Source organism: Capricornis sumatraensis, chromosome 8, assembly GCF_032405125.1.
Source record: "Capricornis sumatraensis isolate serow.1 chromosome 8, serow.2, whole genome shotgun sequence".
NCBI classification, from domain to species: domain Eukaryota; kingdom Metazoa; phylum Chordata; class Mammalia; order Artiodactyla; family Bovidae; genus Capricornis; species Capricornis sumatraensis.
Genome location: NC_091076.1, coordinates 70,380,023 through 70,438,536, shown reverse-complemented (window position 1 = coordinate 70,438,536; position 58,514 = coordinate 70,380,023). Strand labels below are relative to the sequence as shown.

Here is a 58,514-nt window from a genome sequence, read left to right as displayed (position 1 = left end):
GGCTTCAGGACGCCCATCTCAGCTGCCTTGGGCATGAGTGCTGCCCACCCCAGGGTCCACTCTGTCCTAGCCCAGAAAAATGACCTTCAACTGGGGAATGAGAGCTAGAGGTGGGGAGAGGATCTTTGAACTCTTTCCTTAAGTGGGTCGGAGTGGATTTGTCAGAGCTGGAAGGAACCTATGTGCCAATTGGTCCAATCTGACCATTTTGCAGACTGGGAAGCTGAGGTCCAGAGAAGAAAGGGTGCAGGCTGAGATCACATAAGGAGGCAGGGTCACAGCCAGACTCCAGCTCTGTTCCCTAACTAAGGGCCCTGCCCAGGTCACCCCATTGGATTGTCTTTACCACCTGGGGCCCGTCCCATCCTCACAGATGGTTTCTCTCTGAAGTCAAATGTAAACTTGGGAGGGAGGGAGTGATGCAACTGGCTAAGAACAACAACTGGAACCAAAAAAAAAAAGCAGTTAGACCTCTTCACTCCTCAGCCCCATAAAACAGGGATTACACGGCTCCCAGGAAAAATAATTAAGCCAGGAAGATGAGATGTAGGGAGGGGCTGGGGGCCAGGCTGGGAGTTGGCAGGGAGGAAAAGCTGGGAGGAATGGGGCAGGGCCCTCCCCCACTTCCCTCTCTCTGGTCTGACTCGTTGAAGCCTTAAGGGACACTCTAAAAGCTTTACAGGTCAATGAGACTTTGGTCCCCTGACATGCTGGGATTTAGAGGGCAAGCCCTGGATACGGGCTTTGATGCTGCTTGAATCCCAGTGCCAACTCTCTCCTTGCTCCTCTCCCATCCAGAAGCTCTGATGGATGACCATGCTTTTTTGTTCTTGGCCAGAACTCTGGCCATCTTGCCCATTTTGTCATTCAGTGGCAGCTCAGCAAGTACAAACTTGCTGGAATTCTTGTTCAGTTGCTAAGTTGTGTCCCACTCTTTGCGACCCCAGGACTGTAGCCTGGTCAGGCTCCTCTGTCCATGGGATTTCTTAGGCAAGAATACTGAAGTGGGTTGCCATACTCTCCTCCAAGGAATCTTCTCGAGCCAGGAATCGAACCTGCATCTCCTGCACTGGCAGGCGGATTCTATACCGCTGAACCATCAGGAAAGCCCCTTATTTGAATATCAACCTCAAATTATCTCCATACAGCAAAATTGGGAAGATGGTGGGGTCAGAAATCACCCACTGGTGGGTGGAGCTGAGTTCTGGATTACCTGGGTCTCAGCTCCCGCCCTTTGTCCGGGCAACAGGTGAGACCCATCAGATTGCAGGCCTTGGAGAAGGCACTCCTTATACACAAGTTCTGACTTCCCCTGCACCCACCCCAGATGGAGGGGTTTTTGTTGGAGGGCCTGGGCAGCCTGTGGACAAGGGAAATGGGAAGCCAGAAAGCCTGAGCCAGCAGCAAGTGATCCCACCTGCTGTTTGGCCTTGAGCAAATGGAGAGAGAAGGGTGCTTGTCTTGCCTCTAGGGAAAGAGTCTGGTAGAGCCCCAGAAGCCCCTTCCGTGGTTGAAAGAGACTAGATCCTGTCCGTGGGAAGGTCAGGTGAAACAGCCAGCTCCCTAGGACACTCTAAGACTGTGAAGCCCACACCCCGCTTTCTGGCAGAACTGCAGCTGAGCCTGCCGCCCACGGAGGCAGATCCTAATCTCTCCCAGGAAGGCAATGAGTTCTGCAGCCCCAGCATCCTGGATCACCTTGGCTGGCCAGCTCCCACCCAAATTCCTCAGTCCCACAGCATCCTGGGGGCAGCGGTGGGAACAGCCTCTCATTTCTTCCCAAGCTCTGTCTCCCCGTTTGGGGTAGGTGGATGCGCCTTGAAGCCTAGCAGGTTGCCATGTCCACCGTCCACCAGCATGAGGTCTGACTCTAGCCTGCTGTGTGACCTCTGGTGAATGGCTTGAGCTCTCTGTTGCCCACACAGAACTGCCTTCTGAAGGGCAGACAAAGGGAAGTGTGTGGTGGGAGGGCATACCCTCTCCTGGCTTTCATTCAAACTCATCTCCCACCTCCCAGTGGTATCTTCTGGTTCCAGAGAGGTCTGGCTTGCCCCAGGACTTGGGGGTGGTGGGGTGGAGTGGATTTGGGGCTCACCTTGAAGTAAGGAAAGTGCTCCGTCATAAAATTGTAGATCTCGCTGACAGGAAGGCTCCCAGTTTTACTGTTCTTAAGGGCCATGAAGATGAGGATGCTGAAGGCAGAGAAAGCTCTGAGAGTTGGAACCTCTGATCGGGCCTGGAGTCTTCCCCCCACCCCCACCCCCCCGCCTAGCCTGGCTGAGAGAAGAGCCTGCTGCAGAATTCATGGGTGAGAGGTGGTCGGGAGGAGAAGGGATGAGAAAGTATCCACTGAAGTTAGGAATTACTGATATTCGAGGGTCTTGTGGCATCTAAGAGAGCTGGGTTACACTCTTGGCTTTAGTCACTCACTAGCTGTGTGACCTTGGGTGAGTGCCTTAACCTCTCTGAGCCTCAGTTCCATCAGGTTTGAAAAGAAGAAAGTAATAGCTACCTCAGAGTCGTGAAGATGAAGGATGCTGCCTAGCATATAGAAGGTTCTCATTAAATGGACACTGTCATTACCAGTCAGCCCTCAGCCAATTGCTTGAATATTGGATAGTAAGGGAAGGAACTCAGGTATGTAGGAACTCAAATATGAGCCCCTACAATGTGCCAAGCATATTCTCTCACTTAATCCATCCAAAGGCCTGAATACTGCAGTTGTTTTTTTTTTTTTTTTTTTGAGGTGAATAAGCAGAGGCTTAGAAAGATTAAGTCACTTGCCTGAGGTTTCACAGCTAGTAAATTCGGAGCCTGGCTTGAACCCGGTTCTACTGGACTGCAAAGATGGCGTGTGCTCTTTTCTGTGCACCAACCTGCCTTCCACAACCCCCTTCTCTGTGCTCCGGGATGATGTGTAAGTACCTTTTCCATTTCCTGAGCTCACCCTGGCTGATGACTTGACCCCATGTGAGGCCTGGCACACAGGAGGTGGAGTATCAGTGTTGGTTGGATGAATGAAAGTTCAGATGGAAGGGATCCCAGATGGGCAGGGTGCTGCTGGCCTGGCACCTACAACCCCAGCCCCAGAGCAGCTGCACTAGGTCTGGTAGATGCTGAGTAACTGAACCACCTCTGCAGACCTCATCCCTCGCTTACTTCTGGTGGCGCTTTAGGGTGAGGCTTCTCTCTGAGTCTGCAGAAGGAGGGGAAAGGGAGAAGTGCCCCCCTCTAAACTCTCAGTCCCAGGGCCCCAGGAGGCTAAAACCTAGCGGGCTTACCCCAGGGCACCAGCATCTGCTGAGCTGAGCCACAGGCATGGCTCCCCAGGGTTGGACGAGAGGTCAGAGGGGAGCTAGTCAAGCCCCGTGCCCCCATGCTGGATTCTTCTCTCTAGCATCCTTTGGAAGTCTACCAGGTATGACTTCCACCGCCCTACCATTACCCTAATTCCTCAAGGATTCCATGTCTCAGTTTCCCCAGGGACTTCTCACCTCTCTTCCTTCTACCCCAGAAGTGCTGAGAAACATACCTGTAGGAGTAAATGGGTTTTGGGAAGAGGGGCTGGTGCCCATCGGTGCTGGCCTGGGGTGCAATCCGCTGGTAGGGATAGTGTGAGGAGCCCAGGTAGGGTACAGGGTAGCTGGTGCCACCTGGTGAGTACTGTAGAGGTCAAAGGGGCAGAGTGGTTGCCATGGTAACCAGTCTTCCCAAGGAAGGAAGTCCCCTCCCCCCACTCATACATCCAGAGAAGGAACTGAAACTAGATTCTTCTCTCAAGCGTTCACCATCCATGGTCATGGGCCCCGAAGGCAGAGCTATCTGAGGCTGGCCAAGGATGTAGCTGTCCTGGGAGGGCCTCTGAGGAGATCCACATTCCAGAATTCAGGATCTCAGAGGTCTCAAAGCCTCCTTCAGCATCCTCCTCTCAGGCCTCTAGGTACCCTGGTTGCCATGGTGATAGGACAGGAGCTGAACTAGAGAGTGTGAGGGGTAGCTCGGGCCCCTGTACCCTTTTGGGCAGGTGCTCCCTGGCATCTCCTGGAGTGCTTGGGCTGGAAGTGGGGTGTCCGGCCTGGGCGTTTGCTGGGCACTGGCCCCTTTTACGAGTTTCAGTTTGAAAGGCCCGGTCATGGTGGTGGGCCGGTGTGGGTAGGAGGTGGTTTTCACAGCAGAGGGAGTGGCTGCCAGGGACGGTGTTTTATGGGGCTGAGAGGGGGGTAGGAGCCTCTGACTCCCCCATCTGCTCCAGGCTGAAGTGCTCTTTCCAGGTCACCCGAGAGACACTTAGTGACTGAGTCACCCTCTCTGCAGGCTCCATAAAGCCCTGGGTGCGGCCATTTTGTTCGGGGAGGGGGTGCAGAAAACAGAGGGTATCAGGACAGAGCTGGACACGGCGAGGCCGTCTAGGGTCTGGTAGCCCCTGAGCCCTGCTGTGGTTCGGTTCCTGTTGGGCCAGGCTGCCTCAGGGACGCCCCTACCCTGGGTCAGACCGTGAGCCTCGGGATGGCCAGGCCACTCCAGCCAGGCTCCTCACAGAGTTGGGATGATCCTGTGTTCCCTCTGCTTCCCTCCTTCTCTTTCTTTCTCCCCACAAAGCGAGCAGTCTGACCACCCTCCCGCCCACATGCCTGTCTCCCTGGCTTGGCCAACGTCAGGGCCAATGCCAAAGAGCTGGGAGTAGAACCTGCTCCACAGGCAGGGCCTGTCTCAGTGCCAGGCTGCAGGTGGATGGAGCTGGGCGCTGGGCAGCCACTTGCTCTGTCTTGCCCGGTGACTCCTGGGAGCTGCCTGGCTGCTCTGGGGCACTTTTCTTTTCTCTTTTTAAAAACCTCCATCCCCTGACAGTGTGGGGCAATTACTTGGCATCCTGTGAATTGGGGAGGAGCTGAGGCTGAGCAGTGGGGTGGGGAGTAGAAAGAGTGTTAATCTCTCAGTCATGTCCGACTCTTTGCGACCCCATGGACTGTAGCCCACCAGGCTCCTTTGTCCATGGGATTCTCCAGGCAAGGATACTGGAAGTGGGTTGCCATTCTCTGCTCCAGGAGATCGTGGGGAGGGCGGATAGGGCCAAAGATGATGGAGACTTGGAGCCTCTATGAGGAAGGTCCCCTAGTCTCACTCCTGGTCCCACCCTGACTAGGCTAAAGGGAAGTTTGAGGCCAAGGCCACATAACAAGATGGTGGCTGACCCAGGCAGGAGCCCATTGTTTCCTGCGGTGTTCAGCCTCATGTGTCACCCCACTTAAACTCCTTTTCTCTTTGCTCAGTCCTTGTCTTGTCCTCCTCTTTCTCTCATTTTTGGTTCCATCCGGCCCTGCCCCAATCTCAGCCCCACCCTCTTTGCCGAGACCTCTCAGGCACTGCCTGGGTCTCAGACAACCCCCGCCCACTCCGAGAGAAGGGCGATTGCTTCCCTTCCTGTGAACCCCTGTTCCCCACCCTGGGTAGCCCAGCCTGAGCTTCAGGGCCCTGCTGCCCCTACCTGCCCATCCAGATGTGCACGCATACACTCACATACACATCCACACATCACACATGAACACAATATCCTGAGACCCTGGGGGAATTTCCCACCTGCCCCAGACCCACCTGATGGAAGGGGGGCTGGGTAGGACAGTACATGTGCTGCAAGGGGGGCTGGTAACAGTACATCCCCGGTCCACTCTCCAGAGCTGGGGGCTTGACCTTGACTTCTGACCCCTGCTGGAAGGAAAGAAACAGATGACCAGTCTGGACCTTGTCTTTCTTCCTTCCTACCATCCATCTTGAACCTTACACAAAAGCAATTCCACTTTGCCTCTAGCAAAGCTTATTCCTGGAGAACCAATACTTGAGAACAGAGGAGGACAAGAATTTCCCGAGGAAACTCGGCAGCTTAGTGGTGGAGCTGGAGCTGGGACTGACTGTGCTCCCTATCCCCCACTTCCCTGCAAGTGAGAGGCTGAGGCTGGGCTGTCCAGGGAAGTGGGGGAGACTTGTCGTCAGTCACACCGAAACTGGGGTAGGACCCTGGAATGGCACAAGGATGCACGGGCTGACCCCACTCACCAAGCCTTGCTCGGGACCTGCTTCCTGGTTCAGGACCACCAGCCCCTCAGAGCAGATCTGCAAAGGACCGCTGCTCTGGAATTCCCATTGCAGAGCCGTGGGGAGGGAGCACAGGAAGTGGCCAGACAGGTTGGTCCAGCTGGGGCCCCCAAGGCCCTACCACTTCCTAGTCTGCAAAGCCCATGGTAGATCTAGCAGGTTCTCTGGAGGGGGCTAGTGTGTCCCCTCTGCTCTGAGCACCCCCAACTCAGAGCCTCTGCTCTCTGTTCTGAGGAATCTGTGCTGTGTGCTAAGTTGCTTCAGTCGTGTCTGACTCTTTGCAACCTTGTGGACCGTAGCCCACCAGGCTCCTCCCTCCATGGGATTCTCCAGGCAAGAATACTGGAGTGGGTTGCCATGCCCTCCTCCTGCCATCCCTCCTCGGGATCTTCCCAACCCAGGGATTGAACCAGTGCCTCTTAGGTCTCCTGCATCGGCAGGCGGGTTCTTTACTGCTTGTACCTCCTGGAAAGCCCCTGAGGAGTCTACCCAGTTGCTAGTCTGCTGGAGCCCTGCACCCTTTCCCACTCTGGCAGAGGGAGTCTGCAGCTGCTGCTGGTGGTGGGGGCTGGATCCTGGCTTCCCACAGGTTGTGAGCCCCACATGGAAACCCCAGGGATGCGCCTAGAGCTCTACCCTGAGGAGGCACCCAGACAGAGAGCACAGCTAGGGACTGGAAGGTAAACCAGGCCAAGAGCAGGTGGACCATTCTTCTTGGGGTTACCAGGGGTCTGGGGAGCCAGGATCTGGGCCCAGAGGGTCAAATCAGCTGTGAGCTCTTTCCTGGGTGTGCCCTGGGGTGGCTGATGCAGAGATATCCATAATCGTAGAATCTTAGGCCTAGAAGGGCCATGAATACTACGTCCAACCCTATCATTTGGCCAATGATGGGGCTGAGCCCATAGAAGGGAAGGGATGTGCCCAAGATCACTCAGTGAGTCGACCATCCTGCTGTGGGTCTCTGGGCCCAAGTTCTTCTCCTTGGTCTCTATGGGACCTCAGTTTCTTCTTCTGCAAAATGGAGATAGTGGGAACTCTTTAGAGGGTTGTCGTAAGGATTAAACAGGGTGCTTGAAAGGAAACATCTGGCACAGTGACCACAGGCTGGCACTGAGTGGACATTTACGGGGCAGTAACTGATGGGATGGGGCTTCCCAGGTGGCTCAGCGGTAAAGAATCTGCCTGCAGTGCAGGAGACTTGCAGGAGATGCATGTTTGGTCCCTGGGTTGGGCAGATCCCCTGGAGCAGGAAATGGCAACCCACTCCAGTATTCTTGTATCTGGAGTAGGCACAGCCCCAGCTGGGAGTAGGTTTTCCTCTTCCCAAGGCAATAAGCCTATGGGGTAGGTGCTGGTAAGTATACTTTTCTGATGAGGCTCAGAGAGGTTAAGTCACTTGCCCAAGGTCACAGAGTTTATGGGTATGGCTATGGAAGGACATATTGATCTTCTAAGGTATTTCTATGAATACACCCAGGCCGCATTCTAGGTAAAGAATGGGGCCCGGAAGTGTCCTTTGAGAAGGCTTAAGTCCTCTCCCAACTCTGCATGCTGCTGCTGGAGTGGAGAAGTGGTGCTCTGTGACTCCTCCCTAAACCCTTTCTCCAGGCCTCTGGAATGTGTTTTTCTTCTCGAATTTACATATGGGTGTGAAGGTCTGGCTGGGGATTCTTGACTTTCAAACAAACAGAGAGAAGCTGCATGTAGGAATCCTGACTCAGGAGCCTCTGGGGAGCTTCCAGCATCCCAGGGTCTGACCAGACTCCCTGACCCGACCCCTTTGACACCGGGCCAGGTCAGCACCCCCTTCCCTCAGCTGACCTGGAGGCTCTGAGTGAAGTTGTAAGACCCCAACTCTCTGAGCTTGCAGGTGCACACTGACCCTGAGTAGAAAGGTCTGGAAAGGGGATGGCAGAAAGTTTGATCTCAGAAGGCTTTCCGGGAACTGGCACAGGGGTGATGGGGTGCGCGCTGGCGCCGGTACTCACCAGGACTTGGGGGCTGTGCTCCTGGCTGGGGTAGGGGAGCCCGTTGCACCAGACATCCGCAGGGAAGCCAGGCAGGAAGGCCTCAGCCTCCCGCACATCCGCAGGGATCTCCTCAAAGGCCTCCAGCGCCCCCGGGGTCTTAAAGGAGTGTCCATCGAGGGCCAGGGCAGTCTGGGCCTCGGGGAAGACATCCTCGTGGAAATGTCGCTTATATGGGTGGAAAGGCACATGGCTGCCCTTGAGGAAGTGTCCGGGACTGCTCGCAGGCCCCTCCTCAAAGCCGAAGCCGGGGTACTTCTCTGAGGGTGAGAGCCGGAAGGGGCCCGGGCCAGGGCCGGCTGGGCAGTGGACTTGCTCGGGGCCCGGTGACGCGACGCTGGGGCTGTGTGGGGGCAGGGAGGACTCCTGCTCTGGAGGGCCATCAGGCACAAAAGACGAGCAGCTGAAGCCGGCGTGCTTCTGGGGCAGACAGGGTAGACAGCCTGTGAGCAGAGGCTGGATCCAGCCCCGACTCTGTGCGAGGGTAGAGGGTCTGTGGCTGAGCTCTGGGGAGCCCCCGGTGGAGGAGGGAGACCTAACCTGCCCTTGGAAGCCTCGATCTGATGAGGATGCACCGCTTTGAACCTCAGTAGGACGGACACATAGCCCTGCCCTGGGAAAGTCCCAGACCAAAGGGACAAGCAGAGGCCCAGATCTCAACACTTCGGGATCTGGGAGTCCCTGGGTACTTGTTTGCTGGGAGAAAGCATAAGATGGAAGCAGGGAGGTCCCAGGGGGTTGGGGGTGATGGCCCACCTGCTGTCGTGGGGCCCTCTGGTCTTGGCCTCAGCCCAGGCCAAGGTGCCAGGTACTTACGTTCTGCGGGGCAGGGGAGCCTGGGAGGCCCGGTGCCTGCATGAAGTCCCCTTGGGGCTCGCCCTCCAGCCTGGCAGGGCCCGGCAGCGTGACGTCAGACTGTGGTGGGAGTAGCGACACCATCACCCAGTCCTGGCCTTGAAGAAAGCCGGCTGTGATGAGAGCGAGGACCAGCGTCCAGGGCTGACCAAGCCTGAGTCCACCCCTCCCACCCGCTCCCTGGGCTGGGACCCTGCCTCCAGCCAGACGTCTGATGAGAGAGAGAAACAGACAGAGACAGACAGACAGACAAGCTGAGAGAAACATCAGAAACAGAAGGAAGCAGATAAACAGTGTGAGAGACAGACAGTGAAAGACACACAGGGAGAAGCTGGGGAACCTGCAGAACGTGGGTTCTGGTGGCCCCGTGGGCCTGGCATGACACTGAGGACTGCGTGGCCTCTAGGGTTTTCTCCTGTGTCTGCCACACTCCAAAGTACCTGTGACTGTGCAGGCCTCTGCCCTTTCTCGCCATTCGGAAAACTCGGGGCTTGCACTAGGCGACACGTGAGGGCTCTTTCTGCTCAGACATTCTAGAGTTAGAGGAGAACTCTGTCCAGCACAGCTGGACAGGACTCAGCTCAGGGACATCCCTGGCAGTCCAGTGGTTAAGAATCCTTCTGCCAGTGCAAGGGACACGGGTTCAATCCCTGGTCCAAGATCCCACATGCCCCGGGGCAAGTAAGACCGTGCCCAACTAGAGAGAAACCTGCGCACTGCAACAAAAGATCCCATGTGCTGCAGCTAAGACCCAGTGCAACCAAAAGTAAAGAAATAAATATTAAATAAGAAAAAAAGACTCAGCTCAAAGCTGGCTTTTTTCTTGCCTTGCTAGCTGTGTCAGCAAAGCTCTGAGCTTCAGCATCAGTCATCTGCAAAAACAGGGAGAGAGACGCCCTCATGCAGATGTGGGGTTAAATGAAATTATGCACATGAATATTGAGCACAGTGCCTAGCTATAGCAAGTGCTCAATAAATGCCCGCTCCCCTTATTAATAGCATGACTGATATGCCTCTTACTGTTACTAACCTCAGCTCTCTGCGTTCCTCTCCACCACCTACAAAGGGCAGTTTCTCCTGAATGTATTCCTCTTTGCCCGAGTAAACTCTGAGAAAGTCTACCCTGAGCAGAGGGCCTGCTCTGGGCTGGCCACTATATAAATGAATAGGAGAACTTCCTCATCATTTGTCAGAATAATCCTGTGAGGAAGGTGCGTTATTAATCCCACTTTCCAGATGAAGAAACTGAGGTTCAGAGGGTTTATGTGACTGGCCCAAGTCACCTAGCCAATCCTTGGAAGAGTTAAGTTTTGAACCCATATCTGGCCAACTCTAGAGTCTATGCTCCCCTTAATTTCTTTGCTTAGTGGGGTCAGAGTGGGGGTGCCTGAGCTAGGGGGCCAAATAAGAAAAGCCTGAGGTTGACACTCACCCCCTCTGGCAGAGCAGGACAACTTCATTTCCCCCAACTTGCTGTCCTGGGAGCTCTGGGAGGGATGGCTGGCCTCGGAGGCCCCCTGTGTGCCCTGCCTGGGGTTGATACATCTTTGCTAAATAAGCTTACGGCTTTCATTTGACAAGGGGGTGGTGGCGACCAGGAAGGGAAGGTATTTGCCTGAAGTCCCTCAGAGGCTCAGTGGCGGAGGGGGCTGGGAGCTGGGGTCCAGGTAGGGGGCTGGGGGAGGCTCTCCCGCCCCTTCAAGAGTCCCTGCCGCCCCTTCTCTATGTCCCGGTGCCGCTCACTCGGCAAAGCTAAATGTGGCGTGACTGGGGAAGCGCCGAGCTGGCCGTAACTGGATACCGAGGTGGAGCAGGCCCCGGGCCGAGGGGCAGGGCAGCCCATCTCTGGTTCTGCTTGAGCGCCCGGCCTGGCCCCTGCTCCCTGGAAGCCCTGGACAGCCAGGGCCCGCCTGCCCCGCTTGGCCCCGGGCCAGACCTGCTTTCCCCAGGCCTTCTCCATTCCCTCCTGACAGAAGGCCGGGGTCCTTCCTCCGCCCAGTTCTCAGGCTTTGTAACACATGGGGTGGTGGTCGCTCTCCTCTCTGGAGGCAGAATAGCACGTGGTGAAGAGCAAAGGTTTCGGGAATTCCCTGGCGATTCAGTGGTGAGGACTGTGCACTTTCACTGCTGAGGGCGTGGGTTCAATCCCTGGTCAGAGAACTAAGCTCCTGCAAGCGGTGTGCTGCAATGAACACACACAGAGAAAAGCAAAGGCTCTGAACTGGGGATGACCTGAATTTGAGTCCCAGCTGTGTCACTTTCCTGGTTCGGTGACTTTGAGAAACTGTGTGATTCTGTTTCTCCCTTTGCTCCTGTGATCATGGGGCCTGGGGACCCACCTCATAGGGCCGTCATGAAGATTAAGTGACATGATGTGTACCAGGTGCCCCACACATAGAAAGTGCTCAAGGAGGTATCGTGCACGTCTGGATTCATTGGCCAGATGTGGCTGTGGCTCCTGACCCCACACTCTAGTTTCCCTGATGGTCTTACCACTTCAGGCCTGGGGAGACTGGCTAATGACCCCATTCCCAGATGACAGTTGCCTTTGTAGTCAGGCCCTGTCTGCCTGGCCTTTACTCAGCCTGGCCCCAGGGGGTTCAGACCCTGGCTCTGCTCCTCTGAGACGTGAACCTGTGGAAGCCTCTCTGAGACTCAGAGTGGGCCACCCTCCCTGTGGAAGTTCTGGCCTTCCCAGAAGGGCCCCTACAGCCTCTGTCTCCCCTTCATCCTGGCAGCAGCCCCAATGTCCTGGGGTGTTATCGGTAGCCCAGGCTGAGTTCCTGTAAGTCAGAGGCCTTACCTGAAGGCTTTAGTTCCCAGCCGTGACTTTCATATCCTGGCTTGGCCAAACCACTACCCCACTTCCTCTGAGCTCCCAGGGACAGGATAAGAACCAGGGAGGTTAGGCAGAGTTCAGAGGCCAGTGTCTTGCTTTGCACTGGGGGTACAGACATCCCTAGATGAACCTCAGTGAAGGAAGGAGGTTTTCTAACCTCTGAGTAGGTTTTATAAATGATGACTCCTGATTTGATGACAAACCCCATTGATTGCCTCGGCTGAAATCCTGTTCTACAAATCGGGAAATGAGGTCCAGAGAGGTTAGGTGAGTTGCCTAAGGACACACAGCCTCAAGAAAGATGAGATCCTTCACCAACTGCCATTTCTAAGGGTCCTTTTGCCTCAGGGGCTGGGCAGAGGGGCTTTCATTGGTGTATATGGGGTGGGGACTTCTGTCCAGCACAATGAAGGACTCACTGCGGAGAGGAAGGTGAGGCTGCCTTGGCTTCTGACCCCTTTCTCAAATAGCCACAGGGGCTCCTAAAGTTGGATTAGCTAGTTTGGAAACTCTAGAGTCAGGATTGGGTTTGAATCCCAATAACAGTGGGACTTTGGTTAGGCAACTTGCTCAACTTCCTTCCTTGGGCTTCAGTTTCCTCATCTATAAAATAGAGCTAATAATACATACCTCTCTGGTGGGTTAGATGAAATATTGCTTGTAAATAACTTAATGCATAGTATGTGCTCAATAAATGATAGCTATTATTAGTAATTAACAGTGGGACAGAGTATTTTAAAGCTTGAGCTCTGGGGGCGAGGACCAGGAAAGGAGAAGAAACTCCTCTGTCCTGCCTCTCACCTCCATCTCCCTGACATCATCCTCCTGCATTGGCAGAGGCTGAACCTCCCTCCTCCTGATCCTCTGGCCTTAGAGGTCATTTTAGCCATTCCCCTGAGGGAGAATGGCTGCAGAAATGCCCAGGGATTAGAGTAGGAAGAGAGGGGGATGACTCTTGCTGTGGATCTCCCAGGAGTCCTCTCTGATGGGCGCTGGCCTCTGCATTCAGGAGGAATCTTTCAGGGAACACTAGCCTTTACCCTGCCTGCTTTAGTTTCAGAGGGCACAGTGGGACGTATGTCTGCAAATCCCATCAGCAAACCATTGCAGGAGGTCCAGCGAGCGCTCTTCCTTCCTCGGATCCTAGGAGCACCCCGATGGCACTCAGGACTTGCCACTCAGGGTGGGCTCCTCCACTCACAACCTGCCCCCTTGTGGGGCTGGAGCTAGGCCAGGGCTTTCAGCTGGTAGACTGCGCTCTGGGGTCCCTTTGACTATAAGGACTTTCCTAATCACAACTCTATGTCTATAAAATACTCGGCAGTTTACAAAGCACTTTTGTCTCTGTTCTCTCATTTCATTCTCCCTTTGCCTCAGAGAGTAGCAGGCGGTGGTGTGCTGGAGTCAGCTGCTATGGACTTGTTAGGGCCAATTGTACAATTCACTTTTGGTGAAATTGGCCCAGATCCTCAAATTGGCAGTGGTGGGAATATCTATCCAAGGAAATTAGCAAATGTTACAGATCAGCGCCCCCCGCCACCTGCCTTTTTTTTTTTTTTTTTGAGAACTGGTGGGTGAACATTTATCACATACCACTGGTAGGGGAGAAAGGTCATTAATCCCATTTTTCAGGGTAGAAGATTGAGGCTCAGAGAGAATGACATGCCCAGGGCCAAACAGTTAAAACGGAAAATATCTCCTGAGTCTCAGGCCTCAAGAGTCCCAACGACACCCTCAAACACACTTCAGGTATGTAACCTTGGCAAAACATTATCTGAAGACCAGTTTAGCGTCCAGGTATTCTGTCTAACCTCTGCTCTCCTCCTTCTCCTCCTTCTATGATCCTGCAAGAGTGGGAAGGCTGGGGTAGGGATGGAATAAATAGACTTGATCTTCCCTGGAGTCAGAGGGAAGAAAGAAATGGCCCTCTAACCTGAATAGAAGGCATGATGAGGAAGAAATTTCCCCAGAAAGTATGACTGTGGGATCAACAACCATTGTGGTGGCATCTCTGCTCTGTGTTCTTGCAAACAGCCAGGGCTTTTGTACCCAGCACCCACCCCTCAGAGACTCTTTTTTTAGTACCCCAGGATCAGGGCAGAGGGAGCATTTGTGGGGTAGGGGTCAGGGAAAACCCTGTTTGCTGGTTGTGTGACCTTGGACAAGTCATTTCCCCTTTCTGTCCTCAGTTTCCTTATAAGTAAAATGATACACTGGGAGCATTTGCATCTAAAGATGCTGATGCTGGTCCTGTAGATGTGGATGTGGTCCACAGAGCTGTCATCTCTGGGCCCTCATCTCTGCTCTTCCTTCAGGAGGAAGGAAATCCTCAAGGGGACCAGGAACAGCTGGGTGAGTTATTATACCCTAGATGGGAGGTGCTGTATTATCACTCCCATTTTATAGATGAGGAAACTGAGGCTCAGAGAGGTTAACCTGACTTGCTCAAGTTCACTCAGCTAGTAAATGATGCTCCCCACGTTTCAGACACTGGCTTCAAAGCTAGGGTGCTTAACCACTATGCTCCACAGCCCCACCTCAGGAACACCTCAGCTTCCTTGCTCACACCTGGAAGCCAGAGTGGCGGGTGGGGGGGCAGGTTTCCTTGGGAGGGTCTGTCCCCGTACCCTCTGTGGGCAGCTGAGTCACAGAGGACACTCAGGGCCCTCACTGGGCTCTCTCTACACTCCCTCCCACCCGGGCTGCTCCTACCTGCCCTTTATGAGAGAGGTGGAGATGGCGGAGTTCCGCCTTAATGGTTTCTGTTGCTGGCTGCGGCAGCATGTTTTACAAGGGGTGGGGACCGTGCCCAGTGCTGCCTGTGGCCCCACCCGGGGCTCCACCCGCCTGGCTGCTGGGAGGGGTCCCCTGGAGCAGTTCAGTAGTTACCTAGTAGGGGTGGCAGGGAAGGGCCCGGGGGCCACTCCTGAGGCTGGGCACCCTGGGATCCTGGGAGCCTGGGATTTCTAGCCCCGTTGCTCCCATCTAGGTTGGAGGCTCTGAGGTCGAAATCCTGTCCACTCTGGCTCTTGACCCTGGCTTGGTATCAGGAAGTGGGTCAGCTGCCCCTGCCTTGAGATCTGATTAAAGTGCTCTGAGAAGCAGCTACAGATGGAAAGGGCAGGGGGTGGAGCAGGGGAGAACAAAGGATGAAGAGCTATCACGCCTCCCCTGGGGTACTTTCCTCAAATCTGACCCACTGACACCCGAGACTGAGTCATTGCCATCCCCCCAACAAGGACTCTCCTTCAGCCATTTCAGTCACTCCCCTGCCTCTGGAAATAGGCTGGTCCTGGAGTACCACTCGATATGTCTGTCCTGAAGAAGCACCTGAAACATCTCCCATGCCTGGGGCTGAGCTGGAAGCTCTTCCAGGTGTCTAACCTTGATCTCTCTTGTAACCTTAGTCCTCCCGCCCTCTTCTTCGCCAAGAGCTAGTAAGCGGCAATGGACTCAGTCCTGCTCCAGAATTGGTCCCAGCCTTGCTGCGGGTGTCGAACTCCAACAGCTCCCTGCTCTATTCTTTACCCAGCAGCCCTTCCTTTCTACCATCGCTGAACACCGTGGGCAGTTTCCCATCTCTCCAGCCCGCTCCCAGGCCCTGCCACCCAGCCCCGGCCCCAAAGGAACTGAACCCAAGCACTCACAGCAGGCTCTGAGCCGTGGCCACCATGGCGGCTTCGGGGAGTCATTCAGCCCAGCAACTCCCCAGGAGCCTCCATCGAGGTATAAATACTCCCACATGCCTGGACCAGCCCCCTGCCTGAGGGCTGGGGCGGGGCTGCCTCCCCAGGCCAGGCAGGCAGGTCACATGCCCCATAAATGCCACAGGACCACAGGCCCTTACCAGCAGCCTTGGGGAGACCTACTGGGGCTTGACTTCTTTGGATGGATGAATGACGGATGGATGGAGGGAGGGATAGGTGTATGAATGGAAGGATAGATGGATGGATGAAATGGACAGATCAATGGAGAGACAGGTTGATGGGTGAACAAATGACTGGATGGGAAGCTGGACAGATGGACAGAGAGATGAATAAGTGGACAGTGGGATATATTAATGGGTGTCTTTGAACTGCCTTTGGATATACTCATTTAGTAGATGGGGAAGAAAGAGATGCTGGTTTCAAGGAAATAAAAAATGCTATTCTTTTAAGCTCCCATCCCTCTCTTTCTGAGACATTCCTAACAGACCCCCTTTTCTCCTCTGCTATGGCCATCTAGTCAGAGAGACTGGCTCTACTGGGTTCTCCTTAGGGTCCGTAGGTGACCCTTTCTAAGATACTTCCCACCTAAACACTCCCAATCCCCAGGAATCTTTTGGTCTTGGTTATCATTCATGGTCTTTTCCTCCCTCCTACCTACTCTGGAGTTCAAGCTCTGAGGCTGTTGCTCCCAGAAGCAAAATCAGCTTGCCATCCAAGTTTAGCCGGGGCGGGATGCGGTTGCACAGTGCAAAATTCTCGTTTCCAACAGCATGAGACCCTCACACAGGCAATTTAGGGAGAAGCTGTGCCCCCATCCCCCACCTTCCCCAGGAATTTTTAAAGGCATGACTGGGTCTGATGGTGAGAACAGGCCTGGCAAGGGACTTGTGTGTGGACCAGGTGACCTAGAACCACTGGGGGCCTGACTGGGGAGCTGGGCTCCTAGGAGGTGGGGACTGTTTGCCTGCTTTATCCTCCCGGGGGGCAGTGTAGAGAGAGCAGGGGTCTGATTTCCAAAGAAAGTTCCTTCCAATCCTCAGTCTGCCCAGCTGTTAAAGGGATCCAAGAGTGGACGATGAGATGGGGAATGACAGAAGGAGCAGGAGGATTTTTCGCAGATGATAAAATACGGCCTTCATGTTACAATGAGCTTCTTCCAGCCACACTGGCTAAAGAGTGAGTGAGGAACGGGCTGGGGGATGGGGTGGAGTTGCTCACCTCTGAGCACCCATTAGTTCTGTGATCCAGTGTTTCAGAAGTCCTGTCCCCATAATCAAGCTGCTCAGGGCTGAGCCTGGTGGTCCCATTTCCTGTGGGTATTTTAATAACTGGCTCTGCCAGTGACTGGAAGCTGAAGATATGAGCTGTGAGACCAGCAGGGATGACTGGGGCCTTGTTTAACCTCATCCTCTAGCTTGGCACTTATTATCTCAGATGCCCCTCCTGCCACTAAGCCTCCTCTCTCCCCTCACAGGGGTTCCTTCTGATCAAGGACCCCAGAAACTCCTTTCCCAGCTCTGCCATCAGCCTGCGCTAGTCACAGAAATTAACCTCATTTCCTCCTTTCTAAAATGGGATCCTCTTTTTTGCCCTACATACCTCACCCGGCTGTCCTGGGGACTGAGTGAGGACCAGGATGTCAGAATTCTCTGAGGAAGATAAACCAACACCATCTTATGGTACCCCCACCTCTTCTCCTGGGACCCTGGATCCACAGGATTTAAGGAAAGAGGTGGGGGCTGAGATCTTTGCCCCTTCAACCATCTGCCCCTCCCTGGGTGCTCTCCATAGGACTGGTCCAGACCCCTTTCCGCCTGCTCACCTTAGTGGGGGCATGAGATGAGTCAGGAACCTACCATCCCTTGAGCCAGGGGCCTCTCATGCTCTGTACATATCATTATCAGAAGGACTGCTCATTATTGCCGATCTATTATTAGGGATATTAATTCTGCCGCCACTACTAATAATACAGATCGAGCACAAGACAAATACACACTGGTGGTGCCCCCTCCCCTAGTGCCATCCAGAGCACGTGTGCAAAGGATCCTCCTGGCATTGTCATCCCAAAGGACTTTCTCTCCAAAACCCTTCCCACCTTGGGCAGGTTGGGCATGACAATGAGAAGGCCCAGAGAGTCTGAGCCTCTTCTCCAAAACCACATGCTCCTTGGGGTTCAGTGTGGGCTCAGGGAACTCCTCCCAGAGGGAGCTGGGGACCCCTCTGATGGCAAAAGCTGCTGCAGTCACTCTGCTTATGCCAGGTGGAGAGTCTGAAAGCTGGGTTTTATGACCATGGGGCTCTGTGTGTGTGTGTACATCCTCATGCACACTCTATGCCTTCCAAGACTGATGGGCTGGTGTAGCCTGGGACAAGGCTGTGGAATTTACAGGTGTAGGTGGGATCTGCAGCTGTCTCTGGGCAATCTGGTTCCAGGGACACGCCCCACTCTGGGAGTATGTGTGTGTGTGTGTGTGTACGTGTGTGTGTTGGTGCCCAGGTTGGCTGTAGTTTGTCAGAAGCAGTACTTTCAGACTTGGGAAGCAGGGCTTGAAGTAGACCAATCATATGTATCCTCCCATGAGCATGGGGTGGAGGCTGAGGGTCAGATCTCTGGGAAACTCAGTTGCATCCTGGCGGGTCCCGAGGGGTGCCCACCCTCTGGAACTTCCAGAGTAGCCATGGGAGCATGGGTTTCCTTTTCTCTGTGACTCACAGCCAGCTCGAGTCAAGTTCCCTGAGAGATCACGATTCAGCTAATTCTCTCCCCAGCCCCATTAATCTGAGCTGACTAAGCAAGAACCACAGGCGGAGTAGAGACCCGGGGATGCTCACGACTGCAGTCATTCCTAAACAACCCAGCAGGCTTTCTTGCTTTTGCTTCTGTCCATCTCCTTGCTTTGGGCCTGGCCATGCCTAATAGGATGGGTTATGTTCCAGGCATTCCCCCACAAATGCTGCCGCTGCCTCCCTTGGGGGCCCTTTGAGGGCATTCTTCATCTCCCAATTTCACTGGACACACACCTGCAGTGTCTAGAGATCCATTTGGACATCATACTTGACTTGTTGAACTTGAACTCTTTACTCGTGCTTGGCCAGCATCCAGCCTTTAAGATCCAGATAGGGTCAGGAGGCTGAGTGCTTCTCCAGAGATGATCCTATCCAACCCATTTTGCCCTACTGGCCATGGCACTGGGCTTTTCCTAAACACCGGGAAAACAGAGCACATACCAGGGCCTGGCAGGGGCATCGATGAAGGCTGTTGAATTCCAACAGGGATCTCTGATGGGGAGACCCATCTAGGGGAGGTGGAAATGGTGTGGGATAGGAAGATGGGGTTGGGGCTGAGGGTGAAGGTGGGGTGAGGGAGAGAGCAAAGAGAGGAATGGGGTGGTGGAGGTGAAGGTGAAATTGGGGTTGAGGGTTGGACAGGAGGAGGGCTGGATCAGGGTTGGAGATGAGAATGGGGGTAAAGAGTTGGGTTGTGAAAGGAGATGGAGCTGGAGTAGAGGGGTTACAGATGGGGTGGGATGGAGGTTGGAGAAGTAGAGATGGAAGAAGGGGCAAAGGATGGGAGGGAATACACTGGAAAGACCAAAATTATTCAGGGACCTTTGATGCTCCTGAGAGACGCACTCTCCCAGAGGTCATCCTGTCATTCCCCTGCTCCTGGGCATGTTGCCAGCCCAACCACACCCATCACAGATCAATGGTTGCCTCTCCACTCAGGAAACCACCTCCTGTGGTCACATGCATGCGTGCTAAGGCGCTTCAGTCGTGGTTGACTCGGTGTGACCCCATGGACTGCAGCCCGCCAGGCTCCTCTGTCCATGGGGTTCTCCAGGCAAGAACACTGGAGTGGGGTGCCATCATTCCTTTCTCCAGGGGCTCTTCCCGACCCAGAGATGGGACCTGCGTCTCTTAGGACTACCTGCCTTGGCCGGCGGGTCTTTTACCACTAGTGCCACATAGTTCAGCTGAACTCAATTTCAAAGGCCGAAGCAGCTCTCTAAAGTCTAATGTCCCTCTCTCCTGTTGCAGAAACCAATCTCAGTTTGCTAAAACCTCCCTCACCCCCGCCCTGCAGCCTCAGCGAGGGTGGTGGGCTGTGACTGAGAAAGAAAGAGCGGAAGGCATATCTATGGGACCTCTGTCCCTAGCCTCCTTCTGTTACCAGGGAGTAAGGGAGGCAGGCAGAAGAGCCTCCCAACAGCCTTCTCATTAGAGCATGGAGTCAGAGAAACTAACAGAGGGGCAGTGGGCATAGGGCCTCATTTCTGTCCCTTCCTGTACAGCAGCTCTTCAGAAGTTTCTGTGTGACTTAGTCTCTGGATAGGTGCTTAAGCCCTGTGTAGGTAGTGGGGTTTCTGCTAACCCATGAAGACTCAAGCTGGAAGGAAGGAGGTTAGACAGGAAGAAGGACTTCCTGGCAGAGAAGGATGGAGAGCCACGGGAGGTGGTACTTTCCTCGTGGGCAGACAGAACTCTCCAAGGGGAAAAAGGAAGGCTTTTCCTGAGACCAAGGTGGGGCCATAAGACAGCTTCCCAGAGGGCAAGTGTCACCAGGGGGCTTTCTCCTTTGTCTCCAGCTGCCCCAAGCCTTCTACCGCCTCACAATGAATGAAGGCACAGCTGTTAGTTGGGGGCCACGTGAGGTCAGTGTGTGGCTGAGACAAAGATAGGGAAAAGGGGGGGTGCTCCAACCCCCTAATCTTTCTTTTGCCTTCCCAGGAACAGAATCCAGAGTTCTGGGGCTCCCTGAGCCTCTGGGAAATAGAGTCCTCTGAGAACTCTCTGGCATTCCCGGGAGAACAGGTTCCTGGCCTTGGGAGGTGAGTGAGGCGCCGGGCCTGGGGGGGGGCAGCGTGCCTCGGCAGGCCCTGGAGCCCGGAGCTGAGCTCGGCAGAGGCAGCAGGGGCGGGGCCGGGCGGGGAGCTGGGACGACATGCGCCTCTCCCCACGGCACCTTCCTTCCTGGGGACCTGAGTCTCCCCCAAGACCCAGCCCCACTCGGGCCCTGCCTGGCCCACCATGAGATGGGGGTGAGGCTGGGAAGGGAGGCACTGCCCCCATGGGTTGGAGATGCCTGCTCTCTACTGCTTGCATCCCAGGGGTCAGGGAATGCCCAAGGTGGTCAAAGGGCCTGAGCTGGGCCTAATGGGGACAGGATGGAGCGCAATGCCAGCCTCCCCCTCTTCCCGTCTGATCAGCCCAGAGGAACTGGGTTTTATCAGGAGGGAAAAGAATCCTAAGGGGACAGGCAGAGCTGGGTGCTGCAGCTGCAGAGACTTCAGACTCCAAGAAGGACTTCAGGACTCTGAGGGAATGACCAAGTTTCCTCTCCCGGGATTCGGAGAGTGGGGAGAGAGCAGACCTGCCTGGCATGGGAAATGCCCAGCCTAGAGGTTGGGGGGACAGATGAGATGAGTTCTCAGAGGAACTCAGACCCTTTCCACTCGGTCCTATTCCATTGAATGGCCATGCCTGGCCATGCCTGGCCACAATGTGAACGTGTCTTCCTACGCCTGTTGGTGCAGAGACGAGAGGCAAACACGCCCACTTATTTGAGTCTGTTCTTAATCTAACTTGGACACTGGTGGAGGGCCTGGGGACTCCACGGGGAATGCCAGAACCTTACCTGATCAGATGGGGGTGGGGAAAAGCCATGTGAGCCCCAGGGGGGTCTTCCTTCTACTCTGGCCAGTTTCCTAAGGGCCTTTGCTCCCCAGACCCCTCCAGTTCCAGGCGTCAAGGGTCTGAGGGCTCCCAGCACATCTCAGGTCCTCTCACCAGGCCTCTCGGTTTCAGGGGTCTTGAGGGAGAGAGACATCCCTGGGCCTCTGGGGGAGTCTGCCCTGAGCTCAGCATCACATTCTGGCTGCAGCACCTGTTTGCCACCTGTCTGCTTCTCCACCAGCTGCATCCTCCCTGTGGCCCAGGCCTCCCGCAGGCCCAGGCACCTAGACCCCAGCTGGGGCTGCTCAGAGATGTTAAGTGATTCCTTGATCAACACACATCCTTAGTACCACCAGGGCAAGGGCGATCCCCTCCCCCTACCGACCCCAGAGCTGGGTTCTCCCCTCTTCACTTGGACAAGCCACTAGATTGGGAATCTGCCTCTGTCCTTCAGTTCTAGTTTTCCAGTGTGTTAGCCCTTCTGAGCCCTTATTTCCTCCCAGCACATGGTGGCCAAGCATACCCTCTCCAACATGGAGATGCACACACATGCACACACAAAGTCCACCGAATGCCGGAATGGAAAACCACGCGACAGCAAGAAGGATTGAAGTCAGACAAATCTGGAACAGGAAGAAGAGGGAGGAGCAAGGAGAAGGGGGGTCCTCTTTGGCCTCCAGGCACTCACCCCACTTCCTGATTCTCCCGTAAGCAGCAGCGAGAAGGAAGGGAGCACCCAGGTGCTCCCACTCACCCACAGGACCCGTTAAAAAGGCACCCCCCTCCCCATTCCCTGGCCCAGCCCTGCTGGCCTCCACGGCTGACTTGGACCGGGTCTCCTCTTACCTGCTCAGTGAAGCAGGTCAGCGTGGGGGCCGGGGTCTGGGGGGCCAGGAGCTCCGTCTGTCTGTCAGTCTGTCAGCTCGGCCGTCCCGGGTCTGTGCTGACATCAGGTGAGGGGAGGTAGCTGCTGGGTGAGCCAATAATTATGATATCAGCTTCCCCTTGCCCCGAGGGGCTGCTGCCAAGACGGGGAGAAGAGCAAGGTGACTAAGAAGCTAGTTTGCTCCTTGGCTCTTGTTTGACAGGTACCGGCTCCTGAGCCCGCCCCAGCCACGCCCTGGCCCCCCCAAACCCCTCCCTCCTCCTGGACCAGCCTGGGCCCCCTGTCTCTGCCAGCAGGCACAGCCTGTGGCCTGTGAGGGAGGGGGCTGTCCCGTGGCCCCTACCTGCACCCCAGCACGGGGATGTCAGCCCCCATGGGTGGGGCACAGGCCTGTTGAGACACGTACACGTGTGTCAGGAGAGCTGGGGCACCGCATGTATGTTCATGGAGCCAGCAAGGGGGCTCTGGGGAGCAGTTCTGAGTGGTGGCGTGGGGTTCTCAGGCCTGCCATGGACAGGCGATAGTCATGACACTCCAAGGGCCAGGCCTAAGCATAAGTTTGCTGGGGACTGTCTGTTCATGAGGTCTGGCCCCTCTGCCTGTCTCTCTACAGTCCCTCTGACACCTTCAGGGTGTCTCCTTGTGTGTGGGGGGGTGTGCACCCACGTGTACATGTGTCCTTGACTTCCTCTGTGTGTTTGTGGACGTGTGCGTGTCTCCGTGTGTTTGCACATTTGTCTCCCAGGTTGGTGTGCCTCTGCGTCTACGTCTTTCCCCACATCCGCGTGCGGACCTGTGTCCCCGTACCCAAGCTTGTGTCCTCTTGTGTGTCATTGGTGTGATTACACCCTTGTGTCTGCGCACACATCTCTGGTCTGGGTCAGCAATCCTGCCCTGCGTATGTATCTGTGTGTCTGAGCAGGTGGAGATGGGGCCCCCTGTTCTGTGTCATGATCCCATGGCCACTCTTCATGGCCTTGATGATGGAAAAAGAGATTTATGTGGTTGTGGCTCTGGTTCTGGCCCCTCAGAGTCCACCCTGGAGGTGGAGAGGCCTGGAAATTTGTCCCCCAATGCTCCTGCCTGGACTCAGGCCTGGGGTCTCTCCCTGGCTCCCCACCTCCTACTCACTGTTCCTTTTTTATCTTCTTTGCCCCGCCCCTCTCTCCTGTCCCTGGCCATTCTTTCCCACCTTCCCTAACCCCCTTGTTCTGGCCTCTAAGCCCACTTGTGCCTCTTCCTAGAACTCTAGGCTCCAGGTTTGAAGAGGTGGAATGCCCAGCAAAGCCTGGGGTTTGGCTTCTGACCTGAGAGTGGACAGATCAGCTCTTCCCTCCATACTCTATCTCATTCCACAGAAGGAAGTAATGCCAACCTTGGCTGGGGGGTCCCGGTGTTCAGCTGGTATCAGTGTGGAGCAGACTAAAGCGTTTGGAGACTTCTTGGTCTAGGAAGTCTAGACCTAGACAGGGAATATCCATCTCAAAAAGAGGGTGCTGAGGCCAACAATGATGAACTCTTTTGAGAATGAGGTTAGCTGTGTCATCTTCCATACTTCTCACTCTGAGCCTCAGTTTCCTTATCTATTAGCAAAGGGATGATATGATTCACCCAAAGAGTTGTTGTGGAATAAAGAGATTATGTTTAAAGTTCCCAGCACAATCCCTGGTGTATAGCAGATGCTCAGTAGACATGCGCCCTCTTTCTATTTATCAAGCCCAGTGGTGCTTGTAGGAAATGAGGATGTGCTGCCTTGCCCACTTGGGTACAGAAATTGTGTTCTGGGGCTAGAACTGGAGCCCTGACTCAATTCACCTTTCTCTGGGACTCCAATTAGCAATAAAAGCTCTGCTCCCTAACCTGATAACCAGTGAAGTTTCACAGTGAAAGGGCAGCTGTCAGGACCTTCTCATGTGTTTGTTTATTGCTCCTATCTGATGTCTACAGGGCTAATTGTTTTCTAGACTCACAGGTATTTCCTTATGGATATGCTGGGCTCAGAGAGCTCAGAGTAAAAGTTGTAAATTAGAGGCTGCTATCATTGCTATCAAATCAACATTATTCTGAAGGCCCTAACCAGTGCAATAAGATAAGAAAAAGAAATAAGGGGGACCTCCCTGGTGGTCCAGTGGTTAAGATTCTACACTTCCAGTGCAGGTTTGATCTCTGGGGAACTAGAGTCCAACATGCCACGTGGTGCAGTAAAAAAAAAAGAAAAAAATGGAGAGGGGGACATAAATATGAGAAGGAAAGAGGCAAAATCTTTAAGAATTACAAATGGTGTGATTGTTTATCTAGGAAAGTCAAGAGAATTACCTAAAAAACTATTAGAATTAATGAGAGAATTTAGCAAGGCAGCAGAATAAATGTTAAGCATATATACAGAAAAATCAAAACCATTTCTATACAACTGAAATAACCATACTATCCTTGTAAAGTATAAGAAGACAAAAGATCCAATTCATAATAGCGACATTACCAAATACCCAGGAATACAATTAATAAAAAAATTTATAAAAATCTACATGAAGAAACAACAGAACTTAACTGGTAGACATAAACTCTGAATAAATATAAAGCCATATCACATTCCTGAATTGGAAAGTTCAGTATAATATTGTAAAGATGCCCATTCTGTTCTAAATAATGTATAAACTAAATGTAATTTAAATCAGAAGTCTAATTCCCCACTCCCTCAAACTTGACAAGCTGTTTTTTGTTCATTTTGCGGGTCTGTGGGATCTTAGGTCCCCAGCCAGGGATCGAACCTGGGTCCTGGAAGTGATAGTGCTGAATCCTAACCATTGGACTGCCAGGGAATTCCCAATAAGTTGATTTAAAAGTTTGGGAAAGAATAAACACATGGTGATAGCTTAAGGAGATCACTCCTGGCTGTTCATTGGAAGGACTGATGCTAAACCTGAAACTCCAATACTTTGGCCACCTCATGTGAAGAGTTGACTCATTAGAAAAGACTCTGATGCTGGGAGGGATTGGGGGCAGGAGGAGAAGGGGACGACAGAGGATGAGATGGCTGGATGTCATCACCGACTCGATGGACACGAGTTTGGGTGAACCCTGGGAGTTGGTGATGGAGAGGGAGGCCTGGCGTGCTGCAATTCATGGGGTCGCAAAGAGTCAGACATGACTGAGAGACTGAACTGAACTGAATAGCTTAGAGATTTCAAGATATTCAATAATGCTTCTGTAATTAAAACAGTGTGATCTTGGTACAAATTAACAAAAATTTAATGGAAGATAATAGAGTCCAGAATAAACTTAGGCATTTGTAAGAATTTGGTATATGATAATAAGAGTTTTAAAGCAGTAGTAAAGTATGAAAATCCAATAAGTGTGCTTGGGATATTTGGGAACTTGGGAGTTTTCCATTTGAAAGAAATAAAATTAAATCTTACTTCATGCTACACATAAAAAAATCCAGATGAATTAATGACTGTGCTTAGTTGCTCAGTCATGTCCAACTCTTTGTGACCCCATTGACTATAGCCTGCCAGGTTCCTCTGCCCATGGAGATTCTCCAGAATACTGGAATGGATTGCCATTCTCTTCTCCAGGGATCTTCCTAACCCAGGGATCGAACCTGGGTCTCCCACATTGCGGGCAGATTCTTTACTGTCTGAGCCACAGGGAAGTCCCTGATGAATTAATGATCTTATGTAAAATGAAAGGCATACAGATCAATAGAAAAATCTAGGAAACATTTTTATAATTATGGAACGGAGAATGCATTTTTAAAGTGGTGGTAGTCACACAGTCATGTCCGACTCTTTGTGACCCCATGGACTGAAGCCTGCTAGGCTCCTCTGTCCATGGGATTCTCCAGGCAAGAATATTGGAGTGGGTTGCCATTCCCTTCTCCAGAAGCATGACATCAAATCCAGAAAACATAAAGCAATGTGGTAGTTGATTACATAAAAAAGTAAATATTTTAATAGAGCAAAATATTCCATAAACAAAGTTGAAAGACAAAAAACAGCCTAGAAAAAAGTGGTGTGATATACATAACAAATGGTTAATATCCATAATACATAAACAAATAAGACAGTCTCACAGGAAAGTGGACAAAGGATATGAATATGAATAAGCAATTCACAGATAAAATACAAATGGCTAACAAAGACATGAAAAGCTTTCAACATCATTAATAATCAGTGAAAGGCAAGTGAATTTAGAGGCCAAGGGTCCCAGGGAGCCTCTGGTGGGATGGCAGGAGAGACTGGTTTTCACCTTCCCACAGTGAGACTGTGATGGGTGAGATGAGATTCCTACCTTTCTGAGACAGCATCCACCTGTGCCCCAGGAATGGGCGGGGGCCCTGGCTCCCTCTTTTCTTTGGGAAGCACTACTTCCGCATCCCTTGCAATCTGGGAGTTGAACCAGGAGCCTCTGGAATTCCAGAAAACTTGGACTGAAAGGGGATTTGCGAGGTCATTCTCCTTCTCGGCCTCCAGACAGACTCATCCTCTCCTTTTCTCATCAGAGGAGCCCCTCAGAGTTCTCCCCTAGACCCAGAATCTGTCCTGGTCCCTATCCTCAAATATAGCTACTTCAGCGTCAGCTCTGCCCCCCTTGGAAGCTGCTTCCATCTGGAGGTTTGGTCCCACACACTCCAACTTTTCAGGCCCTGTAGATAGAGCTGAGCTGGGCTCTGGCCTGGATGGGCTGTGGTAGCTGGGTGTTTAAACAGACAGGGGCCAGAGGAACTGTGTGTCTCAGGAGACTAGAGGTTAGAACTGGTTCACTCTCTACTGCTGAGCTCTGCCCGGGGCTGGGCTGCTCTGAGCCTGACTATCTCAGAGAGGGCAATCTCTCTGGCCACTGTCTACCATGTGGCAGTCTGGTGTTACAAGGGAGAAGGAGGAGCTATATTTCCACTCTTGGGAGTCCCGGTGCGATAGAAGAGGGGCTCCTTCCTTGCACTCCATCTCAATATTGGCCATCTTCGGTCTACTTGGGTTTTTAATTTTGAAGAGAATGTGAGCTTTAAAACAATTTTTAAAAATTATTCATTTATTTATTTTTGGTCACACCTTGAGGCATGTGGGATCTCAGTTCTCTGACCGGGTATCGAAACCAGGCCCGTGGCAGTGGACGCGCAGAGTCCTAATCTCTGGACTGCCAAGGAATTCCCTGTCTGCTTGCGTTCATATGAGTTAAACTTGTCTTCCCAAAGTGAGCTCCCAAGACTGAACCTGCCAGTTCCCAGGTATTCCAAGTCTCAGTCCACAGGCATAGAAGAACCTGAAAACACTTGCGAGGAACACCCAAGCCTGACTGTCCTGAGACCCTGAGGTTCAAGGACTCCGTTCCAGGAAGGGCTTCCTGGGAGAGAGCAGGCAGCTTCTAGGCTGTGGAGGATCAGAGGAGCCCTGGCCAGGGCCGTGGAGAGAGTGTGACAGGGCTGGGAGGTCTGAGCCGGTTCTGGTTGGCTGACCCTCTGGGAAATCCAGGGAGTTTCCAGGCTGAGAGCTTGGTGGGGGATGTAGAGAGACCAGTGGTGAGGGACGTAGAGAGTCCTATTGGGTGGGGAGGGCAGGCTTCTCCTGTCATCTTACCTTAATCCCTCCTGCTGTAGCAGGCATGGTCACGGAGGTAGGGAGGGGCGATGCCGGTGTGTGTGCATGTTCACTGGTATCTGTATCTGTGTAAGTACACGTGTGCCCGTGTGTGACTGTGAGCATGCAAGTCTATACGCTTCTGTTCCCAGGCTCACATGTGCCGCTGTGAGTGTGCATTAAGTCTGTGGAGCGACAACGTAAGGCTGGGCCTGTCTGTGTCTGAATCTGTGTCTCCGTGTACGTGAGTGCCTCTATACTTCTGGGGACACTCAGGTCGGACACTGTGCATTTGGGCATCCGTGTTTCTGTGGGTGTCTGAGTGAGTGCGTGTGCAAATGCCTGTGACCGTGTACGCACATGTGTGTGTGTCTGAGAATGACTCTGGGTGTCTGAAGAGCTGTGAGTGCCCGTGAATGTATGACTATGTACACAGGTGTCTGTTCACATGTCTCTGTGTTGTTCTCTGTGTGACCCAGGAATCTCTGGTTCTGTGGGTCTCCCCACGATTAAGAGCAGCTATTTGGGGGACTTCCCTGGTCCAGTGGCTAAGACTCCGAGCTCCCAATGCAGGGGGCCTGGGTTCAATCCCCGGTCAGGGAACTAGAACCCACTGAGTTCACATGCTGCAACTAAGACATAGCACAGCCAAATAAAGCAATATTTAAACAAAAGAGCAGTTCTTTTAAAATAAAACTTCCATTCATTTTTAAACTTATATTTATTTATTTTTATTTTTGGCCGTGCTGGGTCTCTGTTGCTACACAGGCGTCTCTCTAGTCGCAGCGCGAGGAGGCTGCTCTCTAGCTGTGGGACGCAGGCTTCTCATCGCGGTGGCTTCCCTTATTGCCAGCCGCGGGCTCTAGGGCTTCAGTGCTTGCAGCCTGTGGGCTCAGTAGTTGCGGCTCCTGGGCTCTGGAGCACAGGCTCAGTAGTTGCAGTGCTCAGGCTTAGTTGCTCTGGGGCATATGGGATCCTCTCGGGATCAGGGATCTTACCCACATCTCCTGCATTGGCAGGTGGATTCTTTATCACTGCGCCACCAAGGCAGCCCAAAAGCAGCTGTCTTGAATCTCTGTCACAACCCTGCCAATCTGCCCCCAGTTTTGTCCCCCCCCCACTCCTTTCCCTGAGGTGGAAGCTCACCCTTTTCCGGCCCCTAGTAAAACCTCTTGGTTCTGCTAATCATGACTAATGGGGTCCAAACTGGGTGGAGGCTGTAGGGGGCACCCTCTCCAGGCTGGCACCCACCAGAGCCTCACCCATCCCAGTTCTACCCCACCTCTAAGCCTTCACCCCCGGGTGTACTGTCCACTCTCCTATGCAGCTCCCCCCTCCCATTTCAGGAAGCAGCCTCCCTTCTGAGACTTTGGGGAGATAGGAAAGTCACAGCTTGAGCCCCCAAGGGGCCTAGGCTGGGACTGAGGACTCTAACCCCTAGAGCTTCCCTTGGCCTAAAGACCAAAGCAAGGTGAAACCAGCCAGGGGATTAATATCCCTTTCTCCCACCTTCTCCAGCCTCCTAACAAGCGCCCACTTTCTGCCCTGCCAGGTTCTTCCTTAAAACATGTGGCTTGGGACTTCCCTGGTGGTCCAGTGTTTAAGAATCTGGCTTCCAAAGCCAGGGGTGAGTTCGATCCCTGGTCAGGGAACTAAGATCTGACATGCTGTGGGGGAACTAAGCCCAGGTGCCGCAATGAAAGATCCAGCATGCCACAAGGAAGATCCTGCGTGCCATAACTGAGACCCATCGTAGCCAAATAAGCAAATAAATATTTAAAAAAAAAACCCAAAACAAAAAAACACTTGGCTTGGTAGCTCTTTGCTAGGCCTTCTGTCTGCTACAGTTGCCGCTGGGGCTGGGGTTGGCCAGCAAGAAGAGAGGGGAGGTTACCAGGGACATTCCCAGGGCCCTAGGGGACAGGGGCAGGGGAAAACTGGGTCTATCTGATGAGCCTAAAAGGTGACATTGGCTCAAGATCACACAGCACTCCACACACAGCAGCCTGGAAAGGGGATTTGAGGTCAGACTTCTCTCCAGAAGCAAGAAACCCCCCCATTTTCTAATATGTTTATCATTCATACAACAGTCACCATACTGTTGCTAGGAACTGGGGGCACGGCCGTGCCAGACAGACTGTCTTCAAGTTGTTCGGGCCTCATTGATCTCCCCTAGCAATGGGGAACTCACTACCATAGACGTTCTTGAGTCCCAGCACTGCACAAGTTCAGCTGGCAGGAGACACCCAAAGCCCCTTGCTGCCTTCCTGGAAGCCATGGGGGAGAGGGTGGGGCCCAGGCTGGGAGGGCATAGACCTCCGTCTCTGCAAAGCCACATCTTCCTGCGGCCCAGAGCGTGTGTGCCCAGGAACGGCTGAGCTGCTAGGCCACCTGCTCAAACCCAACCTGGGTTGACAGGCCCTTCCTTCAAAGGCTGGCTCCGTCCCTCTGTGCTACTTTATTGCCTAGCTAATGATGGTGATTAGGCCGACAGGTGCCGCCTGCCTCCCATCTCTGCCCTACCGCCTGCTGTGGAAGGTGATTTCTAAGCACCTGGGGAAGCCTGCCCTGTGTTCTGCCAGGGCACCCACCATGGCTGCCCCCTCACCCCTCAGGCCACTTTTTGTCTACCTCCTTCCCTGAGAAGGCAGGCCCAGTCCTCATCCCCCTGGGGCTGCTGTGTGACCTTAGTGCACATCTGGCTCTCTCTGAGCAGGACTGAGGGGGAATCAGACAGGTATGAAGGGGAGCTGAGAACAGTTGGAAGGCATGTGTTCCCTAGGAAGCACGCCCATCTGTTCCCCAGCCAGGGCTGGACCATGGGTACCCAACCAGGGTCTCAAAGAAAGTCCTAGTTTGCAGAGGGTAAGCCCCTGGAGGAGTCTCACCATTCTGGGGCCAGCCCGCTCCCAGTGGGGGTGGGGGCTGTTGCCTGGGGCCTTGGTGGTGTCCTAGTGTGGGTCTGGGTGGGAGCCGTGATTTATGACTGTGCTTCATGAGTGAGGAATGCCAGCCTGGGGGGCTGGGGTGGGGGCGGGGCCCCTCTCCTGACACTCTTCACTCTGTTGGATGTCTGACATGTCCTGTCAGCATCCCCTGTCCCCTGGGGACAGCAGTGTTCCCCCCCACCCCAAGGAGCAGCCTCCTCCCATCCGTGCCTCCCCTCAACCCTGAACCCCTCAGCTCCAGCCCAGGGGGAAATCCAGAATGAAATCCTTTTTGGGTTTCTCTCTTCACAACTCAGCTCCCAATTTTATTGGGCATGAGGGAAAAAAAAAAATCTATTTTTTTTTCCTCTGGCTGCACAAGAAGGGAACTGGACAAGACGCTTGGAAACTTCCATCTAGGTGACCTTCCAGCCAGGAAGGGGTGTTGAGCTCCCAGCATGGAGGAAGGAGGTGGTAACATCTTTCTCCACCCCCACCCTACCTTGCCAGATAATGAAAACTCTGGAATTCATGAAGGCAGAGTTGGGGAAGGGAGGTTGGGAGGCAGAATGATCCAGAGTGCAGTCTGGTCCTGGACTCGGAAGGCCATGGCCGGCTTTGAACCTGTTCCTGTGAGCCTCACGTGTATGCGTCCTGCTGCAGGTTGCTATTTTGGGTGAGGGTCCAGCTTTCTGGGCCCCTCGCATGGGTCAGCCCGCCTCCCCTGGTCTGGAGGGACTGGTTTTTCCAGCTGGTGTAGGGGTCGGTGAGGAGTTGGCAGGGGCAGAGGGTTTTATGTAAATGCCCAGGGAGTGCTCTGGGAACCGGGAGGCTGGTTTTCTCTAAGACACGCAGGGACTGGCAGCTCCCAATTAGCCAGGCCAGGTGATGTCAGTGCTGCTTTCCTGGGTGGCTGCGCCCACTCCGATTGGCCTTGGCAGAGGTTTCTGGCCATTACCTTCTCCCTTGAGTGGGAAGGGTGCCAAGGGGGCCACCATCCAGGATAGGTGCCAGGCCCCCTCCCAGCATATTCCTCAATCTGGGGCCTGAACCACGTTTGGGGACCTAGCCCTGGAAAGTGCCATGATAAACCAACCACACACTCTACAGCAAAACTTTAATGGGGCAGATATTTGAACCCTCTCCCCAAAACTGAGAGGCTGGGGAGAACTCAGTATGTTGGGCTGGTCCCAGAGACTGCTGCCATAACAACTGCTGGTAGGCTTTGCTGCCCAGGCGGCTCTAACCCTGAGTTTCAATAAATAGAGGACAAAGGGGTCTAGTCGCCCACCAAGCTGGGGAGGCAAAGACCTGGAGTGCCAGACAGAGCACGTTATCATGTCTGTGACCTCACATGGGTACACAGTCAAGTGTACACACCTCGGATCATGTGCACACACACAATCCCCCCTTGCCAAATATCCTCACATGACACACTGTCTTTACACACACACGCATGTACATACACACAGTTTCCTCAGACACACAGGACTGAGCTCACGTACCTCTTCCTTGCAGACACACATGAGGTTAGATACACATGTGCCTTTCAAAGTTTGGCTTGGAGCCTGGTGTCCCCTCCCAGCTCACAGGAGTAGGAACGAGGTGGGTCTTTCTGGCTTGGGCCAGATTATCCCTCGGACTAGGGGCTAGATGTTGTGACATTTGCCTGGCTGACCCCGCAGAGGCCTGTGGTGTTGGACTGGGCCCAGGAGGGAAAGTTGTTCAGGTCGAACATGGGGATGCTCCAGCTGTTGATGGCCAGCGTGATGACGAGAACCCCGATGACGTTGAGCATGAATCCGGCTCGGGCCTGGGGTGAGGAGAGCCAATCTGAATGCTTGGGTGCTGAGCTGGGCCAGCACCTATCCCTTAGGTATTCACATGTGCTTGGAGCTCTCTCATTAGCAGAACTCTCCCTGGGAAGTCCCCCTTTGAGTCTAACCTGCAGCACAAGGCGATGTCCCTTCCACTGACTTTACTGCCAGTGCTGACAGGGGGAGGGGCGCTCCCGGGGCCCTGGGTCTCATTCTCTCTGAGTCCATCTCCCGGGTGTGGGTGCCTGGCCTCTTGGTGCCCCTGCATTCCTCACCCCTCCTCTCCCTCTCAGTGGCCTAGGGCTGGCAGGGCCTGGAGACTCTCAAGAGGGGACCATGCCCTCCCCTGCCCCCGTTACCCGCCCCAGCGGGGTCCACCGTGAACTCCAAGGATCTCAGACGCTTGCAGCTACTCTGTGGCCCACCAAGGTGGAAAGACAGAGCGGCGCGGGCCGAGGCATTCGAGACCCCTGCCACTCACCATGTCCGTCACTCTGAGGCCTCCGAAAGAGAAGGCGATGGCGTTGGGCGGGGTGGCCACAGGCAGCATGAAGGCCAGGGAACTGGCAAGGGTGCAGGGGAGCATGACGTAGAGAGGGTGGATGCAGATGGCCTGCGACTGGAGGGGGAGGCCGTGGGGCAGAGCTGGTCTCAGCCCCCCTCCCAGAGGGGAAGGCTTGACCCCCCAATTCTCCTTCCCTCTCTGAGGGCCAACCCCCACCCCCACCCCAATACACACTCTGGCCATGAGCCCCCCACTTCTGCCAGAGGGCACTGGGTGACCTGGGCAGGGCCCCTTGACCTCTCTGGAGGGGATAAGTGTGCGGCCCTGCCCAGTGGGGCGTGGGAAGGGGAGGGACTCATAAAACGGATCTCAAAGGGGCTCAAGGTGCCGTCATCAAAGGCTGCGGGAACGCGCCTGAGGAAGTAGGGGCTAGGGACGCTCCGGGAAGCAATTTCATGCCGTCACCTCAGGAACGACCAGAACCGGAGCTGGGCCAGGGATGTGGGGTGGGGCCACCAGTGAGCCCCAGCAGGATACTCCAGGGGTGACGCCACCAGGGATGGAGTGAGTCAGGGGCCAGAAGGCCTTGGGGCCCAAGGTTACTGAAGAGCCTAGGGAAGGGTGGAGCCTCGGGGGTCCTTTCTCAGAAGTGAGAGGAGGGAGGGGGCAGATGGTTGCTCTGACCCTGGCTGGGATGGGCAACAGGGCTCCCTGGAGGAGGTGTGTCTGCCAGGCCAAGCTCACCATGGAGGCCAGGATGGGCAGGAAGAGTGTGGTGGTGGCCACGTTGCTGGTGCACTCAGTGAAGATGGCAATCAGGAGGCAGATGATAAAGGCAATGGCAGCAGGCGGCACACTCTCCAGTGGGGTCAGCTTATCCCCCAGCCACTTCGACAGGCCCGATTCCTGCGGGCAGAGGAGGGTGGTGGGTGAGAGGCTGGGCCGCCTGGGGCTCCAGAGTCCTCGGCTGAGGCTCTGGGGCAGGTCCTGCTCTTGCCCACACCTCTCTAGAGTCTTCAGCGTCAAGAGCAGCTTGGGAGGGAACGAAGAGACCCAGCTGAAACCAAAGTCTCCCTCTCCTGCTTTTTTTAAAAATCAGTCAATCAATTAATTAGTTAATTTTGGTTGTGCTGGGTCTGTGCTGCTGCTCGGACTTTTCTCTAGCCGCGGCAAGGGGTGCTGCTCTCTAGGTGAGATGCGCAGGCTTCTCGTTGCAGAAGCTTCTCTTGTTGCGGAGCGTGGGCTCTGGGGTGTGTGGGCTTCAGCAGCTGTGGCTTCTGGGCTCTAGAGCACACACTCAGTAGTTGTGGCACACGGGCTTAGTTGCTCCACGCATGTGGGATCTTCCCGGAGCAGGGATTGAACCCATGTCTCCTGCATTGGCAGGTGGATTCTTTACCACTGAGCCACCAGGGAAGCCCCCTTTCTTCCTCTTGAAGGACAGTTGGATGTGGGGAGAAAGAGATGGGTAGCAAAGAGAAGGGGTCAAAGGGCTTTCTCGGGAAACGTGGGGCTTGGTGGGAGAAAAGACCTCTGACCCCACTGACTCCTGTTTTCCTGACCTCTCTTCTGAGGGTCCCTGGCCAACTTTAGCCCTCTCCCTGCCCCCACCAGCCCGGCAGGTTGGGAAAGAAGGGACCTGCTCCTGGCAAGGAGGGAGAGGGGGAAGGGCCCTGGTAGAAGCTGGGAACAGGCTGGCAGGGGGACAGGGACAGTCACAGGGTCAGAAGAGCTCCTGTAATGCCAGACTGTAAATCCCAGGGAGCTGGGACTTTATTTTATACACCATCACCCACTTAGCACTCAACACCCATTACAGAGCTTGGCACAGTCAATGAGTGCTTGATGGTTGAACTAACCAATCCCCAACACAGGGAAGCTCCTGTCTATGCAGTGAATGAGCTTAGCCAGAATCCTGAGGCCTAGGGGTGCAGGTTCATGATTCCCCTCTTGGGTGGAGGCTCTGCAGAATGATGGCCCGGTCCCCAGAGCGTGGCTGGGTATGATCATGGCACCCCCTGGTGGATTCAGCCAACAAACTGCATCAACCCAACGCCTTCTGTCTACTCCCTGGTGTTAAAGCTGATGTATTCTCTGTCCGGCAGGGGGTGAGGGAAGGGCCCGGGTGGTCCTGAGTACAGTCCCTGCTCACCAGAAATTCCTGCCTTCTCTTTGGCTTTGAGAACTCTACTGGGGAGAGGTCCCTGCGGCCTGTGTTTTCTCTCCCTCCCTTAGGGCTCTTACCTGTCTCTCCAGCTGCTGCAAAGGCTCTGCCCACCAGGGGGCTTCCACGTGGGGGGTCAGGGCTGCCCGGGGTGGGAGAGAAGCAGGGCCCCTCTTTCCCTGTCACAGGGTCTCGCACCAACGGGGCTGGGGAGGGGGTGGGGTCTCTCACCTCACTGCCCTTGGCCAGGGCAAAGCCACCACCCAGAAGGATCACGATATTCCAAGGCATTTTCTTTTTTACTATATCCCAGGTGAGGAGGGCAGGAGGGGCCTTCAGCTTCCCTGGGTTTCCTACTCCCCAAGCAGAAGAAGGTGGGTCACCAGGAGCCAACAGGCTTTCCCTCCCCTCCCCGCCCCGGGGGACTCTCCAAGCGGTCTTGATCAGAGCTTAATGCATGGGAGAGAGGGACCCTCAGTTCTGCCACATCTTGGCTTTGCCCCTGAGTCCCTGTGCCCTTGGCAAGTCAGCCCAGCTTCTCTGGGCTTTGTCTACTCCGGCCGAGTACGGTGGGAGGGAGGCTGAGTGCCAGAAGGCAGGGTCTGCCCAGAGGCCCTTCCCTGCCCCAGGCCAGGTGCTTACCTGGTTTCTGAGTCAGCCCTGGGATCTTGGAGGGCACGATGAACATAATTACAGCGATTAAGATGGCTACTGTCCCATCGGATGTCATGCTGCGGGTGGGGCAGGGAGGGCAGGTTTAGAGGCTCAAGGCTACTCAGGGTCATGAGGGGGCTGGGGGCTGGAGAGGAACCCCTTCCTTAGACGTGCCATCCTCCCTCCTGTTTCGAGTTGGGGGCCCTGCTCCCTTCCCTCCTCCCAGAAGTATTCCTCCTCCCCACAATGCTCACCTCTTCCCAGTGTCATCGGAAAAAGCCAGGTTACCCCAGCCCGTGAAAAAGCCTGGCTCCCGAGTGAACCACAGCACCACCAACAGGACAAAGAGGAAGGTGACAGCCTTTTCCGCGAAGTTTATGGGGCCCAGCAGCTTGTGCTCTCTCCGGATGACTTCGAAAGCTGCTCGCTCCTGATTCCTGCTCTGTTCCCCCAAGCCAAAGTTCTTCCGGAAGCTGCAGGTGGGGGTGGCGACAGCTTGTGAGGGCCCCCACACCAGGCAGGGAAGCAAGGGGCTCCGAGTGCCTGAGGTTTTGTTTCTTTTTGATTGTTGTTGTTTTGGCCTAGCCAAACTGCTTGTGGGATTAGTTCCCCGACCAGGGATTGAACCTGGGCCACAGCAGTTAAAGCTCGAGTCTCAACCACTGGATCACCAGGGAATTCCCAGGAGTGCCTGTGTCTTAAAGGCTGAGACATGCAAAGGCCTCCTTAGGGTTACTACACTAAGACCTTGATGCCCCCAACGTTCTGGAAGAAAAGCAGAAGACTCTGGTTTACAAACTCTATTCATAAAGAAGGCTGAGCACCGAAGAATTGATGCTTTCTAGTTGTGGTGCTGAAGAAGACTCTTGAGAGTCTCTTGGCCTGCATGATCAAACCAGTCAATCCTAAAGGAAATCAGTCCCAAATATTCATTGTGAGGACTGATGCTGAAGCTGAAGCTCCAATACTTTGGCTACCTGATACCAAGAGCTGACTCATTGGAAAAGACCCTGATGCTGGGAAAGACTGAAGGCAGGAGGAGAAGGGGATGACAGAGAATAAGATGGTTGAACGGCATCACCAACTCAATAGACATGAGTGCAAGCTCTGGGAGATGGTGACAGACAGGTAAGCCCAGCGTGCTGCAGTCCGTGGGGTTGCAAAGAGTTGGACATGACTGAGTGACTGAACAAACAACTGGTTTGTCAGGGCTCCTATTTAGCAGAGGGGCTGGTAGGGGGTGGGGTTTCCCTGTACTTGGCCCTGCTCCATCTGTCTCACTGGCCCCTCCATGCTTCCAGGAGTTTTCTTGTGCTGAGCTTTCCCTTGCTCAGAGTGAGAAGGCCCCAGAAGCCTGGACCCTGTGCTTCCTTCGGGCCCTGACTCATCACTCCTCTCCCCCAGTAACATTTCAGGAAATCCTCCCCTCCCTCTCCTACCGCTTCTGGGCACCCTCTGCCAGCCTGAGCCCCACCCACACTGTCCGAAGGAGCACAGGGGTCTGCACCCTGTTCCACCTGCGTTGATGTTTAACTCTTTGTTTGGGCAAATCTCAGCTCCCCTGCTGGACTGTGAGTTCCTTGAGGGCAAAAATCACGTTTCACACATCTTTAAATCCTTTATGGTGCTTGGCACTGTGCTGGTCTCTTTGACTAACACTGCTTTGTATCAGCCCCAACCTCAACCCAATTTCCCTGCACCTGTCCAAGCAATGTTATAGCAACAATTAACCTCCAATTAAAAGAAATAATTTTTTTTTTTTTTTTAAAGAGAGACAAGCAAAAAGACTTTCGGTGACCACCCCCTGCCTGGGTAGGAAGGACAAATAACAACTTATATCACAGTAACATTCATACCACCACTCCTAGGTTGGACTCACAGCAGAAATCAATAATCAATCCCAGACTCAATTCCTACTGAGCCCCAGCAAGGTCTCACGTGATTTTCAACTTGGAGCTCTAGTGACAAAGTCTGGAAGTCAGAATAAAACCTCCTTACTACTCTTGGCCTCAAGAACAAGGTGGCACATTAGATTCCTCTATAATCTCTCCCTGCCTTCTTCTCCAGATTTGTATCCTGATACTCCTTTTAAAAAAATAATTACATTTTTTCTTTTGCAATTAATGTTTTTTCTTTTGTGGTTAAAAAAAATATTTTTTGGCTGCGTCTGGTCTTAGTTGCAGGGTGTGGGCTTCCCTCTGGTTGTGGTGGGCAGGCTGCCCAGCGGCATGTGGGGCCTCAGTTCCCTGACCAGGGATGGAACCTGTGTCCCCTACATTGGAAGGCAGATTCTTAACCACTGGACCACCAGGGAAGCCCCCTGGTTCTCCTTTTTTTTGCTCTTTATGTTTCACCCACACAGAACTGGAGTTTCCCCAAACCCAGCATGTTCTTTCTTGCCTCTTTGTACAAGATATTCCTGCTGCTGAATGCCTTTACTTCATCTTCTGCCTGGCTGACTTCTAACTCAGCAAGATTCAGTTCAGGTGTCGTCTCTGCCAGGGGCCTTCTGGAGTCTCTGCTCTCCTGGGCTGTATTCCCACAGCACCTAGGCTTCTGTCTGTCACTGCCCCCACCTTATCATCACCCATTAGATGGTGAGCTCCAAGGACGAGGCCTGTGCCTAGCGCTTGCAGTGTTTTCAGGACCAGGCACACAGTAGGAGCACAAGCGTCAGCACTTTTGTAACTGACTAAGCTCATAGCGTACACTCCTTCAGCACCTGCGAGAGGACTGTGGATCACTATGGAGTGGGACCTGGCCTGGGCACCAGGAGATCTGATTTTCTGTCCCAGCACTGACATGTCTAGCTATGGACCATGCCTCAAACCTCAGTTTGCTTATCTAATAGATGGGATAATACTCTCCAATCATTCCCTCCAATGGGGGACCAAGGGCTCAGAAGGGCCTTGGGAGGGAGAGGTTTTCTCACTGAGATGGTGATTATGTCCTTTCCCAAAAGGCTACCTGGGTACCCAACTAGGCGCTCCCAACGGGTAAGGGCAGACACCTGGGCATCTCTTCCCCTTTCTGCCACTTACTCGAATCCTAAGAAGAGGATCTGCAGCCACACCCAGGAAAGCAGCAGTAAGATGATCATGGCAGGGAAGGCAAAGCCAAACCAGGAGGCGAAGTTCACCACGTTGCCATTTCGGGGGAAGATCCTGAAGGGGAATAAGGGCCGCTGTGTGGCATTGCCCGGTGACAAGCCAGTTCCCTTTGTCCCCCAGTCAGAATGCAGACCCTCTCCCCATCAATCACTCACGAGTTGACCTGGCCTTGCAGCACCAGGTTGGGGGTGGTGCCGGTCAGGGTGGCGATGCCCCCGATGCTGGCCGAGTAGCACACACACAGGCTCAGGCCCTGGCTGAAGCGGAGCTGCTCCTTGTTCTGCTGTGTCTTGGACTCTGAAGGAGTCAGTGGAGCAGGGCAATCCTGCTTTTTGTCTGGGAACAAGGGAGAGCTGGGGTTGGGAGTGGGTGCAGGGCCAGATTCAGGGAGCATGGCAGGGGCTCCATGGCCTCTGGGGCGCCTTGTCACTTAGCAGCCTAGACCCAGGCTGCAGGGAGGGCCGAGGCTGCCCCCAGGTCTGGAAGGGCAGGCACTCCCTGGAGTCTCAGGATGGAGTGACCCTTGGATACCACCTGGACCAACCTCTCTTGGGAGAGGGAAACTGAGACACAGAGAAGGGAAGAAGATGATTCAAACTGCACAGGAAGAATAGAGCCCGGACCCCTGACGGCCCACCCAGGCTCCTGCTCTCGGCCTGCCAGGTTACCTAGAATCTCGGTTTGCCCAGGACAGAGGGAATTCCCAGCCTGCGGGACTTTTCATTTCAAAACCAGGAAAAATCTCAGCCCACCAGGACAAGCTAGTCACTGAACTTCTTGCTTCCCTCTTCTGTCCCAAAAGTTGCCAAGATATGGGTTTCCCAGATGGTCCAGCGATTAAGACTCTGTCCTCCAATGTAGGGGGTGCATAGGATCGATCCCCAGTCAGAGAACTAAGGTCCCACATGCCATGGCGGTGTGGCCAAACATTAAAAAAAAAATCGGTGCTCAGATGACTCCTCCTATCATGAACATCATCTCAGACCCTCCCCAAGAGGGGTTTGGGGCAGGGCCTGGCCTCACCTTTCTCATCAAGCTTGGTCTCTTCCTTCTGTTCCTGGAGCTCAAAGGCGGGGTTGTTCCTGCCCTCCTCAACATCCCTGTCTGTGGGCATCTTGTGCAGCTGCTCCAGAACAGCATGGGCTATGGGCACCATCATGGCGGTGGTGGCCGTGTTGCTGATCCACATGGACAAGAAGGCCGTCACCAACATGAAGCCCAGGATCAGCCTAGCGATGGACAGACCCACACACTGGTGTTCCAGCATTCCTGCAGGGACTGGAGGCCCAGAGCGCCCGCACCCCAGGCCCTCCCGTCTTGGTCTGTGGGGACTCACAGGGCGGGCCGCACCCCGATGATGAGGAGCACCCGGAGGGCGATGCGTTTGTGCAGATTCCAGTTCTCCACGGCGAGGGCCACCATCATCCCCCCAATGAATAGGATGTTGGTATCTTTCAGGTACTCGAGGCTGACCTGGAGGCGGGGACAGGGCTTATGGGGCGCCGACACTGCTATGTCTGTCAACAGAGAGAGGTTGGTTCCCTGGGCTCTTGGACCCAAATGGAAATGATCTTTGGATCCCCCGCTGTTTCCTCTCTTTCTGATTAACCCGCTCTTCCATCAGCAATGACTGAGAGATCGTCTAGCCTGAATTCTTCCATGCTGCAAACCACTGACTGGGAGAATTTAATGCTGTTTCAGAAGCTAAAGTGGTTCTCTGTGATCCCTGGGTCAGCATCATTGCACCAGCCTGGAACTTGCTAGAAATGAAATGCTTAGACCCTGCCCCAGATCTATGAAATCAGAAACTCTGGAGTGGTGCCCAGCAAAGTCTTTGTTTAACTGGCCCTGCAGGCGATCATGGTGCATGCTCAAGTTTCAGAACCACCGAACTAGAAGGAGACAGGCTCTTTGGCTGGCTATCAAGCCCCCTTTCCCCCCTAGTCTAGGCCTAATTGCTTCCACTTTGAATTAACTCTTGACACCAACTGTGCCCCTGACATTTCTAGAATGCCTTCTTCCTGGTCTTCTAGCTGACTCCTCCCTCTGTGCTCCCCGACCTGCCAGGCAGAGGCAGGGACCCGTCTTCCATGCGCTCTGCCTCTGATGAGGTTTCTTCCGTCATCACCGTCCTAGGGCAGACCCCTCCATCCTTGGGAGCACGTCCTCGCGTGAATGGAGAGGCTTACCGTGGAAGCAGTCATTATGCCCATCATGGGGAACATGATGACGGGGAGGAAGGCAGTGATGGCCAGCGGCAGCGCCTCGGTGCACCAGAGCAGCGCCATGAGGATGATGGTGTATGCGCAACAGGCTTCCTGCAGGCAGGAGGGGAACAGCAAGCTATTGGAGGGGGCAGGCCTGTATCTCGAAATCACATCACCTCCTGTCCCCAGAGCAAACAGACCATTTGTGACAGTGCAGGGAGACCCTGTAAAACCCGCAGCCCTTGACTCCCAAACCCAGGTCTCATTCAAAAATGGAGACAGGGACCTCCCTGGCAGCCCAGTGGTTAAGAACCTGTGCCTCCACTGCAGGGGGTGCAGACTCAATCCCTGGTTAGGGAGCTAAGATCCTTCATGCCATGCAGTGTGGCCAAAAAAAAAAGGAAAAATGGAAATAGAAAGCAAAACACTCACCTCCTTGTATTTAGCCTTGGGGAGTCTAGACATTATAATCCAGCTGTTGGATATAATCCTATCCCCTTGGGGATTGCAGGGGGCTTGGATGAGGATTCTTAGATGAGATGGGGGCGCTCATCTCAATGAAACCGGAGCCTAGGAATTGTGGAGCACTGCCTGGAGCTCTGACCTTCCCTCCTTTATCAAGAGTCTATAAGAATACATCTATTTGTATGACGCTTAAATAGTAATTGCTCCTTCTGCTAGCAGGTGAGTTCCATGAGAACAGAGTCAGTTTTGCCATATCTGGATCCTCGGAGTTCAGGACCCAGGAGGCTTCAGAGCAAATCTTTTCTGAATGATTCACTAACCATTGAAAAGTTTTGGGAATGGCATGAGTGTCCTTCCAAGTGATCCTGGCATGACCCCGGCATTGTGCAACTCCATGAGGTGTCATTCACGTTTCTAGAATATGTCTTCCCTGGTGGTCCAGTAGCTAAGACTCCAAGTTCCCAATGCAAGGGGCCCAGGTGCTATCCCTGGTTGAGGAACTAGATTCCACATGCCAGAACCCAGAGTTCACATACTGCAACCTAGAGTTCACATGCCGCAACTGAAAGATTGGGACTTGACAATAAAGACCCTGAACACGTCAGTAAAGTTCCGGTGGGCTGCAACTAAGACCCAGAGCAGCCGAATGAGTAAATAAACATTAAAAAAAAATAGAATATCTGAAAATATTGTACAGAGAATTGTGGAGTAAACCCTGAGTCATGGCTTTGTGAGTCTTGGGGTACCAGAGGCCCCCCCTTTCCCTCAGGAAGCTCCCATAGCAAGGAAGGCCTGACCTCAGGCCTGGTAGGGGACCTAGAGCAGGAAGTTGGCCAACCAAGATGTCAGGGGCCCACCCACCTTTACGGGGCCTCTCCGCAGGCCAGGGGAGGGAGAGCAGGCAGGGGAATCATTAGCCAGAAGGAAGCCTCCAGGAGGGGTACTTGGATCCAAGCCTCCTCAGGGGCACCTTCTCACTCTTTGTTTGCCAAAGGAAGGGCTGCCTGCTCGGACAAAGCGGCTGAGGGGCCCCTCCTCTCTTACCTGTCTCAGCTGCCCTGCCCCTCTTGCCCTCTCCACCTGGTATGGGCTGGGCTCCCCCCTTATACCTCAGGCCCTTAGTATCCTGAGGTTGGAAGGAAGGTCTCAGGGAGAGGAAGCTGCTGTTTACTGAATAACTTTTAGGAGCTGGGCGTTTTCATGTTTGTAGTTAGAGCCACTTTTGAACTGTGGTGTTGGAAAAGACTCTTGAGAGCCCCTTGGACTGCAGGCAGATCAAACCAGTCCATCCTAAAGGAAATCAGTCCTCAATATACATTGGAGGGACTGATGCTGAGGCTGAAGCTCCAATACTTTGGCCACCTGATGGGAAGAGCCAACTCATTGGAAAAGACCTTGATGCTGGAAAAGATAGAAGGCAGGAGGAGAAGGGGGTGACAGAGGATGAGATGGTTGGATGGCATCACCGACTCAAGAGACATGAGTCTGAGCAAGCTCCGGGAGACAGTGAAGGACAGGGAAGCCTGGCATGCTGCAGTCCATGGGGTTGCAAAGAGTTAGACACGACTGAGCGAATGAACAACAGCAAGTTATAGCCACGGGTGGGTGTGGTGGTCTTATGTTATAGAGGACCTCCAGGGGGTATGCGGCTTGCTCACACTCACAGAACCAGGGAGGGGCAGAGCCAGGTGGAAACCTAGGCAAGGTATCCAGGATTGCACAATTCCCAGAGCACTCCCCATGGAGTTGTATCAGTGGCAGGCCCAGGTGGTGTGGCATGTAGCCTGCCTAGCCAAGTGTCTCTGATGCCAGGCTCACTTTCTCTCCATGAAACGTCCACCACTTTTCTTCCCCGGACATGAAAGTGGCACGGTGAGTGGGGAATGCCTTGATCCTTGATCAGAGACTTACACCTCTTCCTCCCCTAGCCGGAGGTAGATTCTGCTGAAATTGCTGTTTCTTCAACCATTTTCTCAGTTACGGTGATGTCATGGCCTGTTACCCATCCTCCCCCACAGGCTACAGGCAGGCCAGCTCCTCTGGACTCTAGTGTGGCCCCCACCCCCTAGAATTCTCTGGCCAGAGACAAGGAGGGGAGCTGGGATGGATGATTCTGCTGATTCAAGAAGATAGCTTTGCAAAAAACAACAGCATAAGTATCGCTGAGGTCTGCTCCATGGACATCGTGCTCTCCACACTTCAGGTGGTTCCTAATCACTTTTAGTTGCTCTGTGATTTAGAAATGACTATTGTTCTCATTTCACAGACGAAGAAATAAAGGTGCCAATAAATTAAATATTTCAAAGTCACACAAATCAGTGAAGAATCCAGACTGTCTGGTTCTTCAGCCCCAGGGTTTTGCCTTCTACCTTGAGCTTGACGCCTTGCAGGTAGGGGTGTCCTTCAGTCTCAAGCTTGCTGTGGCTAGCAGGGTGAATGGGCGTGAGTTAGAGCTTAGGATCCAAACAGAACCATTTTCGCTGGGGCCTGCCACTTCCTATTGCCTGGCTCTGGGCAAATTCTTTCAATTCCAGGTCCCCATTCGCACCCTCCAAAGGGAGCTGTGAGCACCAGTGTGTCGAATCTATCGCTCCTGTACTCCTGTACAACTTTCCGGCATCCCTCTCCGTATCTCTCTGTCTCTGGGTCAAAACCAAAACCAGTTTCAGAGTTCCATTTGGAAGTCTTTCCTGGCTCTGGTGGCTCTGGATCTGTGTTCCCATCCTGCCCTCCCGGGCAGTCAGTCCAGCTGTAGCATAACCCACTGACCTACTCTTGCTGGATCATGGGGCTCTTAACTAGGGCGTGGAATGCCAAGGGTCCATGAAGCTGGGTGGGAAAACTATTTCATCTTTTAGCTAACATCTAACTAAGGTTATGAACACAGGCAACAAAACTGGGTTTTTTTTTTGGCCGTACCTCTAGGCTTGAAGGATCTTAGTTTCCCCACCAGGGATTGACCTGGAGCCCATAGTAGTGAAAGCGCACTGAGTCCTAACCGTGGGACAGCCAGGGAATTCCCAAAACCAGACAACTGTTGATGGTACTAATGACAATTTAGTCAAGGATATTCAACTGTGGTTGTCAGTTGTAGGGACCTGCAGAGATCAGTGGCTACAGTGATCTCAAAAATGCATCTCAAAATATTGTTTACATCCATCTCTATCTTGAAACTGTGGTAGTAATTATATCAACACCAGATCTTATTTAATGCTTTAATAAGGAAACATTTATATTTCTGAACTGCAATTATTTTTTTATACTTTTATAACCATGTTCCAAAATGGTTGGTTTCCTTCTCCATCCCATACATTTTATTTTGTGCATTTCAAAGCAATATTCTGAGAACGGCCCAGAGTCTTCACCAGTCAGTGACATTCATGGCTCAGAAATGAGAACAGAACCCAGGGGATCCTTTCTCTTTGGTCCCTCAATGTGTCTGATTCCAAAGTCTGCATTCCCCCGCTTTAGAAGTGAGAAGTTGGGGGACTTCCCTGATGGTCCAATGATTGAGAATTCACCTCCCAAAGCAGGGGACGTGGGTTCCATCCCTGGTTTGAGAACTAAGATCTCATATGCTGTAGGGCAACTAAGCCTGTGCACCGTGACTGCAGAGCCCATGTGCTCTAGAGCCCGTGCTCCAAAACTAAAGAAAGCCTGTGTGCCACAACAAAGACCCAGGGCAATAAGAAGAAAAAATAAGTGGGCAATTGGGAATCAGACTCAGCCTCCTAGGCCACCTTATACCCTCTGCCTTGCTGCCATCTCTATACATCTTGGGCTGGCCAAGCTCAGATGGTGGCCTACGGCATGGGACCCAACTGTCTTTCTCCTCAACCTGCTGCACTGCTCAACTCCACAGGTTTCAGGTATATATTCCCTTTTTTTTTTTTTTACACCCTAAGTCCCCCTACCTCTTCTGCATAGCACTCATTACAATCTGTACTTAAACATTTGCTTTCAAAAATTTCTTATGATGAATATCCATCTTTGCCATCAGGTTGTACTCTCTAGGGAGCAGAGTCTGGATCTGTTTGTGCTCACACCAGCAGGGTGTCTAGCACCTCTATGGAGCTGACACTGGATGAGTGAGTGGATGAATATTAGGCACTGGGGCACAGACATGATTCAGGCCTGGCTCCAGCCCTCAGGGAGTCTGAGTGCCCTGTGTGGGCTGGTTCATAGTCATGGTGGATTGTCTGCCTGGCAAAACCAACAGCGAGCAGATGAGATAAATGCTCAGATGGCTTCCAAACCCCAAGGCTGGCAGCTTGCTTCTTTTGTGATGGGAAACGAAAGTCAGAGGTCAGAAAACCTGAGTGCCCAGGCCCAGCTTTACGGCTGCATGTCCTTGGGCAAGCTATTTAACATCTCTCAGCTTTGAGTTTTTTTTTTTTTTTAAATAAGAAATATTGAACATTTCCAACTGTATACACATTGCTCTCTTTTATGAAGTGTCCTTATCTACAAATAGGAATAAGAGAGACACCCACTTTGCTGGGTTATTATGAGGATGTAGGATTTGACTATGTAGGTTTCAGCTGTAAAGAACTGTGGATGACAATGAGCAGGCAGTCTGGGTTAAACCTGGCAGAGAAACGTGCTCCTGGGCTGCTGGGGAACCAGGGTGGATGCATGAGGTACAAATAAAGATGCTGGTGCCAGGGAATCTAGGGCAGACTCTGGACCCTGGGTGTGGACAGGGTGGAGACCTGAGGGCATCATGGCCTTTACCCATTACTGGCACAGAGCAGCCTAGGGCAAAAATGTCCACAATCTCAAAGATGTTACATCTTATTCCTCCTGGTGATTGAAGGTTAACCCAAGGGCAGGCTACTCCCACTGCTCCTCTGCCCCGGCAAGTAGGGATGCTGCGGGCAGGGAGCCCTACTGGGTCTAGGGAGTGAGGTGAGGTCCTGGGTGGCAGCCAGCACCATTGCAAAGGGGATACCAAAGAGTGGAGTTCCAGAGAAGGGGCCCCTTCTCTGAGCCTCCTTCCATCTGGGCTGAGGAAGGCTTCCAGAGAGAGCAAACTGAGTGGGTGCTGAAGGATGAATAGGAGTTTGGTGGGTGGGAGAAAAGTGTCAGCATGAGGGAGTAAGCATAGAGGGACAGAATGAGGCACAAACGAGCAAATACATTCTTGTGGGGGAAGGGATGGAATGCTCAGGAAGAGTCTCATTTGCCCTGAGAGGAATATAGGACTTTATCTGGAAGACAAAGGTAAAATGGGGAGATTCTTGGAGGACTGTAAACAGAGAGAGTGATGTGGTCAGGTTGGTGTGTCTATTAAAAGATTACATGGAGGCTACATATGTGATTTTTTAAAATGTCTGTATTTGTATACACATAGGAAAATCTCTGATTCGAGAATTCTTACCCTGTTTTTGTACCAGGATCCCCTTGGCAGCCTGATGAAGCCTTCCAGCTCCTTCTTAGAATAATGTTTTTAAGTACATTAAATAAAATGCACACAAAGGATCACAAAGGAAACCACTTATATTGAAATACAGTTATTAAAATATGAAAAATGGGCAAGATAGTAACATAATGTGACTCTTAACTAGTAAGCTCTTCACTGGCTGGTAGCTACTGTAATTTCAAAGTCATGATGAACGTCAACAGTATGTCAAGGTCCTGGCAATAGCTCTCATACGATTTGAAAATGTCTGTGATTCCTGTGGGTGGCAAAGTCAAAAATATTGTTCATCCTATGGTGGCTTGTTGTCTACATTCATCACAGAAGAAAATGCTTCATTCTTTCATGCTGTTGGACTTTGTACAATGTGCACGTATCACCTAATTAAATAAATCAATTGCTTCAAGATAAAAATAAGGGGCTTACACCTGCAACGGTGTGGCAGATGGGTCAGCAGCCATGGAAGCTGGGAGTTGGCCAGGCTGGGCTGTCCAGTGGGGAGATGACAGGCGCGCAGAGAAGGTCACGGCAGTGTAGATGGACAGGGAGGACAGACTCCAGAGATATTAGAAGGTGGAAGGCAGAGGGTCTGGGTGATGGCTGCTGGGTTAGGTGGGAGGAGAAAACTCGAAGTGCCTTTCCTGTGTGTCTAGAGGCACGGTGATCCTGAGGAGAGGAGCCATGTGGCAGGACTTGGGGAAGGAGGTACAGATTGATGTGTGTGTGTGTGTGTGTGTGTGTGTGTGTGTGTGTGTGTGTGTTATATTCCAGGAATAATAGACCCATCCAAATGCCTAATACTTTTGAGAGACTAAACATAAGAGGCAACACTGGCCAGTCCTTAGGCAAGCATAAGTCCTTCAGTCTCTGCAGCCACAGTCCTGTAGCCAAACCACAATCTCCATAGCTACTGGCCCCCACAAGGCAGGATTTGCTCAATGACTTGCCAGTCTCTTTAATTTTGCAGCCTGCCCCCATCCCCGCCACTTGCTACCACCACTTCCAGCTCAGGACCAACCAATGAAAGCCAAACTTGCTCTCCAAACAGTCAGAGAGGACACCCTGCTTCCAGTTAGCCTTCCTGCAATGTCCCCCTAACAGCACCCTCCAGTCAGGGCACACCTGAAGCCTTACCTCTCTCCACTCTAAAGCATCCCCGCCCCTTGCTTTGAGGCTCTGCCAGAAGCAGGCAGTGGAGGCTGACTACCTTCTCTCCTCTTCCTGATCTCATTTGGCTGATCTTTGTTTATTTCCGCACCTTCATGTGAATGCATTTGTTGCATCATCTTCTGCTTTAAGAGGCCAAAGGGAAGAACAATGGGTCTGGGTGTCAGAGACAACAAAAGTGGGGGCCAGAGTCCTGACATCAGAGCTTGGGCCAGGGCCAGAACTGCTTGTGTCCACTTGAGAGCAAACCAGCAGGTGAGAGATGAAGAGAAGCGAAGCATTCCCACACTCCTCCGTGCATCTGATCCCCACAACAGCCCTGGGCAGCGCTGTTGGATTCTGTTCAGGAAACTGTTCTGCTAAAGTCTCTCTGGTTTTCCCATGCCTGACCTTCTTTTAGCAGGTACTGGAAGTGCGGACACGGTTTGGTAATCTGGGGGCAAAGTTCGAATTGGGGAACCTTCTATCTCTTCCCTAGGAATCGCCCTGGCTTTGGAGGCTGACTCCTACCCTCACGACCTTCAGAGGTCACAAACCTGACACCGCACAGTCCAGTGCTGATCAGGGACCACAATTCACTGCCCTAGGGGACATGCCTTGCCTTCCTTTTTCACTGGTGGGAACACCAAGGTCTTCATGAATAGAAGAAGTCGTCTATGGGCATAAGTCAGGTATCCACACAGTGCCCGAAACACGGTTGAGTTTCCTTGTTGTTGCTTAGTCACTAAGTTATACTCTTTGCGACACCATGGACTGTAAACTCGCCAGGCTCCTCTGTCCACGGGATTCTCCAGGCAAGAATACTGGAGTGGGTTGTCATTTCCTTCTCCAGGGGAATCTTCCTGACCCAGGGATCAAACCCATATTTCCTGCTTGGCAGGTGGATTCTTTATCTCTGAACCACCTAGGGAGCCCAGTTGTGTTTCCTAGGGGTGTGGAATTCAGACAAGGGGCAGAAGGGACAGGAAATCATTGTTTGCCGAGCCCTGCATGCCAGGCAGTCTACCCACACAGGTCATCTCGTTTAGTTGAGATAGTGGCCTCTTAGAGGTGAGAGGCTTGATAAAGTCACATGGCTGCTTATGCTACCAAGTGGGTTTGAACCCACATCTATCTGGCTCCAAAAACCCCTGATTTGTTCCTGGACTCTGCCATCTCAACCAAGATCCAGGAAGTCTCAAAAGATAGAGGCAGTTCCCAGAACCGAGGTCAAAATTCTTTGCAATGTTCAGGCCCACCATACTGGTCCATCTTTGGGGTTCAGGAATTGCTGGCAGTGAGGGTATTTTGGGCTTCCCCAGTGGCTCAGTGGTAAAGAATCCACCTTGCAATGCAGTAGCCTCAGGAAATGTGGATCCCTTGGAGGAGGAAATGGTAACCCACTCCAGTATTCTAGCCTGGAGAATCCCATAGACAGAGGAGCCTGGCGGGCAAAAGTTCATAGGGTCACAAAGAGTTGGATATGACTGAAGCGACTAGCACCTGTGCAAGGGTATTTTAGTCACACAGAACTTAAAGTGCACATGCTTCCACATACCTACTACTCTTGTATCCTAAGAGTAAGAAATCCTAAAAACAAAAAAACCAAAAGGACTTCACTGGTGGTCCAGGGGTTAAGACTCCATGCTTTCACTGCAGAGGGTGCAGATTCCATCCCTGGTTCTGGAAGTTCCATATGCTGAGCAGTGTGGCCCAAAACAACAACAACAACAAAAAATAAGTAAACAAACAAAAATGCAGAGCAAGAAATCCTGCCCTCTATTCTTACTGTAAATACAGTCTGGATTTCAGCTAAGCTCTGTCCTGGCAAACACGGTACCACAGGGAGACGGTTTGCATGAGTGGTTCTGTTGGATCTTGGGAGATATCTGCATTTTCAACTCTAACTTGGTTGGATGGCATCATCGACTCAATGGACATGAGTCAGAGCAAACTCTAGGAGATGGTGAGGACAGGGAAGCCTGGTGTTGCTGCAGTCCATGGGGTCGCAAAGAGTTGGGCACAACCGAGGGACTGAACAAAAACCACTCTAACTTGCTGCCTTTTTGACCTCCGAGCAAGTATTTATCCCTCCTGACCCTCAGCATAAAATCGTCTCTCCTTCCCTGGGCCGTGCAGGGCTGACCTTGGCTGACCTCTCCCCGCTGCTCTAATGTCATCTGTTCACTAGGGTCTCCATGCCGTGCTGGCCTTATTTCCTTGCCAGACTTGCCCCTGGCCTTGGGCCTTTCACTGTGGGTTCTGCCTAGACAGCTCTTGGCCCAGAGCTGGGCTTGGCTGGCTCGTACTCGCCAGTCAGGTCCTAAGGTAAATGTCAGAGCCCCAGTAGGCTTTCTCTGATCACCCTGTCTAGAGCAGCTCCTCCCCAAGCCAGAGTCACAGCCTGCTATATGCTTTGCATTGTGTGGACAGTATGCGCCTTTTGTGTGTCTTTCCACCCCACCCCTACCCCCAGGATCACAGGTTCCATGAATCTTACTTTCCACCCCACTGCACCTAAACAGTAACTGTCATGTGATACTTTTCCTGATGAGTGAGTGAATAGATGCAAGGTTTCCGGCACATCATTCTTAGGTATCTGGTTGCAGGGTTGAGGGAGCACTGAGATATCAGACCCCACTGTCCCCCAACCACTAGGAACCCCTCTGCCAGCGGGTGATGGGAATTTCTAGGATTCTGTTACTAATTCTTCAAACACACTTACTATTTCCAGCCGGCATGCCTTTGCTCCTAGCATTCTTGTCACCTGGCCTGCCCTCCACTAATGCTTCTCACTGTTGAAATCTCACTCCGCCTTCAAGGCCCAACTCAGATCCTCCCTCACCTCAGCTGGAAGGATTTTCTCCCTCCTCTGAGCTCCTGCAGGCTTCTGGCTATAGTTTGGGTGGCAGGAACACATGGTCCTCTAGACTGAAAGTGACTTGAAGACAGAACAGCTATATTTCTTTTCAGTAACCCCTAGCACAGAGCAAGAACTCCACAGACATCCTAGACTGAATGATGGTGGAAGGATTGATTGATGGCTGGGTGAACATGAGATAGACTGCTCAAGAGGTGACACGCCGGGGGACCACTCTGCATCCCTAGACAGCCTCGGCCAAGGCCAGGTTCCAGTCCAGACTTTGCCTTTTTCTAGCTGGGACTTGTGGAAAATTCCTTTACCACTCGGGATTGACATGTCTGTAAAATGGAGATGGAAGTAGTAACCTCATAGTAACTCAGAGATGATTGTGAGAAATAAGTGGGTTAGTGCTTTGAAGTGCTTGGTGTAATGACCAGCACATAAAAAATACTCAAGAAATGTCTACAAGTATTATATGGACACAGGTGTGAGCTGAGTTTTTTCTGGGCCCCCTCCTATCCACTTCAGGGGCCAGGGGTGTGGAGGTAAGCTTGGAATTCACTGCAGAGAGCAGGGACTCAGCTGGAATTGAGGATAGCGCTGTCTCTACCCACATTCACTTGTTCACTCAGTCATTTGACAAGTATTTGTTGAGCACCTACTACGTGCCAGGTGCTGGGGATTCTGCATGGAAAAAGGCAAAGACCCTGCCTTCATGGAGGTTACATTCTAAAGTAGGGGGATCAGAGAATAAATGGGAAGTAAAGGAACACACCATTTCAGAGAGTGAAAGCCCTTTAAATAACAGGTTTTTATAAAAATGAATGATTGGGACTGCTCAGAGAAGTTTTTTTCTGGGTGGATTTCAGTGGACACCTAGAGAAGGAAGCCTCTGAGAGAAGAATATTCCAGGCAGGAAGATGAGCAATTTGAGGAGCAGAGAGAAAGCTAGGGAGGCTGCAGTGCTAAGTTGCTTTAGTCGTTCTGGACTCTGTGATCCCACCAGGCTCCCCTGTACATGGGATTTGTCAGGCAAGAATACTGGCATGGGTTGCCATTTCCTACTCCTGGGGATCTTCCCCACCCAGGGATCAAACCTGTCTCTTATGTCTCCTGCATTGGCAGGCAGGTTCTTTACCACGAGCGCCACCTGGGAAGCCAGGCTGGAGAAGGGCAAATGAGAACAAGGATACAGGGAAGGAGAGGAAGGGCCTGCCGGGGTGGAGCCCTGGGGACTCGTGGCCTCCCTGACAGCTTGGATTTTAGGTTTGACAGGAACCCTATGTGGGGTTTTAAGCAGGGTAGTGACATGAGCTTATGTTTGGAAAAGACCATCCTGGCATTTGGGTGAAGAATGATCTAGGGGCATAGAAAACAATCTTGTGGTTGCCGAGGGGGTGGTGGGGGTAGGGGAGAAATGGATCTAGAGTTTGGGATTAGCAGATGCAAAAAGTATTATATGGAGAATGGATAAACAACAATGTCCCACTGTATAGCACAGGCAACTATATTCAATATCCTGTGATAAGTAATAATGGAAAAGAATATGAAAAAATACATATGTACAATTGAATCACTTTGTTGTACAGCAGAAATTAACACAATATTGTAAATCAACTATTGTTGTTGCTTAGTTACTAAGTCGTGTCCAACTCTTGTGACCACCCCCCCCGGGCTTTAGCCCGCCTGGCTCCTCTATCCATGGAATTTCCCAGGCAAGAATACTGGAGTGGGCTGCCATTTCCTTCTCCAGGGGATCGTCTTGACCCAGGGTTGAACCTGTGTTTCCTGCTTGGCAGGCAGAGTCTTTACCACTGAGCCACCTGAGAAGCCCCAAATCAAATATGCTTCAACTAGATAAAAAAAAGAATGGTCTGGGGACGGGTAGGGATGGGAGAGAAACGCTGGTGGCCTGGACCAGAGTGGAGGCAGTGGAAAGTGATTCCATTCAGTGTATTTTGGGGAAATTGAGTCAACAGGACCTGCTGGTGCTTGTGGAAGTGAAGGAAAGAGAGGCACCAGGAATGGCTCTGAGGTGGACGTTGAGCCTTCTCTTGATATGTAAGATCAAAAAGAGAGTCAGCTGAGAGAGATGAGGGATCAGGATTGTATTTTGAGTATGCCAAAGGCATTCTGTGTAAAAAGGAAGGTTTTGGCGGGGGGAGGTGTCCCGTGTTAGTTGGGTAATGCAAGTTTGGAATTTAGAGCTGGAATTACCGATTGGGGAATCATCAGTGCAGAGGTGCTTTTAATGGCAGGAGAAAACAGAAGGTCACCTAGGGCAGGAGTGATGATAGAGAGAAGGAGCAGGAAAAGTAGTCAAGGGAAGAGGAAACCCAGGAGAAGCCGAAAGAAAATAGCACAGCAAAGAGGAGGGGACCGGCTGTGACAGATGCTGCTGAGTGGTTGAGGAAGGTGAGCGGGGACCAAGGGTTCCGTGACACGGATGCTGACGGGGCCGCGACGAGAGCCCTCTAGGTAGGAAGAGCCTTCGGGAGCGGAGCTGTCTGAGGTGAGAGGGGCAGTGTAGACAGTCTCGGAGGCTTTCTGTTGTGAGAAAGAGCAGAGAAAGTGAGCATGCATGCAGGGACTGTAGGTTTGAAGGAGACTTTGTATTTTGATGAGACTCGTATTAAGGCTTGTTTGTATGCTGATGGGAGAGATCAGGCAAACAGGGAAAAGCTGATGATGCAGGAGAGGAGAGGATAATTACAGGGGCAAAGTCCTTGAGAGGGACTGGTAGCCAGGGCCCCAGTGGAGGGGCTGGCCTCACAGTTAGGACACGGGGCAGTTCATCTGAGTCAGGACAGGGGAGGCAAGGTCTGTAGGCAGGAAGCAGGCGGTAGGTGGGGTGCAGGCAACAGGTGGGATACAGCCCAGAGAAGACAGGGCCTCCTGACGCATCCCACCCACACCAGGAAGCCTGGCTTCTTGTACTGACTCGGGCTTTCCTGAGTGACGGTGGGCAGGTTACCAAATCTTTCTGGGCTGTACTTTCCTGGGGAGTAACATGGGAATCACGGTTCCTGTCCATCCTTCCTTCTGGGGTTAACACACTTGGTTAACTCAGCCTGTTTGGAAGCCAATCTAATGGGTCCTTAGCATAGAGATGCCACTGGCTTTGGCCTGAGATTAGGGTCATCTCAAAGGTCAGCGGGGCCTTGTCCCTGACCAGGAGCCGTGCCACTACCTCCCTGGTTCCTTATCCTTTTGGAATACCTTGAATAAAAAGCCTGCCTCAGTTTCCCTCTCTGAGCAGTTGGCTCAGTGGGCAGCTGCCGGGTGGCAGGGGAGTGGGTGTGGGATGGGGCCAAGTTCAGGGCCAGGATCGGTCTTAGCCTTCCGGAGGCAGACAGCACAGGCTTTGTAGGCAGGCCACACCCCCAGCCCTGCCACTGTCTATGTGGCTTGCCAGAGACACATTTCCTGTGAAGCTTGGACTTCAAGGCCACCTTCTGGACCCTACTCTTCCCAAAGTTCTGTATTAGTTTTAGATTCATAATTTTGTCTTCTTTTACTTACTAGATGATCCCCAAAGTATGTAATGTCTGAGCTCCAGATCACAGGATCTGCCCTGGGATTTTGGGTGACCACTTTCCCCATCTGTAAAATGGGAGTCAGAACCTGCTTCATAAGACCGGGGAAAGGGTTACTGGGTGTGTGGTACGGGGCCTGCAGCGGGGGCTCCAATAAATGAAAGCCCAAGTTATGACTCCTGCTGTTTGCGTGGGGTGGGCAGGAAGCGGTAACATTTCCCCCTCCATTCAAGGTGTGCGTCTGCAGCGCCCACTGGCAGGATCGGCGTGTTCAATTAATTCTCACCCCTCCTCCGCAGGAGACTTAGCTCTTGGGATCACAGGTGAGCACCTTCACTTTCTGTTTGTACTCTTAAAAATTCACCACTGCCTGAGGCCAGTTTTCCTCTAATCCCCTTCTTTCACTCTCCAGCTGCTAGACCAGCTCACACTCTCCTGATCAACCCCATCTGCTTCTACCTGCACTTTATGAAGCTGGTTTTCTGCCTCCCAAGGCAGTAGATGTCAAGTGGACCTAAGCAATTCACATTGAGCTCCCACTACTGGATACCCAGCAAAAGCCGCTTTTGACTTCTTAACCCCTAAGACTCAGGAGGACCAGGAGGTGATAGCCTCATCTCCAGGCTAACAGGGATGAGTGGGCTTTCCTGGTCCTAACGATGCCCCAGCCCAGGGCAGATGGTCCCTCCCCTGCTCCCTTGGAGCTTCCCCATGCCCAGAATCCCAAGTCCTTACCTTGGTTGGCACGAGGATGGGCAGAGGCAGCAGGAAAATGGGTAGGAAGAATACGATCAGGTAGAAGCGATAGGCCCACAGGCCCTGCCAGCAGGTGGCCATGGTGTGGACCCACGAGGGCTGCCTGGTCACCCTCTGGATCCAGGGAACTGCAGGACGGACGGTGCAGCAGGTAGGCGGCTGGGCAGGCTTATATAAAGCCGCTGGAGTGTTAACCATTGACCCACCCTGGCAATCAGAGTGTTTTTGGAGTCCGGGAGGTGAGAGTAAGGAGGAGAGACCTGCAGGAAGTATAAAGATCAGGAAGACTTTGCAAAGAAAGGGAGGAGGGCAAGATCAGGGAATAAAAGGCTTCAGGTTCTTTCGAGAAGTTAAGCCCAGAGTTAACTCTTTCTGTGCATGGAGGCTGTGAAGGGCTGCAGCCAGAGGAGCTGGAGAGGGGAGGGTGTCTGGGAAGCCCCGGCATCCACAGGTCAAGACACAGAGCGCCCTCCCCAGCTTCTCTCTCCACCTACTCCTGCAAAACTGAGTTCTCTGAGCTGTTTACATGGGGCCTGTGGTGGGGAGGCCCTTCCTCCAGAAACACCCTGCCCTCTGGGGGTTTCCAGTCTAGGATTGAGGAAGGGCTGGAGTAAGCCCTTCTCTTTCCACGTATCCAGGAGACTGTCAGAGCCACTGGACTGACCATCTCGTGTTCACTGTGTGCTGTTGACGCAATGAGTTAATTTTGAAACAGCTGCTGGCTTGTTAATGTATTGCTGTATGCTAGGTATACAGCGCAGACTTCCCAGGTGGTGCTAGTGGTAAAGAAGTCGCTTGTCAAGGCAGAAGATGCAAGAGACTCAGTTTGATTCCTGGGTTGGAAAGATACCCTGGAGGAGGATCCCACTGTAGTATTTTTGCCTGGAGAATCCCATGGACAGAGGAGCCTGGTGGGCTACAGTCCATGGGGTTGCAAAGAGCTGGACACATCTGAAGGGACTTAGCAGGCATTCACGCATGCACAGGTATACAGCAAAGGTTCACTCTTATAGAGTCTTCCCGGACCCCCATCCCCACCCCAAACTCCCATGGAACACCCTCAAATTTTTTTTCATGTTTTGGAAACACATTTAATCTCTCCATTTATCCATCCATCCACCAAACACATATTTGGCCCTGATTATATCTTCAGCCTCGTACTAAGCGTTAAGGATGCAGAGAGATTAAAATGCTGCTGGTAGGGACCTTCCTGGTGGTCCAGTGGCTAAGACTCTGTGCTCTGTAGGGGGCTCTGGTTCAATCCCTGGTCAGGGAACTAGATCCCACATGCTGCAACTAAGAGTTTGTGTGCCACAGGTAAAGATCCTGCGTGGGGCTTCCTGGGTGGTCCAGTGGTTAAGAATCCGCCTTGCAGTGCAGGGGATCCCTGGTCCAGGAAGATCCTACATGCTTTGGAGAAACTCAGCCCAGAAGCCGCAACTCTGGAGCCAGCGTTCTAGAACCTGCAAGCCACAACCACTGAGGCCGCATGCCTAGAGCCCATGCTCTGCAGCAAGAGAAGCCACCACAATGACGAGCCCATGCACCTCAATGAAGACTAACCCCTGCTGTCCACAACTAGAGAAAGCCCACGTGCAGCAACGAAGACCCACCACAGTCCAAAAAATGAAGGAAATAAAATCTTATGAAAAAAAAAAATTCTTAAAAACAAAACAGAAGATCCCGAGTGCCACAATAAAGGTTAAAAATCCCCCGTGCCACAGCTAAGATCTCTGGTGCAGTCAAATAAATATTGCTTAAAATGCTTCTGGTAATAGTAATAGTTTACTTTTGTAAATAGTAACATTTCTTCAGCACTTAGTACAAGCTGTTTCCTGTTTCATTTCCTCTGTACACCCTCACCATGAATTCCATTTTACAGGTGGGGCAGCTGAGGCCCCAGGACACAGAGCCAGGCAGAATTCAGAATGCTTTAGAAGTGCCCTGGGGAGATCCAAACCAGTAAGGCAGCTCCAGGTAAAAGGAAACAGTAGGAGTCCTGAGCCAAAGCTCTGGAGAAGGTGATGCCTCAGTGACAGACTTGAAGGTGGAGTCTCCGAGGTGACCGAGGGCTGACCCTGCTCAGTGTCAAGAGTGAGCCCAGGCCTGGAGAGCAGAGTGAGTGGGTACATCTACCCAGAGCCTCCATCTCTGGCTGCCCTCCCACCTCTCCACACCAGACAGCTCAGAGTAGAAGCTCCATCCAGATTCCTGCTGATTTTGATTATTCCAGTGTGATGATCTGTGTGCCAGGACAAGAAGGCAGGGTGTCTCAGGGAGATGGTTTCAGGAAGCAAACACAGCCTGGGCAGAGCAGGGAAAGAAAGCAGGTTCTGTCTGCGGGAGAATGGATACACGTGTATGTATGGCGGAGTCCCTTTGTCGTGGAGTCCCTTTGTCGTGCACCCTAAACTATCACATTGTTAATCAGGTATACTCTAATACAAAATAAAAAGTTTTTAAAAAAAGAAGTAGAAAAAGAAAAGAAGGTTCTGAGTGGTTAGAAGGTGGGTGTGTGGGGGAAGGACTGAGAGCTGGAGACCCCGTTTCCGGGGTGCACGGCAGCAAGGCCTGGGCAGAGATGCCAATGAGATACTCCTAGAGCCACTGAGGTCCATGTGAGAGACGCCCCCCTCCCCCACCCTGCCCCTAGTGCCCTCTGCAAGGTGGACAGAATGTTGTGCGTGGCTCCGGGTCAGAGGACTCCAGGGCCAGGCTGGGTGGCAAGCTACAGTGAGACAAAACAGACTGCCCATCCCCACCCCCAGCCCCTATTCAGGCTATTTATGGCCTCTCCACTCCCATCTGATTCTTGGGTCTGGAAGATCCCCTAGAGGAAGGCATGGCAACCCACTCCAGTATTCTTACCTGCAGAATCCCATGGACAGAGGAGCCTGGCAGGCTACAGTCCATGGGATCGCAAAGAACTGGACATGACTGAAGCGACTTAGCACGCACATGCCACTCCCACCGGCCAGCCTTGCCACCTGCTCGGGGCAAGATGAGGAAGAGTCAGGAAGCACAGGGATAAACAAAGGGTTTCAGAGACTCAGGACAATCCCTGGTTTTGTCTCGCCCGTGGAGGAGGCCTCTTCTCTGGCCTGCGGCTCTGGAGGAGCCACAAGGGGAGCTGGGCAGAGCCTCCCGAAGGGGAACAACGTCCACTATAAGGGTCATCTGCATCCGGGTGTGCCCAGCTCCAAGCCTGTGATGCAGGTTCAGAGCCGTGAAGGCACTTGCCCAGGGTCACACAGCCTGTGTGAGCTGAGAGAGAACCCGATTCAAGTTCGTC

At 52.8% G+C, this 58,514-nt stretch overlaps 2 protein-coding genes across 2 annotated transcripts in view; both read right to left on the bottom strand.

The window, feature by feature from the left end:
* The window catches only part of FOXN1 (forkhead box N1), a 13,311-nt gene extending 4,255 nt beyond the window's left edge, over positions 1 to 9,056 (bottom strand). Inside the window, exons 1-5 of the mRNA XM_068978777.1 lie at positions 8,934 to 9,056; positions 8,079 to 8,537; positions 5,593 to 5,703; positions 3,533 to 3,663; positions 2,096 to 2,192 (exon numbers count right to left, since the gene is read on the bottom strand). Of these exons, the coding sequence (XP_068834878.1) occupies positions 2,096 to 2,192; positions 3,533 to 3,663; positions 5,593 to 5,703; positions 8,079 to 8,537; positions 8,934 to 9,056 (921 nt within the window). The remainder of the gene's footprint in view (positions 1 to 2,095; positions 2,193 to 3,532; positions 3,664 to 5,592; positions 5,704 to 8,078; positions 8,538 to 8,933) is intronic.
* Positions 9,057 to 31,758: 22,702 nt separating this feature from the next.
* On the bottom strand, positions 31,759 to 55,303 carry SLC13A2 (solute carrier family 13 member 2). Its single transcript, XM_068977792.1, has 12 exons — positions 55,202 to 55,303; positions 41,020 to 41,148; positions 40,167 to 40,303; positions 39,849 to 40,059; positions 38,986 to 39,155; positions 38,762 to 38,884; positions 35,975 to 36,193; positions 35,709 to 35,797; positions 35,298 to 35,419; positions 33,647 to 33,808; positions 32,879 to 33,016; positions 31,759 to 32,393 (listed from the first exon to the last, which is right to left on the bottom strand). The coding sequence occupies exons 1-12, from the start codon at positions 55,301 to 55,303 to the stop codon at positions 32,223 to 32,225; spliced, it is 1,773 nt and encodes a 590-aa protein (XP_068833893.1). The 3' UTR covers positions 31,759 to 32,222.
* Between the last annotated feature and the right edge of the window lie 3,211 nt (positions 55,304 to 58,514).

Excerpts from the sequence above, each read along its gene's own strand:
- SLC13A2 (XM_068977792.1), bottom strand. The coding sequence starts at position 55,303 with ATGGCCACCTGCTGGCAGGGCCTGTGGGCCTATCGCTTCTACCTGATC. Across the intron at positions 41,149-55,201 it reads CCATCCTCGTGCCAACCAAG|GAAGCCTGTTGCGCATACAC; the intron begins GTAAGGACTTGG and ends TCCTGCCTGCAG. Across the intron at positions 39,156-39,848 it reads AGCTTGATGAGAAAGGTGAG|GATTGCCCTGCTCCACTGAC; the intron begins GCCAGGCCCTGC and ends GACAAAAAGCAG.